General features: G+C 36.2%; 1 protein-coding gene across 1 annotated transcript; it reads right to left on the bottom strand.

Annotated features, from left to right (window-relative positions):
• Positions 1-11,406: 11,406 nt before the first annotated feature.
• LOC149779736 (CKLF-like MARVEL transmembrane domain-containing protein 4) lies at positions 11,407-54,440 on the bottom strand. The gene is made up of 5 exons (XM_089940596.1): positions 54,354-54,440; positions 46,155-46,344; positions 43,119-43,289; positions 31,462-31,560; positions 11,407-19,185 (listed from the first exon to the last, which is right to left on the bottom strand). Exons 2-5 carry the CDS (start codon positions 46,317-46,319, stop codon positions 19,051-19,053), a joined length of 570 nt encoding a protein of 189 aa, XP_089796722.1. The 5' UTR covers positions 46,320-46,344; positions 54,354-54,440; the 3' UTR covers positions 11,407-19,050.
• Positions 54,441-61,742: the final 7,302 nt, after the last annotated feature.

Genomic DNA, 61,742 nt, shown 5'->3' with positions numbered 1-61,742 from the left:
CTACCGGCCGCTCGTGGTGCTATCACTGGGGAAACCACAGAAAATCACAGCTGGGTCTGGTGTTTGGAAGAAATCTAGGCAGGAATAATTGTATTTATTATAATATAGTTACATGGGATGACATGCAACATGGAAAGGTAAATTACGAGAGTCTGCAAACAAAACAACAAAAAATCAGCAAGTTCCACATAGGACTGACTTGTCTCAATAACATGGCGTGATACACTGAGGTTGAATATTTTTAATATTATTACGTCCTAGGGGCTTAAACTACGTGACAAGAAAAGGTAACACCCAACAAGCATTGTATAATCCAAAATATAAATTTATTTCCCTAAATTATAAAGTCAAACAAAGCGAAAGAATTACAAAATAACATGCATTATGCCATGCATTCATATAATGTCTTAAATGTCTTACATTTCACAGTAATCCGGAAACGCTCCAAAAGTATTGTGAATGAAGGTTCTGATGTGCTTATGTGTTATAACCACGCAAAAAACACTGTTCTACTATCCAGAAGTTGTTACTTTAAGGTAAATCTAATTAAAGTTGAATGTCACGGATGTCCTTGAATGTTTCACGATAATCCAACGAAATTAATAAATATCAAAGTCCTTGAATAATTTCACAATAATCCGGTAAGTTTAGAATAACTATTTCAAGCTCAGCAATTTTATCGAATTAGAAATAAATCTGAATCCTCTCGTATAAAAACTGAAATATAACTAGAACGAAACGCTGTGAATCTAATTTCTTTATATAGCCACTCTATACGCATCGAATCAACAATTTCAAGTTACTAGTAAATAATTATAGATATTTAAATTAGTTCATATTGCAAAATATTTTAAATAGTCAACATCTGACTTTTTATAATTTAGACAATCAACAGCTAGGGCGGTCATGACATATAGAGTACAGATGTTCCATAATATCACGTGATGTTGACATGACCTGCATTCAACACGCATGGCCTATTTAGACCGAAAATAAGATGTTCACGTAAACTTGGTAAGTCGACTTTGGTTTATGACTGGAAAACAATACATGTACTCTACACACGCGACGTGATCTCACTTTTAAAGAGCATTCTATAATGTCAGAATCATAAGAATATTGCTATTAACCCAAAATGACTTAAATAATTACAATATTTTCAACTTTTTACGTGATATAGATATCTGTAACGATATGAAAGCAAACAAAATCACGGTCTTGATAAAATTTTGTTTTACTTGAACAATACAAAGAAAAGAAATATTTTTGGTTTGCTGGTTTAGCAGGGTTATTGATTTCAGGCATTATTAGTATAGGATTAACTTTACCAGGGCTTTCTTAAAACAAGGAATAATACCCTCATTTATATAAAGATACAGCCTCGTAAGATTTACACATTGAAGGAATTATGAAAAGAAAAAGGTGATTAGTTTTAGAATTTGTTTTAGCAAAGATATGTTGCCAACAAACAGAAAACAAAATAAAAGCATGAATAATGAGAAAACCCCATGGACAGTAAGTTTCATTTCGTATCAACTAATTTTCGTCTCGTTATAGTTTATGTTTGATTTTAAATGTTAGCGGGCTTTGTAGACTTGCGTCTTAGTTCGGGTCACGTGATTCCGCCCGGGTATATACATGTATATACGTGCCGAATGTTGCTACAATGTAGGTGTGTTAAAAAGCGGTATTGTGTGAAGGCGTCCCCGTGCAAGTGAAGCACCATCCGCCGGAGCAAGCACATTTGATCGTAATTCGCCTGACAGGAAAGGGCTAGACCGGAGAATTGAGAAGAAAAAAAAATTCTTTCTACAGCCAGGATGCAGGCGCTGAAAGGCTTGTCCAAGAAAAGCGAAAATTTTGCGAAATACACATTTTAACTGAATATATCTCTTCTCTCATCATTTCGCACTGTTCGTTCTTCTCTGTCTGTCTGTCTGTCGACCTTGATCGAGTAACGACTAGTAACCACAACCTTGTCGACGATAAAGTCAGCGACCCAGTTGGCGACTCAACGACCTAGTCAGAGACTCTGCGACCAAGTCAGCGACCCAGTCGGCGACTCTGCGACCAAGTCAGCGACAGTGTCGACGACTCAGAGACCCAGTCGGCGATCCAGTCGACGACCCAGCGACTCAGTCGACGACACAGTCTGCGACCACAGGACACCCAGTCGACGACTCAGCGCCTCAGCGACTCAGTCGGCGACATGAAACCAGGAATAAGACGGTATCCCGCTGGGTAGAAATCTGTCGCACTCTGGGGAACCAGTCCTCAGACAGATTCAGCAGGGTATCACTCCAAATACAAAGACCTATCCTAAAGAACCCGAGATAGCGAGACTCAGAGTAGTATAGCCGAGGGAGTTTCCGATACACGCTTTTTTACAGCTGGATGTACTATTTTAAATGAGGTGGTATATATAATGTTGCTATTTGTAATTAATGACACTAAAAATCATGATTTTGTTGTTTTTTTTTTCTCCCTGCATCCCATCGACATTATTAAACAGTTTATGATATAAAGATAACAGTCCATAATCTCTAATAATAACACTCATATACAACATACTGTTTCAGTTATGTGTGTGAATATTATTCTGTGTATTACATAATCCACCGTTATATAGGTGAGCAACTAATCAAAATATTAAGTGTAGGAACCCAAGTTGTAATGAAACATAAACCGATCTGTAAAATATTATGAAATATAATTATAAAATCAAATAATATTTCTTTGAAAAGCATAAAGCAGACACAAACATTGTATGTATTGCATCACCACTCCCCGAATCCTGGTGGAAAATATAATGAAAGTAGAAGGCACAATAAGTAGAAGAAAGAAAACAAAATTTCTGCTAAGTAATATAATATATTTCCCTCATATAAATATGAAATCATTTCTTGAGATGTAAAAAAAAGAAGCCGGTAGAAATAATAATGGTATCCCGTAAACAAAAACTGCCACAAATATCACACAAGGCAATTGTTTTAATCTGTAATACTGGGAAACAAGATTTATGTCATAAAAGGGCGGTAAACTGAGCATATAAAAGGCAATCATGCTATTGTTGCCAAGGGTGGACTGACACTGCCTTCTTGTCGTAAACAGAGCATATATAAGGCAATCATGCTATTGTTGCCGAGGGTGGACTGACACTGCCTTCTTGTCGTAAACAGAGCATATATAAGGCAATCATGATATTGTTGCCAAGGGTGGACTGACACTGCCTTCTTGTGGTAAACAGGGCATATATAAGGCAATCATGATATTGTTGCCAAGGGTGGACTGACACTGCCTTCTTGCGGTAAACAGGGCATATAAAAGGCAATCATGCTATTGTTGCCGAGGGTGGACTGACACTGCCTTCTTGTGGTAAACAGGGCATATATAAGGCAATCATGATATTGTTGCCAAGGGTGGACTGACACTGCCTTCTTGCGGTAAACAGGGCATATAAAAGGCAATCATGCTATTGTTGCCGAGGGTGGACTGACACTGCCTTCTTGTCGTAAACAGAGCATATATAAGGCAATCATGCTATTGTTGCCGAGGGTGGACTGACACTGCCTTCTTGTCGTAAACAGAGCATATATAAGGCAATCATGCTATTGTTGCCAAAGGGTGGAGTGACGCTGCCTTTCAGCAGTTACTTTGGCCCTGGCAACCTATTGGAAAAAGGAATTTCAATCACATTAAAAACATTTGTATGCGTCATTACTACCTTTATGAAGAAAACCTTACTGATAAAGATCAATGTCATAAAATATGTTATCTGAGTTAAATATATATCTTTGTAAGGTATACTATTAAAGCTAAATATATGTATGGGCGAGCCAGAAGAAAAAGGTGATTTAGTTGATGGCAAATGTTTAAGTAATTTATATTTCTCCTAATGTACTTACCCAATCGCATTACATTAAGAATATTAGCCTACTACCTCGCGTATCCAGCCCTACTAAACGACACTAAATTCGTTTTTTCCAAGCTATATCAATATACAAAGGACAGTAACTCTTTCCCATTACATTGGCGGGGTGGTTGGGAGGGTATTTAAGTGATATAACTGGGTAAGCTCGGAGCACAAAAAAAACAAAACAAAACAAAACAAAACAACAACAAAAAAAAACACAAAACAATTTACTTAAACATTTGCTTCCTCCTTAGAATACGTCCTCCAACAACACAACATTACATTAGGAGAATAAGTAATAGTAGGAGGAGATGCTACTTCTGGTACCCTTCTAGGGAAGAATGGCTAAATTCCCCCATGCGAACGATAATCGGTTCTCCTAATTACATAAGCAACACAGCCTAAGGCCATTTGACCTGTGGCCTTAACATACGGTTAAGAAGATGATTATTGGAAATTTTCTTATCTACACAATTTTCAGTAGCGAATCCAGCAAAGCTAACAGGCTGTGTTGATTGCTCCAGTTGGGTCTGGTGGCCGGCTGTGCTGCTGCCACTGGGCCTAACATATTCTGGGTTGCCTATGCAACGGCAAATCTCAGAAATGGAGGCTTGAGAACGTTGGCTCTGTCTGCCAGCCAACAGCTTCTATTATATTTCGGGTAGGAACGTTGCGTTCGAACGCGAGGCTCTCAGAGATAGCTTGAAACTTCTGACCAGTAATATAAGAAAGGTTACTCGGATCTGGTGAGACTTTAGAGTACACCAAGCGTACGACCCACTTTAGCTACGAAGAAAGGGCTTGTAGCGTGATATTCAGTGTTCTGACTCACAGTGATTGTTCGAAACTTCTGAGCAATAAGCTACGTGGATAAACTCTGATCTGGTGAGACGTCAGAATATACCAAGCGTACGATCCACGTCAAGGATGATATCGAGTGTAACAGCTCACACCGGAAGAAAGAAGCATTTGCGCATGTCATGACTTGTTTCTGTGCGCTTCAAGTTAGTGCTTCAAAGTGCGGACAGGATCTTGCAAAGCTGCTGTTCTCGACCTGGCTATGGAAGAAAGCAAGCAAGTGACGACTTTCTGACTACCGCCAGACGGCAAACTATGTTGGGCTATGGAGCCCGATCGTGTCATGAGAACCACCGAACCCTCCGATCTGAACTAAAAGGAACTGGGGTCGACATAAAAGGGCGCGCAGCTCTCTTACCCTGCGTGCAGAAGCTAAAGCTATCGGGAAACATGATCTGTATGATAGTGACTTTAGCGATGTGTAGGTTAGAAGTTGTAAGGGATTCAAATCGATCCATTTAAAACCCAGGGATGGATCCCTTTGGAGACAAACTGAGGGATATTGTTTAATGAGACCAATATTGTCTGAAAGATAGGTCTTTATCCCTCCCCCAAAACATGCTTACTACGATGCCGGAATGTGTCCAGTATCAAGGGGCGTGGGTTTTGGTAGCAATTGGGGCCAAACTGTTTCTCCTCAAAGAGTCAAGAAAAGTCAGCCATTTGAGAGATAGAGGCACGCAGAGGGACGATGTAGTTGGTTACTCTCGAGATTCTCTCCACAATCGAAGGTTTAAATTGTTTGATTTGCAAGGCTGTGATGGAAGAGCCGATAGTGTAGAAGAAAATGGGCGATCTGTTTGGGGAACGACTATACGTGAAAGTGGGTCCTAGAGAAGATTTGTGCAGGCCAGAATCGTCCTTGGTTTGCTATTGCTAGAAAGAGTAGATCTGTGACCCAGGGCTTGTCCCATCAGAGAGGGGCTATCAGAATAATGTTGCCATTCTGACCTCGTAACTTTTGGGATATATTTTTATTATCAACACCGTGGGAGGGGTGGCTAGGGCCACTGCCCATCCCAAATGATTGACAGTGCATACACGGCACAAGCTTTTGGGCTTGGGAATTGGAGAGACGAAGGTAGGTAGCTTTTGATTCCGCCTCGTCGCTAAGAGAACGATTATCAGATGCACTCGAAATGCACAAATCCGAGTAAAGACCGGTTGATGCAGGTATAGCGCGAAGGACGTGAACACCTCTGGATTGATTCTCGGCAAACACACTGATATTGCCCGGAATGTGTTCGATTTGATTGTTGATATGGAAATTGTTGCACCCACGTAGAAAATGTCAAATCAGAACACACAGATCGAGTGATTTGCTGTCTCTCTTTTTGAGGAGATAGGTCACCACCACAAAGTTGTCAGACAGAATGAGGATCGTTATCACCTCAGAGTCGATCTTTTCGGAAATGAAAGGTCTTGATGACAGCCTTCATTTCTAGGATGTTGATGTGTATAGGCCCTTCTCCTGGTTCCCATGTGTCACTGACGGTAGTGAAGGTTATCAAAAAGTGGGCAGCCCCAACGTGTACACTGTCGGCTGTACCTACCATTATTTATGCCTGAAGATTCTTAGCGGGATTCTAATGGTAAGCCGACCTGCATTGCCCCACTGACGCGGAAATGATCGTATCTCGGAAGTGATTACGACTGTTTGATTCAGAAAACATATAACGGGCTCACTTGTTCTGACAAGGCCAGCAGAAAGAGACAGCCAAGCAGAATCAAGTCAACTGCTGTATAATAAACAGAGGAGTTGCAAAAACACACCCTCTGTAATATAAATCCTGTTGCAAACGGACTCGATTAGTTCAGTGATTCTAGTAAGGGGCGCGCTAAATTCCGGTTGGTTAAGAACTACATACCAAGATGGACAAAGTTCTTGGATGGACGGAGGTCTTACTTGTTCAGAAAATTAAAATACCTAGATGATTAAAAAGAGAGGTAAGATAGTTCTCGCCTTGGAGTAGGATAGAACTTACAATGTGTTTCTGTTGAATTCCATCCAGGTACGCATCCATATATGTAGATGACGTCGGCCGGAACAGGGTGACGACAAAATTCATAGTGTGAGTGAAAGCCCAGGAAATGATGTTGAGGCCAAAGGAAAGAACGGTTAGTTGATAAACGGTGTGGCGGTAAGCAAAACGGAGAAACTTGTTTTATTCACCATTGATCAGGGCATCAATGCAGAAATAGTGCTAAGGAAGTTTTAGCATTATGATGATTAACGGCAGCAAGAAAATCGTCAATGTGGTTGAACACATAGATGTGGTTGCAGGTCTGGTCATTGTGGCCAAACACATAGCTGTGGTTGCAGGTCTGGTCATTGTGGTCAAACACATAGCTGTGGTTGCAGGTCTGGTCATGTCATTGGCTAAGCAACTTAAAGCCTAAAGCCAGATGAACAAACAAAAATCTTCAAGGGGCAACCCCAATGCTAGACTCCCTTTAATATGGGAATTTCGTTCTCGACATTGGCCAAGCCATTGCCACAAGGGACATGCCAATAAAACAGGTGAAAAAGTTAAAGTAGGAGTTACTCTTGCATATACATGTACATGGATGATACCTGTGGCATTGATGATCAGGTGCATGGATTGTAAATAAATATAAGCTTGAATAGCATGTGCACAAGGCATATATACAGCGTGTCATATAGCTGGCTTATCACCTAACTACCCACCCAGTGCATGGAAAAGTTTTACCTCCTTTTCTAACCCTTAGTTGGTTGCTTTCATAATATTCTTCAATACGTCTTTCCCAGAGGTTTCAACAAATGCTATCCAAGTGGCTACAGTATCTGCAAACGAAGATATATAAATGTAGATTCGGCAGTCCTGTATGAATGCTAGTGATATTACACCACTAAAGCTGGGGTCAACAGGAGGAGTTGGCCGTCAAGTGTTACTCTAAAAGTTTTCTGGTGTGACTGACGTAATTGGACTGATATTTAGGGGGATGATAGGCGGATTATCCCTGAAAAACTGGGGAAATACAATTGAAATAGTCATGAATTGTAATTTTTTACATCTGAGGTCCCTTTTTAAAAAAATGATAAAAGTTGTCGACCAGATAAAATACAATTTGACATGGACCTACATAATTAGACAAAGGCTTTTATGCCAAAATGTTTGCACATAAAGTAAAAATCTATGTGACTTTGTCTTTCATTTAGAGTTTTGTTTATAAATACTTCACATCAAAGATGATTCATGTGGGTACTACCCATCCTCCCCCAAACTAACACGTCAAATGAACCTACAGCAAACCTTCACACTATGTGGACTGGATGTGAATCAGCAGCCTGCCAGTAGTTTTACAGAGTTTTGTTTTCTTTATACTTTCATGAGTAAAATGTGATGAAACATTACGTATGGATGTGTCTTGGTGAGTTAAATTCCATCCCTTTAAAATTTAGTCACTACATCAGCACATGTAATCAATGAATGGGTGCATTCATTGAATATATTTCTAGTTTATAACTCATTACAGAATAATGCTGGAATTAAATCCTTCGTTTTCCTTCGTTTGATTATTTACAGTTAAATAAATAAACAATCTCAATAACTTGAATGAAAAAAAATAGGTTTTTGCATGTCAACTGTCTTGTATCTGAATTTATTTGGAAATTATAATAAATAAGTAGATATATACACGTAATTAAAATAAAATTGTAAACTAAACAGGTATTATTAGCATGTCAAATAATCAGAATCCAAACTGGGAGTTGCATTTTTTGAAGGTAAGTGTTCCATGATCAACTGTTACAAATATAAATATCATATTTACTTTTCCATGCATAAAAGATATTAGGAAATATAGAAAATCTCATTGTGGCATGCCAATGGTGCCGTGTCAACACACTCACTTTACACTTCTACAGTTTTTGGGTTTGAGCACATGCATGGGCAAGTGGCCACCCATCCAAGGACCTACAGAGTTTTCTGATTTTTTCCACCTCAAGGACGAATTGGCGCAGTAATTTGGCTGTTGACAGTACCGTGTATAAATTGTGAAAATTTGTCTGACTGACAGAAAATAAAGATTCACAATTTTAAAAGACAAATGTGTTCATATAACATGGATGTGCCTGCCAGTATATTGCAATTTAATAATCAATTTCAATGTCAAACAGGGGCCATAACATTTGTTTCGAAAAATGGTAAAAATTGAACTTCATCAAGGCCTTCTTACTGTAAGATCTGATTCCAAAATCGGTTTCAGTTCGAGTTCTGATGAAACTAAAGGGCACGGTTCTATGTCAAATAGGTAAAATAACTTGGTCAGGTTTTATTTGCAAAAGTGGTGAAACTTCTGAGGCCTCCTGTTAAATTTGATTTCATCATTTAAATCCTACAAAAGTTATTGATCAGAATGAAATTCATGATTCACGTGACATAATGAGATGTGGTGGATGGGCATGCGCAACACCATGTCCTCCCTCCATGGATATGGCACGAAATGTAATTCCCAAACAATTCACTTAAACAAGATGTCCTGGTGGGCGTGATATCACTCACTTGCATCTAAAAGGCAGATGTAATAATAAGGCTTTAAGGATACTTATGACACAATAATTTCTGGCTACACTGTAGAAATTGGTGATATTTTACATATTATTTAACTTTTTTTTTTTTGCTGTGAATAACTTAAGCTGGACTAGATGATGTATTGGCATCTTTTGTGTGAATGTTATTCAGGCTAGGCAGCATTAGGGCTGTTTCTTTCTTACAAGTATTGGTAACAATAGCCATACCTGATGGGAGATAAGTATCATACTAATCTTTTCCCGCCAGTTGCTATGACAGCCTCACCATTGCTGAGGAAGCCACTCTAAAGATGCAACTTTGAAAGTAAACATTCTAAAAATCATTTATTTCAAATTTGATCAAAACTGCTTTGTGCCATTCTTCTGAGTGGTGTGTGTGTGATTCGGATTTTTAACGTAGCTTTAACAATATTTCAGTCATATCGCTACGATGTCTGCAGAGTGACAGTTTATAGTGATGTCTAGCACTGGCCCATCATGCCGCAGACATGTAGCATGATGTTCCACGCGGTCACATTATCCTGACACCAGACCGACCAGTCCTAACCGGTGAGTAACCTATTATAGCTGAGCGCCAAGCGAGGCAGCGGTTAGTACCATTTTTGTAAGTCTTTGGTATGACTCAGCCGGGGATCGAATCCACGACCTCCCGCATCCGAGGCGGATGCTCTAACCACTAGGCAACTGGAGCAGTTCCATTCTACTGAAGGTGAAAATTGATTTTCCATAACCTTGCTATGGCAGCCATACCACTGTTAAGGGAGCCACATCAAACATCGTATATACAGAACACGTTTGAAGAAACACTTCAACAAAGTATGATGAAAATCAGCTCATCCTTTCTTAAGTAGCTGAAAATTGATTTCTAGATGGTTGCTAAGGAAGCCACTCCACAAAAGGAGAAACCGCGGCCATTTGATAGAAAAATTTCATAAGAAACATTCCTACCAAATTTGATCAGAATCGGCTCAACCATCATGGAGATATGAAAAATATGTATTCCATATCGATTCTATGGAAGACGTGCCATTGTGAGTCGAGTCAACCTGGAATGAATCTTAATTGAACATGTCTTAAAGAATATTCCAAACAAGTCTACTGAAACTCGCTGAGAAATAAAAAACATGTTTTTCATGCAGTTTCTAAGGAAGCCACATCATCACAAGGGGAGACACCAAATGTTTTATGGAGCATATCCTACCAAGCTTGATCGAAATTGGTTCAGCCATTCAAGTAAAGTTGAAAATAGATTTTCCATACGGTTGTTATGGAAGCCACATCACTGCTAGGGTAGCAACCTCATATACATTTGATAAAACATTTCTCCCAAATTTGATCTTTACTCGCTCAGACATTCTAGAGAAGTAGTCAAAAACAGCTCGTTAAACTAGATGCCAAGTAAGTCACACCTTTGCATCCTAAGAAACATTCATACCATGTTTGATCAAAATTGGCTCAGCCATTTTGTAGAAGTTGAAGGTTTCCCATATGGTTGCTATGGAAACCTTTTGGCTAGGTGAGCTAATTATCAAGATCAACTTTCATTCACCCGCAGAGTAAAATAATGTTAATTATAAACATTAAAGAAACCCCAAAAAATCTATGGAAGACCCATACTTAACATTTTAAATGGTGTTCTGATCACATCGTTTACATCTCAAGTAGGCAAGACAGGAAACTTTTGTACAACTGGGTTAAAAATTTAGTCATATACCAACATAATATCAACAATTTCAACTTCATAAAGAAACTGATGTAGAAGATATGGGACTTTCAACTGCATAAAGAAACTGATGCAGAAGATATGGGACTTTCAACTGCATAAAGAAACTGATGCAGAAGATATGGGACTTTCAACTGCATAAAGAAACTGATGCAGAAGATATGGGACTTTCAACTGCATAAAGAAACTGATGTAGAAGATATGGGACTTTCAACTGCATAAAGAAACTGATGCAGAAGATATGGGAACTTGCAACTGCATATGTAACTTTTGAAAAGTTTAACATATAATTTTAACGCTGACATCACCAATGAAACTCATGCACATGACATGATTGGGTGAGAAAAGAAAAGCCAGTTTTTATTATAAAAGACATGTTTATTCTTCAAGCATTCCCATTATACAAACAAAGTGAAATGAAATACAATAATACCTCAAAAGCAAACTACAAATGGGAAATAAATTATATAAAACTCTTCAAACATAAAAACAATAAATGTTATGATGTTAAATATGAATAATTTTGAGGGACCATGGTATTTGTCATTAAAAAAGAAAACATAATATCAGATTACATTATTTAACCATGTAGTATGTGTACCCATCTGTAAACATTTTAGATCTCTACCGGCCATAACACCATGCACCAGCACACATCAACAGAATAATGGCAACTGGTCTTCAGAACATGTTATCAGCAGAACGAATGATGTATACAGCCATCGCCATGGAAGTCACAGAAGCTCAGCTTGTTAGTATATCAGACTGGTAATGAAACAGTCATGGGTTTGCTACCTGCCCAGGCCAGCCTGGTTGACTGCATCAGTGCATCCTTGGGAAGGGTAACTGACTCTCATTTCCCGAGCATGATATGGCCAATAATTTGTAACAAGTGTCATGAAAACCAAGAAAAACAAATCTGCCATTGCATGATGTGATGGCAGTATAGATTTCAACTATCACACCATGCATCAGCACACATAAGTATAATGAATGGCATAGACAGCAATCTCCTAGTGCATGATGGGAAGGCAGTGTAGATCTCTAATGGCCATCACACCATGCACTGAACACGTTATAAATATAATGAATGATGTACACTGCAACCTGTTGGTGCAAGGAAGTTACAGAAGCTTGTTGGTAGTGTGTTAGACTGGTAATAATCCAAGGGTCATGGGTTTGCTACCTATCCAAGCCAGCCAGGTTGGCCTCATCAGAGCATCCTTGGGAAAGGTACTTGACTTCCGTTTCCCGAGCAAGACATAGCCAGTAATTCGTAACAAGTGTCATGAAAACCAAGAAAAACAAATCTGCCAATGCATGATGTGATGGAAGTATAGATTTCATATCATACCATGCACAGCAGAATGAAAGGCCTAGACAGCAATCTGCCAAGTGCATGATGGGATGGCAGTGTAGATCTCACTTTATACAGCAACTCATATCAACAGCAGAATGAATGGCATTGAGAGTAACCTGCCATGGCAGGATGTGATGGCAGATCTGTGTTTATACTAACTGTGGTTGTAGTTGCAGTATAAATATGGTAAGAATATACAAGGAATAAGGCACAGTAATTAATGGATATGTTAGAAAATAACCCTACAGTCATGTAACATTGCTATGATCATTTGTATATCTACTGTCATTATAAAGAAAGATAATTTAAATTTTGTTCAAGCTTTGGTCATTACACATGTTCTTGCGGTATGACTTCAAATGAGCACAGCAGAAACTATACACTGTAATACATTCTTGATTATAGGAACCAATATTGAATAAAATGACAGTTTGTAAAACTTCACTCAAAAAGATTAATTTCACAAATTTCAAATTAACCTCTTTACCATGTACAGGTGGGTACATGCAGATAACTTCACACCATTTTGGTCATTTTGTTAGAATCAATGATTAATTATGTTATAGATGAGTAACCTGAACTTTAGTTTAAGGAATCAATTAAATAATCAATGTGAATATTTTGGTTATTACTGTTAGTATTTTCTCTCCTTGAAAAAAATAATGGAATATGCATGAAAATGTGTTTACAAATGTATGAAAGAAATGGTGTCCTTAAGAAACTGCAACAATCTGACACAAACAAGGAAAAATGGGACTCAAACTAAGAATAATTATAAACATAATTTAGAATAAAATAATTAGACACTTCATTTGTTTACAACAAAAGCAAATTCATTATTAAATCAAGCATATTTAATGCACGATGGTAATCTAGGTTATGGTAAATACAATGAAAAATACCATGAATGGCACACTGTATGCCCACCTCATCTTAGACTAATTATAAACATAATTTAGAATAAAATAATTAGACACTTCATTTGTTTGCAACAAAAGCAAATTCATTATTAAATCAACCATATTTAATGCACGATGGTAATCTAGGTTATGGTAAATACAATGAAGAATACCATGAATGGCACACTGTATGCCCACCTCATCTTTAGTAGTCCTCCATCTTGGCACCAATAGGGCATGGATGACTTTGGAGATTAATCACAACCATGTCTCAATGACCTGGCTCTTTGGTTAAGGCATGCAGTCCTGACTTACCTTGCAGAAACCATTATTTTTGTATCAACCTTACCATGACCTCTGACCTCTACACCCTCAACCTATTGTTTTCTTTACTCCCTAAGTATACTAATTTCTGGTCCAAATTTGTGGAGAAGAAATAATGCTACTTTTCTTCTTCCGTTTAGTGACATCAAACTTTGACCTTTTTCCCTCTAAAATGAATTTTCGATTTTAAAAAATTGATTACCTGCAAAGTTTGCTGACGGTTGGTGCTGCAGAGTCATCATGCACGAATGGACAAGTTTATGGAGAGACAGACAGACAGACACACAGGGTCATAACATAAATAGCATTATACTCTGCCTAAAGGTGTAAAGCTACATTCATGCTTTGTTCCGAATTGGAGAAAATGAATCTGATATGACGAGGTATATTCATATGCCAATCAAGTTAGTCCATCCTTCTGACTCAGAACAAAACACAAATGAGCTTTTGTATTTATTGTGACATCTTTTACGATTCAGAAATATTATTAATGACAGAGGTGAATATAACTGAAAGCAAATTATAATTTATACAAACTCAATTCAGTGCATCAAAGAATATAAATGTGTAAACATCAAAACACCTTTTTCATGTAGATTGATGTATTATTTGCTTGTGCATAACTTGCAACTAAATGTGAACAGTGCAGACCAAGATTGGTCATCTCATAATGCTCTGGCATATCAAAGCCTACCCTGTTAGTAACCTGTAAGACAATGATTATCTACTAAAGAAATTATGGATTTAAAGTGTACTTGGTTGGACATGTTTTATCAACATATAAAAACAATACAGTACTCCTTTATTATAATGCTGTCCAAGGAAGTCATAAAGTATACCACCTTACATTATAATTTTACTGCCCTTAATGATATAGGGTCCATGACCACACCTTATGTCAGGGATAGTATTGTAATCAAGGACCTTATAATGAGGGAATACTGGGATTACATTAGCCCTCACTATAATGCCAATCACTAGAACTCTTTCTATTATAATGTGGGTATCCCATTTCATTATGCAGTGGTGAAATTATATGCATTATGGACTTCATTCTATGGCAGTCTCAGTATAAGGCAGTATATTTATGGCTAACACAGGCAGTGTAATAATGAAGGAGTACATATCATATACTTCATTACAAGATCATCCCATTAAAAGACAGCATACTCTGTTACAATGATAGAGTACTGCAATTGATAAACAAAGCACAAGACTGGAACCTTAGAATGTGTATTTTGTGACTATGATAAGTCACAATCCAATAATCAACAACAGAGTTACCATATGGGTGTTTAGGTCAGTAAATGTCTCCAAAAATGGGGACAAGACTGATCTAGAGGCATCAGATCTAGATTTATAGTTATTATATGCCCATTTTTGTCTTTGTTAACTTGACATTGCCCAATTGATGCAGTATTTTACGATACTGAACACCTTCATATTGCCCACATGTGCACAAGACATGTGCCTAAAGATAGAATAGTGTATTAGGAACTACTCTCTAAACAAACCATGTGCACTCATGCAGTAGATGCTTTAGGTTTTGGCTGATTAAATTTGTGAATGAACTAAAGCAGCTGTTTCATCCGTTTAAAAGTAAAGAATGATAAAGTTAGCGATGTGGATGAGTTCACTGAGTCATAAACAAAACATTCAAAGAAGCAAATGAATTAACATTATATTTGCAATGTCAACAAAAAATGTGACAGACACAAACTGAAAATGCCATTCTGATCACTGAAACAGCTATTTAGGAAAATATTCATATCTTTTCGCAAATAGAATGGTTAAACACCATTGTATTTAAAACTAACTATACATCTTAAGGAGTCTTTGGTTAAAACTCCATGCTGATATAAACATCCATTCAGGAGTAGTAAAGATAACATGATTTTCAAGAGGGCTGCCATGGTGACCATACTAGATATCAGATAAGCACCGTCAAAGATGTCTTCTGGTAAAACCCCATGCTGATATAACTTTCAATTTCAGAAGAGAAGCAGTACCAAGATTTTGAAGATCACAAATGTCAGATCATCACCATTTCATTGCAAAGCTCCAGTAAGAACCACCCAACGATGGAAAGCTACTGTTAACCTTTCTCAAATACCAACATTGGTCAAACTTGAGACTCAAACCCACGTGGACAGCGGTGAGATGTGATTGGTAATGGCAAGCACTTTAGACCACTCTGTACTCCTCCCCCCCAGCACTTTAGACCACTCTGTACTCCTCCCCCAACACTTTAGACCACTCTGTACTCCTCCCCCAGCGCTTTAGACCAGTCTGTACTCCTCCCCCCCAGCACTTTAGACCACTCTGTACTCCTCCCCCAACACTTTAGACCACTCTGTACTCCTACCCCCAGCGCTTTAGACCACTCTGTACTCCTCCCCCCAGCACTTTAGACCACTCTGTACTCCTCCCCCCAGGACAGCAGTGAGATGTGATTGGTAATGGCAAGCACTTTAGACCATTCTGTACTCCTCCCCCCAGTGCTTTAGACCACTCTGTACTCCTCCCCCAGTGCTTTAGACCACTCTGTACTCCTTCCCCAGTGCTTTAGACCACTCTGTACTACTTCCCCCATTGCTTTAGATTTAAATGGAATAAGAAAAATATTACTTAAATAAATTCAAATGAATAACACTAGTGCTCATTCATAAAGGACCATTTGGTAAAGTACATTTAAAGGTATATAAATGTAAAGGTATATAAAGGTATAATAAAAATGTTGTCAGTTCATTCGATATCAGCAATGTAGTAACAACTGGCATGGGGCAAAAACTGGTCCTCAGGCAGTATTTTAAAAAGTAAATCTTAAATAGTTTATTTGTGTGGAATTTAATAATTTCGTTAACAAATCTACAATTAAAAAAGTTATAAATTTCTAAGATCTAAGGGTAAAACTTCAACATTACTTCCATTTAAAAAACGTTTGTTCCTAGATATGTGCATTTATCTACTAAAACCTTATTTTCCTACAGTGGAGTCTCTCCCTCTCTCACTTGATATCTTAAATTTTTGGTTTGTTTGAAACAGTTAAATGGAAAATTTATAGTCTCCATGTATTCCTACTGCTAAAGGCTTTAACTGAAACATTACATACCATACTTCATGAAGATGATAATAATGATGATGATAATAGACTATCATACATATACCTAGACGACATAAATCAAGAAGAAATGTATACATAAATTCCTTTCTATTCTATGGAAGAAATGAATATTCTGTCAAAAGTTAAAAAGTAAACACAATTTTCCCATTAGCATTTTTTATGAAAAAATGACAAACTGAATTTAATAACAGGTGTCTCAAAAGATGAAAGAATATCATTACAACTTCCAAATTTTTCCCTCAAGTTTTAGTTAACTTTTCCCTATAAAATGAAAGTTGCTATAAAACAGACTGGTAAAATTATAAAAATCTGTGACTTGAAGAGACCGTCATGCTTGCTGGTGGACATAATTATCCATGTCTTTTAATACCATTATAAAAATCTGTGACTTGAAGAGACCGTCATGCTTGCTGGTGGACATAATTATCCATGTCTTTTAATACCATTATAAAAATCTGTGACTTAAAGAGACGGTCATGCTTGCTAGTGGACATAATTATCCATGTCTTTTAATACCATTATAAAAATCTGTGACTTGAAGAGAACGTCATGCTTGCTGGTGGACATAATTATCCATGTCTTTTAATACCATTATAAAAATCTGTGACTTAAAGAGACAGTCATGCTTGCTAGTGGACATGATTATCCATGTCTTTTAATACCATTATAAAAATCTGTGACTTGAAGAGACCGTCATGCTTGCTGGTGGACATAATTATCCATGTCTTTTAATACCATTATAAAAATCTGTGACTTGAAGAGACCGTCATGCTTGCTGGTGGACATAATTATCCATGTCTTTAATACCATTATAAAAATCTGTGACTTGAAGAGACCGTCATGCTTGCTGGTGGACATAATTATCCATGTCTTTTAATACCATTATAAAAATCTGTGACTTGAAGAGACGGTCATACTTGCTAGTGGACATGATTATCCATGTCTTTTAATACCATTATAAAAATCTGTGACTTGAAGAGACCATCATGCTTGCTAGTGGACATAATTATCCATGTCTTTTAATACCATTATAAAAATCTGTGACTTGAAGAGACGGTCATACTTGCTAGTGGACATAATTATCCATGTCATTTAATACCATTATAAAAATCTGTGACTTGAAGAGACGGTCATACTTGCTAGTGGACATGATTATCCATGTCTTTTAATACCATTATAAAAAAATGGTATATACAGCTGGAAAAGTGAGGCGTGGAAGTTTTATTTTTTATAAATGTTTTACACTAATAGTTACACATTATAATTAATGGAAGGTTATGTATTTATGTATTGCACATTATTATCATTCATATTACCCATTTCATTGCATGTTATCCAGATAAGTTATCATTCCTACTGTATTTCAGAAACCCATTGCATATTTTTGATGTTACACAAATGTAGCATCATATCATGATTTACAACACTGTGCAGTAGCCAAAGTACCATCTATACTCACTTATAAGTCAAGTCCAACTGCAAACTGCACAGACCCAGATCATCTGGCACATAATGTAAAACAAACAACACAGACCCTGATCTGCAGATGCATTATGGTATGGCATGTCAGGATCTATGTTGTTTGCAGTTGGACTCGACTTAAAAGTGGGTAATGATGGTATCGGATATACAGTGGGTAATTAAATAATAAACATTAAATTCTTTAAGCATTTGTTGAATAGCATACAAAGTAAAAGAATATTTCATCATGTGTTAAAGAATGTTATATTTGAACTTGTTGGATAATTAAATAAAACACATGAAATATCTAACTTTTTTATAAATAAATCTTCAACTATGCAAAGTATCTGAATGTTTCAGTACTCATTCAGCAATTAATTTATGGAAGTGCAGTAACAGAGTAACAATTTCTATTTTTGTTCCTATTTTGGGAATAGGTTAGATATTAAGCTATGTCTGGCATAGTAAAATGAAGACAAATTTGCCACATTTTTTTGTAATTTGGATTGCAGGCAGTTTTAACTATGTAAAAATAAAATTACTTACTGATCTGTTTCAATCCCTAAACTTCCATAACAATTTTGAAATATGATGAAACCTAATTCTTTTATCTTTACATTTTCATGTGATTTTCTTCATATATTTTTAGAAACTATGAATTTGAAAAGTTTTTAAAAAAATCATCTGGATCCCGTAAACAAGTGCCATCATTCAAACTTGAGTCTTTTACTAAAAGCCGTAGATAACAGTAGTTCCAAATCTGCTTGACAAGATTTCCTCCTGTTAAAATAAAGATGCTTGATTTGTTAACGAGTGCCTCTAATCCGTTGTCTCTAGAATATTATGCAGAGACTAGATCTTTGGCCTCCTCGTGCCTCCTTTTGTCGTTTTTCTCTTGCCTCTTTCCAGGTTTTGTAGGCCAAGACGGTGTCTATAATATACATCATGGAAGCAATGGCTGTGAATACCTGAAAATACAAGAAAATAATTATAGCTCTAATTCAATGCAATACCTGCATTTGTCTTAATAGCATGCCTACTCTATAATAATTTTCTGAAAGCTTACTATAAGTACTCCCTGTTTGATAGCTCATTGAAAATTTAACTGAAAATATAAAAAATAGATCTTACAAGTATTTTTTCTTAGCATGACCCTTTTATGAACAAGAATGCACCCTCCAAACTGAACAATTCAAAGAGCAGACAAAGGGAGATAAATTTTGGGGTACCTAAATAACTATTTTAGTGAACATGGCAGATATTATTATGTCAAAAACTGTAAAAACATTTCATTATACACAATAATAATTTCCATTAGGATACAAATTTTGATCCCTGATGAATGATCATGAAACTGTGCAGTCTCTTGAAAAATAGTCAATTTTCATCAAAGTCAATGCTGTATAGTAGTAGCTTATGTTGGAGACAACTGTACCCCCCAAAGACCCCGATCCACCATCTCATAATGCACCAGCAGATCAAAATCTATGCTGCCTATTCTACTAAATTACAAATTGCATAGTCTGTGATCTACATGCATATTATGTGATGGTAGATATGGGTCAGTGCTGCTTGCAGTTAGATCTGACATTGGGAAAACAAATTCACTTGTTTACAAAGAGAATTTGCAAACTGCAAACTCTGTGAAGCACATAATAGGGCTATAACAAATTAAACCATACTTATCTAATTCTTGCATTGAACAATACCATTATGGCTCAACCGCTGTATTATATATATCTTATATATTTATTGCAGCAAGATTTACCTCCCTTAAAAATTGTTTTTGACAAAAAGCAAGTGTTTCTTTTAGAAAGGATTACTGTTAATATTTTCATTTTATTGCTATCAAAGGGAAAAAATGTATTCACTATATCGAACTCTGCAAATTGTGATGCAATCTATTTTATCAAAAGCAAATTTCACATCTATTGTTGCTATGATGTTGTTCCTGTACCTTCTTAAAGCTGGACTGATAATGTAGGCATAAAACTGTGGCGTGACATTTGAGAATGTTTCTTGCATGATGCCCAATAAAAGGGAAGGATACACATGTATATAACAAACATGCAGGGTCTGCTCATTTGCACTGACACAGACTAACAACTTACAGATATGATGAATTTTGGAGATGGTCTGGTGTAAATGTACATTATTGCAGGCTTTGGGATGTCAAATAGGACAGATGCATCCTCTAGCATGATGAGACAAAAGGATGCATCCTGTTTGACATGGAATGAATTCTATGGTGATGTTCCAAGTAAGGTCTTGGGGATTTTAAAAGAGTAGAGTTTACAAAGAGAAATTTGATCTTGTATTTTAAGGATTGTATCTTCTTCTGACCTTAGTTTTACATACCTTGTTTAGAACTTGATTTTATATGCCTTTTTTTAGACCAAGGTTTTAAATGTCTTTTTTAACCTTTTTAAAAACAAATACTGTTCTTGAGCTTGGTTTTATGCTTTACTTGAGCTTGGTTTTTTAGTCATTTTTTAAAATCTTTTTATACATGCCTGTTTGGATCTTGGTTATACATGACGTTTTGCCCTTAGTTTTATATGCCTTTTTGGGTCTTGGTTTAATATGCCTTTTTGGGCCTTGGTTTTATATGCCTTTTGGGGCCTTGGTTTTTAATATGCCTTTTGGGGCCTTGGGTTTAAATGCCTTTTTGGCCTTGGTATTATATACCCTTTCTTTTGGAGACTTATAAAAAGGGTACTAACAGCTGCCTCGCTTGGCACTTAGCATTAAGAGGTTAGTGTTAGGACTGGTTGGCCTGGTGTCAGGATAATGTGACTGGGTGGGACATCATGCTACATGTCTGCAGCATGATGCCCCAGTGCTAGACATCACTATAAGCTGTCACACTGTAGACATCGTAGCGATATGACTGAAAAATTGTTAAAGCTATGTTAAAAATCTAAATCACACACACACCCACCCAATGCTAGACATCACTATAAACTGTCACACTGCAGACATCGTAGTGATATGACTGGAAAATTGGTAAAGCTACGTTAAAATTCCAAATCACACACACACACCATTTCTTTTGGCGTTATTTTTAAGCCTTTAGGGGTAGATTTTGCAACATCGGTACCTTTTATCAGTCAGTTCTCTCATGGTACATATGGCCAGAAAGGTACTCTACCATATTTGATTCCTTTTATTCGATAATGCCAAGATTGTGCAGATCTGCCATCAGATTCAAAATACATGCAAATTTATTCAGACACATAAATATGTGCATACATATATTTATTAAAGTGATAGATGATAGTTTGCCTCAGTGCAGACCTGGACAGTACTTTACAAATTTAATAAATATGAAATAATATGAAATAACAAGCATCCTTCAAAGGCACTAACACTATAATGGCCAAAAGATTTCCAATGAATCCAAGACCAGTTCATCCTTTTAACTGCTGATTCTTGAAACCAACTCTGATATTCTTCAGAAATAACCAGATTTTTAAGCTGTAAGATTTGCACCATTTTTAAATGAGATGCTGATATCACTATCCATTCTGCTATTCTGGAGCAGCAATGAAATTTTTTAAACATGGGAAACATAGTGGCCATATTGGATGTCAGATCTGTATCATTTTCATTTAGGACCAACATGACACAATAACAGGTCTTCTGGTGAAAATCTCTTTGAAATAAAATTTCCATTAGGTGCAGGAACAATAATAAGATTTTCTATATGACTGCAATGGTGTCATATTGGATGTTACATCAGCACCATTTTTGCTTGGAACTTTTGTATGAAGTCCTTTGATGAAAACACCATATTGTTATAAGATTTTTATGATGGCCACCATCGTTGCCATAATCAGTTTCAGATCAGGATAATTTTCATAGAGTCAACAAGGCAGCATAAGAATTCTTTGATGAAAACTCAAGGTTGATATGACTTTCCATTCAGGAGAAGTAAAATTAACAAGATGTCAGATCAGCATCATTTTCAGTTAGGACCAACCAGACATAAGAAGTCTTTAAATGAAATCCACATGTTACTGTGAGCCTCTGTTCAGAAGGAGTAGCAGTAAAAAGATTTATTGAAGATGGGGCCCCAAGTGGCCCAGTGGTCTAAAGCACTCTCCGTTACGGATCACGGCCATCTCACCTCTGTCTGCGTGGGTTCGAGTCTCGGATTCGGCCAATGTGGGTATGTGAGAAAGCTTGCCAGTAGCTTCTCGAGGGTTGGTGGTTCTTTCTGGGGATTTCCCAGATTCTTCCTCCACCATTAATACTGGCTGTCATCTATAGCCTATCGTGTGCTGAAAAATGGCGTTAAACAACAACAACAACAACATTTATCGAAGATAGCCACTTTGGCAGCCTTACTGGCTCTCTCAGCAGTACTATTTTCATTTACTGAAGATGGCCACTTTGGCAGCCTTACTGGCTCTCTGAGCAGTACCATTTTCATTTAAGACCAACTAGACCCGGAGATTGATATGTGTGTAAAGTTCACGGCAATTCTCCATGTAGTTTATGAGCAGTAACAATAACAAACTTGTACCAACAGACTGGCTCAATTAAAAACAGGCCATCCCATGGAAAACTGGCCATCTCAAATGCCCTTCTAGTCTTTAACTTGCAGAGCTAAATATAATCAACCTTTGAGATCAATGTAGCCCTTCATAACTCAGCACTTTAAGTACTTGTCAAAGTGACTGGATTGACAATTTTAGTGTCCTTTTCAAATTTTTGGTAACTAAAAACTGTTATGTATATTTAATTTGTACTGTTGTTAGTTTTTTCCCTCCATGAATATGTTATGTATAAATATATTTTTGGACTTGACCTTTTCCAAAATCAAGTTCATGTTGTACCTGACTAGGGACATGAATGCTGTTTTTGATTTTGGTAAACAAAAAATACTTCCTATGATTGTGGATTAAGTATTCAGATTATTATTAATGTAAACATATTTATCTTAGTCTAAGTCTGGGACATTGGAATTCCCCCATAGAATAACATGTTGTACCTGATGTTTACCCCATTCTTTATTGTAATTTTAGTAACAGACTTTATCTCGTAAACAACCAAGAATGTTTGTGAATGGAAAATTCCACTAAATAGACATAGTATTTTCAGAAAATGCTAATTGTGACCTAGGTCAGGTGGAGGGGTTTATAATCTTGTTTATTTAAGAAATTACTCATTCCTGCCATAGCATCTAAAGCAAAAATCATGTAATGTTGTAATCAGGTTTTTGTTTGGGTGGAATTACTTATTCAAATTATTATTCATTGGAAATACAATGTGCTCATTAATAATATTCTTGGAAAGAAACATTAACTTGGAATTATAGTGAATTCAGACTAGGACATCTAGGATTATATTATTGTGATTCATCAAAAGACTGTTGGCACATCTCAACATCACAGGGCACTAAAGGCACATCAATAAATTCAGCATTGGATCTTATTTGGAATATAACTGGAATTTAATTAGAACTTTATTCATTACAATTGGTGATTGAAATTTTGGGACTATTTGTGACTTGCAATACTGTAAGTTCATTTTTAAATTTTCACCTTGTATTCTCGTGAAATAAATTATTGTTGATTTGTACAAAACTTGTTGGATATTGCTCATTTTTATTATTTAGTTTAAGACCACAGAGTCATAATATAATGTAGTTGCCTTTCAACACTGAGAGCAGAAATCAATCAAGCTGGAGAATCAATGACAGAGAATGACAAATAGTGAAAGTTTTAGTTAAATTAAAGAAGAATTATAAAAATGTCTGAGCTTATTTTTAACTGTATGTCTGATGTCTGACAATATTGTAAATAGTCATCCCCTACTTCAACCTCAGGCCAGGCATGCAAATTCACTGTTGGGAGTTCTCTAAATATCTCTACAGATTGCCTGGTCTCAAATTCACTGTTGGGAGTTCTCTAAATATCTCTACAGATTGCCTGGTCTCAAATTCACTGTTGGGAGTTCTCTAAATATCTCTACAGATTGCCTGGTCTCAAATTCACTGTTGGGAGTTCTCTAAATATCTCTACAGATTGCCTGGTCTGATACATGGCATTAACCATCATTCTTCTGATGATAATTTACATTAATAAAGCCTTAGTTGTATCAGAATTCATGGTAGTTCCACTGACAGAAATATTATTGCCCACTCAATTTTCCATGTTGGAGTCAGTATGATTAGCTCAACTGGGTCAAAGTGCCTTGCCCAGGGACACACCATTTTTACCTGAGGTGATCCACATATAGGATTTGTACCCATGCCAATCTGTTGCAAACTATGCACTAAGCCACGAAGGCTCCAATATTGGGGAAAAAGTTCATTACGGTTAGTCTCAGTTTGCTCTAATTATCTTGCATTATTTCATTTAAACGTTAAATTCTGCTGCAGGTTTGCTGTCCAAAAAACAATATCTCTAGAAAAGCTGAAAGACTTTACAGATATCGAAATAAGCTGACTGTCCATAGAGAACTGAAGAAAGCTGCTAGCCCTAACAGAGCTTTAGATAAGCTGCTAGCCTTTTAGAAAATCGTGTAGACCTTACAGAACTCTACATAAGCTGGTAGCCCTTACAGAGTTCTAGATAAGCTGGTAGCCCTTACAGTGTTCTAGATAAACTGGTAGCCCTTACAGAACTCTACATAAGCTGGTAGCCCTTAACAGAGTTCTAGATAAGCTGGTAGCCCTTACAGTGTTCTAGATAAACTGGTAGCCCTTACAGAGTTCTAGATAAGCTGGTAGCCCTTACAGAGTTCTAGATAAACTGCCAGCCCATACTGAACTCTAGATGATCTTATAGTCCAAATAAACTGATGGCCCTTACAGAACTCTAGATAATCTGGTAGCCTTTACAGAGCTCCAGATAAACTGATAGCCCTTACAGAACTCTAGATAATCTTATAGTCCTTATAAAACTCCAAATAAACTGATGGCCCTTACAGAACTCTAGATAAGACGATATCTCTTACAGAACTCTAGATAAGATGATATCTCTTACAGAACACTATATAAGAAGATATCTCTTACAGAACTCTAGATAAGATGATATCTCTTACAGAACTCTAGATAAGATGATATCCCTTACAGAACTCTAGATAAGATGATATCTCTTACAGAACTCTAGATAAGACGATATCTCGTACATAATTCTAGATAAGATGATATCTCTTACAGAACTCTAGATAAGATGATGTATCTTACAGAACTCTAGATATCTCTTACAGAACTCTAGGTAAGATGATAGCTCTTACAGACCTCTAGCTAAGATGATATCTCTTACAGAACTCTAGCTAAGATGATATCTCTTACAGAACTCTAGATAAGATGATATCTCTTACAGAACTCTAGATAAGATGATATCTCTTAAGAACTGTAGATAAGCTGCTGACCCTCAGAGAGCTGTAAATAAACTGGTAGCCTATACAGAATTGGTTACTAGCCCTTACAGAACTCTTTATAAGCTGACTGCCCTTACAAAACTCTAGATAAGCTGATAGCCCTTACAGAACTCTAGATAAGTTGGGAGCCCTTACAGAACTCTCGACAAGCTGGTAGACCTTAGAGAACTCTAGATAACCTATAGCTTTTACAGAACTCTCAATAAGCTGGTAGACATTACAGAACTCTCTATAAGCTGGTAGACCTTACAGAACTCTAGATAACCTATAGCCCTAACAGAACTCTAGATAAGATATCTCTTACAGAACTACAGATAAGCTGATATCTCTTAAGAGATAAGCTGATAGCCCTTACAGAACTCTCGATTAAGCTGGTAGACCTTACAGAACTCTCTATAAGCTGGTAGACCTTACAGAACTCTAGATAACCTATAGCCCTAACAGAACTCTAGATAAGATATCTCTTACAGAACTACAGATAACCTGATATCTCTTAAGAGATAAGCTGATAGCTCTTACAGAACTCTCGACAAGCTGGTAGACCTTAGAGAACTCTAGATAACCTATAGCCCTTAGAGAACTCTAGATAACCTACAGCCCTTACAGAACTCTCGATAAGCTGGTAGACCTTACAGAACTCTCGACAAGCTGGTAGACTTTAGAGAACTCTAGATAACCTATAGCACTTACAGAACTCTAGATAAGATATCTCTTACAGAACTACAGATAAGCTGATATCTCTTAAGAGATAAGCTGATAGCCCTTACAGAACTCTCGACAAGCTGGTAGATCTTAGAGAACTCTAGATAACCTATAGCCCTTACAGAACTCTCAATAAGCTGGTAGACCTTAGAGAACTCTAGATAACCTATAGCCTTTACAGAACTCTCAATAAGATATCTCTTACAGAACTACAGATAAGCTGATATCTCTTAAGAGATAAGATGATAGCCCTTACAGAACTCTCGACAAGCTGATAGCCCTTACAGAACTCTCGACAAGCTGATAGACCTTAGAGAACTCTAGATAACCTATAGCCCTTACAGAACTCTCGATAAGCTGGTAGACCTTACAGAACTCTCGATAAGCTTGTAGACCTTAGAGAACTCTAGATAACCTATAGCACTTACAGAACTCTAGATAAGATATCTCTTACAGAACTAGAGATAAGCTGATATCTCTTAAGAGATAAGCTGATAGCCCTTATAGAACTCTCGACAAGCTGGTAGACCTTAGAGAACTCTAGATAACCTATAGCCCTTACAGAACTCTAGATAACCTATAGCCCTTACAGAACTCTAGATAAGATATCTCTTACAGAACTAGAGATAAGCTGATATCTCTTAAGAGATAAGCTGATAGCCCTTACAGAACTCTCGACAAGCTGGTAGACCTTAGAGAACTCTAGATAACTTATAGGCCTTACTGAGCTTCAGATAAGCTGGTAGGCCATAGAGAACTCTAGATAACCTATAACCCTTACAGAGCTCCAGATAAGCTGGTAGACCTTAGAGAACTCTAGATAACCTATAGCCCTTACAGAGCTCTAGATAAGCTGGTAGATCTTAGAGAACTCTAGATAACCTATAGCCCTTACAGAGTTCCAGACAAGCTGGTAGACCTTAGAGAACTCTAGATAACCTATAGCCCTTACAGAGCTCCAAATTTAGAGAACTCTAGATAACCTATAGCCCTTACAGAACTCTCGAAAAGCTGGTAGACCTTAGAGAACTCTAGATAACATATAGCCCTTACAGAACTCTCGACAAGCTGGTACACATTAGAGAACTCTAGATAACATATAGCCCTTACAGAACTCTCGACAAGCTGGTAGACCTTAGAGAACTCTAGATAATCTATAGCCCTTACAGAACTCTCGACAAGCTGGCAGACCTTAGAGAACGCTAGATAAGCTGATGGCCATTACAGAACTCTAGATAAAATGATGGCCATTACAGAACTCTATATAAACTGATGGCCATTAAAGAACTCTAGATAAACTGTGTATTTACTTATTTAATGCAAACAAAGGTTAAAAGGATATAATGATATTTCTGAAATGCATACAAAGTATTCAAAACAGTTCAACTTTATGCAGTTTGTCCAACATTGTTAGTGTACTCCTCCTGCCATAGTTATTCACATTCGATATTCAATTACAATATTCTAGATCGATACTCCAAATCAACATAAACTATGGTGGCACTCTACAGTTTTGTATTTTGCATAGGGTTAGAATTTTAAAGAAAAATAATCTCCCCAGGTTTCCTCACTGGTTATACTGGCTATTTAAAAAAGACCTTGTATATCTTAGATATTGTTCAAAGAACTTTTAATTCTCTTCATTTTGGTGTATGATTGATGGGTGTAATATGGGTTATAAAGTATACAGCTTGACCTTACTCCAGATGTGCATCTTTCAAAAAACAGCTAGTAATTTTCACTTCCTGGACTTCAGAGATAAATTGTATATAATAAAAAAAAGCCTACATTTTATGTGTGTGTGTGTGTGATTTGAATTTTTAACGTAGCTTTAACAATTTTTCAGTCATTTTGATAGGATGTCTCTAGTGTGACAGTTTATAGTGATGTCTAGCACTGGGGTATGATGCTGCAGACATGTAGCATGATGTTCCACCCAGTCACATTATCCTGCCACCAGGCTGACCAGTCCTAACACTAACCTCTTAATGCTGAGTGCCAAGCGAGGCAGCTGTTAGTACCATTTTGTAAGTCTTTGGTATGACTTGACCAGGGATCGAACCCATGACCTCCTGCATCCGAGGCAGATGCTCTGGCCACTAGGCCACCGGAGCGTATTACATTTTACGTATTTGGTAATTCATTCATTGAACTTTCAGAAGCTGGTATTGTCTAGTCAGTCAAAATTGATTGTCCCTATTATAATAGGTGCTAAAGATAGTGTACTTTAGACTAATTCAGGTTGATTTTATGATCATAAGGGAGCAGTCATTTTAGTTGGCAGTGTGCTTAAATCATGTACAATTTCCACAAGTACAATATCCAAAGAAATTTCAGCCACATTACATCAAAGTAGCATAGAGGTATGCCAACATTCTATCCATTGTGCATGTCTTAAATGCAAACAACTTCACCTTACATATGTCACTCTTTCAAAAGTACATAATAACTGTAGAGCACCCCCTCCAGATTGCCATAAACTATGTGACATGTTCCATTATGATACTCCAGATTGCCATAAACTATATGACATGTTCCATTATGATACTCCAGATTGCCATAAACTATATGACATGTTCCATTATGATACTCCAGATTGCCATAAACTATGTGACATGTTCCATTATGATACTCCAGATTGCCATAAACTATGTGACATGTTCCATTATGATACTCCAGATTGCCATAAACTATGTGACATGTTCCATTATGATACTCCAGATTGCCATAAACTATGTGACATGTTCCATTATGATACTCCAGATCAACATAAACTATATGACATGGTCAACTTCCAAATGCTGCAGGTATGACTGATATAACAGTGCTCATTTCCATTGTACTGTACAAGATGAATATCAGCAGAACACAGAAGATGTACTGACATTAGTATTCAACATATTTGTTGTGCCAGTAGCTTCTCGTGGGTCGGTGGTACTTCCCTGGGTTTTCCAGGGTTCTTCCTCCACCAGTTATACTGGTTGCCATGTATAGCCTATCTTGTGCTGAAAAATGGCGTTAAACCCTAGAACAACAACAACAACATATTTGTTGTTTTTATTGAAATGAATTGCCACCTGAAAACTTGGACTGCTTTTGGCTATTGTGGTAATCACTAATGCCAATAAAGAAACAGATTAAGGATCCATGGGAAATTCAAAATGGCATAGATACAGTATATACTTATAGATATATTACATAGATACAGTATATACTTATAGATATATATTACATAGATACAGTATATACTTATAGATATATATTACATATATATAGTATATACTTATAGATATATTACATAGGTACAGTATATACTTATAAATATATTACATATATATAGTATATACTTATAGATACATAAATACAGTATATAATTACAGATATATTACATAGCTACAGTATATAACTATAGATATATTACACAGATATAATATATACTTATAGATGTACTACATAGATACAGTATATACTTATAGGTATATTACATAGATACAGTATATACTTATAAATATATTACATATATATAGTATATACTTATAGATACATAAATACAGTATATAATTACAGATATATTACATAGCTACAGTATATAACTATAGATATATTACATAGATATAATATATACTTATAGATGTACTACATAGATACAGTATATACTTATAGATATATTACACTTTTTATTATTGTTAAACTAGTAAAAAAAACGTGGCATGCAACATATCTCACTGACACAGCTGAAAGTTATGTTGTTTAGTGATATTTCCAATAAATTTTCAGAAGTGGCCTATGATGATGTGACAAGAAACTGTATACTACTAATATATGATTTAATAAGCACATTTTCATTATAAATGGTGTCCATTTCTGAGTTTTATGTTTGTTATAAATCCTATACAGATTATAATAAATGAAGTTTAGAAATATGATTTCTGAATATTAGACTATGGCAAAAAATCTATTTGTTTTAAAGCACATTTAATCTGTAAAGTCGTTTCACTCATTTCACATACTGTTCTAAATCTGCTGTCCCTTATTTCAGAATGATAAAAATATAACCCAATCTTTTGTACCAGAAGAATCCAAAGAAGTTGAAACAGTGTTATTTCCAAGATGTTATTCTTTCATGTGTGCAAATGCTTGATGAAAAGTGATGTTGTGATCGAAGCTCAGACCGATATTCCTTGGATGGCTCTAGTCATGTCGGAGTTTTTTTTTAAATCGTGTAATGTGTTGTAATTGCTAAATTACAATGAATTCATTGGACACAAGTGTCAACATGAGGCAGATCTGAACAATTCAACAGTTAAAGACTCAGTGATGGAAATGATGATAGCAATAATGATAACTTCTTCCATCAGATTTTGATCAGTGACAACATGGATGAATTTGGGTGAATTTAAACCTGGTGATCTTTGTCATTGAAACTGTTGAATTCTGCATGGATTAATTTCCATTTTGTAAATATATATGCATGATTAGAACTGAACAGTAAGTAGTTTGATGTTTTAATATTTAAATACTTACCATGACATTGGTTAATCATTCAGGGTCAAAATGATAGGGGTGCAATTTATGTAAAGGAGTGTTTTATTTACAAGTGTACAGACTATGTCCCTTTGCAGAGAACATTATCAGCTACCCCTCAAGTGTCAGTGTTTAAAACTGGTCATAAGACAGAACTTTTCTATTAGGGTCATTTATTTGTGAGGTTTATTATTGAAATTCTTGACAGGGAAATATGTACTGACAATTTCATAATTATGACTATCTGAATTTATTTTTCAAAACTGAAGAGTATCAGCAGGATCAATGTATCCCACTGCTGATACTACATTTTATAATTTTGTAAAAATAAATGAAAAAAAAGTCTCAGTGTATACTGAAAACTGAAAATATTCGGCTAAAAAATTAGAAATTATAAATATGCGAATTTGACTATGTTATGCAACGATAATTGCTCAAGTCCTTATGCTGCTTCAACAAACCATAAGGCAAGCTGTCAGAATTGCTGTAAAAATGTAATCATGTGTACACCTAACATTGGTCACTGGACCATTGTAATTTGCAGCATGTTAACATTTGATAAACATGATGAGGGAGTTTGCAACCTATCAATTGCCAAACGGGTGAAATGACCCAATACTTACACATGCTGCTATAACTGAAGGACCAATGGCTGACCTGGCGGCGCACACAATGGCTGCTACAGCTAACTCAACACTAATGATGATAAGGTAGATAAATTCCTGTTAGAAAAAGAGAACAAATTTAATTAGAAATGTATACCTCAATTATGTGTAGTAAAACCTGTCTTGCATAGGAGTGAAATGGTTCACTCATGTATTGATGCCAAATATATAAATTGATACTAAAGTAACACGATTGATTAAAAATTATATTTGTCTTATAATCTTCAACAGCCATGAATATTTATTAGTCAATGACCTCTTTATTTTTGACGTGTGTAAATATATATTTTACTGTAGGCTGTGTATTGTGATACATCCTGATACATAACACATGCACATTACATACTGATACATCACACAGGCACATTATATACTGATACATTTCACATAGGACCATATTGTCACACCGTTTCACCCATAGTCTTCAGCAATTACCTGATGGATGTAAAAAAAATGGATTCTTAAGACAGACTGCTGCCTAATTGTGATAGTATATATAGTTCATATTTATAAAAAAGCCCAGGAATTTGTCCTGATAACATAATTCATAATGATCAAACATGCCCTGGAACTTATTCTGTGAGAATAATTTATGTTGAAAAAATGTGCATTGGAATTTGTCCTAAAAGAAAAGTTTATAATGATGAAATGTGCCAATATATAAACATAGATGGCATCCAAGATCAATATGCTGACAACTTCGGACTAAATGCTTAAAATTCAAATGTCTTGTGTAATTTGAACACATTAAAAAATTTATTTATATGTTTTAAGTCAATTCATCTGCATAAACTATGCAGATACAATGCTTCTCCACCCTTCTAAATTAAAGATGATCTCTTGGGCAGATTAGTGTATGCTAGATGAGGCTCTAAAAGTGCTAAATCTTAAGTCTGAATTTACAAGAAGTTTCTTTAATATGAGCACTCCGAAATGTTAACTATAAAAAAGCATGTAATAAAAAAGCAGTAAAAATAACTTCCCTTGATATACTACAGGAATGTTTCATTTTGCTATCTATCTTTATTGAATTAGTTTTATATGTGAAAGAGCTTATTTAATGATCATTTGTCATAATGATCATTTCATGCAGTAGGAGCTATGCTGTAGACTAGGGACACCATGTGGGTGCTTGTGATAAATTTTATGCTGTAGACTAGGGACACCATGTGGGTGCTTGTGATCAATTTTATGCTGTAGGCAAGGGACACCATGTGGGTGCTTGTGATCAATTTTATGCTGTAGACTAGGGACACCATGTGGGTGCTTGTGATCAATTTTATGCTGTAGGCAAGGTACACCATGTGGGTGCTTGTGATCAATTTTATGCTGTAGACAAGGGACACCATGTGGGTGCTTGTGATCAATTTTATGCTGTAGAGAAGGGACACTGTGGGTGCTTGTGATCAATTTTATACTGTAGACTAGGGACACCATGTGGGTGCTTGTGATCAATTTTATGCTGTAGAGAAGGGACACCATGTGGGTGCTTGTGATCAATTTTATGCTGTACACTAGGGACACCATGTGGGTGCTTGTGATCAATTTTATGCTGTAGAGAAGGGACACCAAGTGGGTGCTTGTGATCAATTTTGTGCTGTAGACTAGGGACACCATGTGGGTGCTCATGATCAATTTTATGCTGTAGAGAAGGGACACCATGTGGGTGCTTGTGATCAATTTTGTGCTGTAGACTAGGGACACCATGTGGGTGCTTGTGATCAATTTTGTGCTGTAGACTAAGGACACCATGTGGGTGCTTGTGATCAATTTTATGCTGTAGACTTGGGACACCATGTGGGTGCTTGTGATCAATTTTGTGCTGTAGACTAAGGACACCATGTGGGTGCTTGTGATCAATTTTGTGCTGTAGACTAGGGACACCATGTGGGTGCTTGTGATCAATTTTATACTGTAGACTAGGGACACCATGTGGGTGCTTGTGATCAATTTTGTGCTGTAGACTAAGGACACCATGTGGGTGCTTGTGATCAATTTTATGCTGTAGACTAAGGACACCATGTGGGTGCTTGTGATCAATTTTATGCTGTAGACTAAGGACACCATGTTGGTGCTTGTGATCAATTTTATGCTGCAGACTAGGGACATCATGTGTGTGCTTGTGATCGATTTTATGAAGTAGACTAGGAACATCATGTGGGTGCTCATGATCAATTTTATGCTGTAGACTAGGGACACCATGTGGATGCTTGTGATCATTTTTTTCCCTGTAGATCAAGGATAACATGAGGGAGCTTATGTTGTGGATTGTGGGGCATCATAAGGACACTATTGATCATTTCTATGCTGTGGATTGTGGGGCATCACAAGGACACGATTGATCATTTATATGCTGTGCATTGTGGGGCATCACAAGGACACTATTGATCATTTTTATGCTGTGCATTGTGGGGAATCACAAGGACCCTATTGATCATTTTTATGCTATTAATTGTGGGGCTTCACAAGGACATGATTGATCATTTCTGTGCTGTGCATTGTGGGGCATTACAAGGACACGATTGATCATTTTTATGCTTAAGAAGAATGGCAATCAAGCTGACCCACTACACTCACACCACTTAAGAAGAATGTCAATGATGCTGGCCCACTACACTCGCACCACTTAAGAAGAATGGCAATGATGCTGGCCCACTACACTCACACCATTTAAGAAGAACGGCAATGATGCTGGCCCACTACACTGGCACCACTTAAGAAGAATGGCAATCAAGCTGGCCCACTACACTAGCACCACTTAAGAAGAATGTCAATGATGCTGGCCCACTACATTCGCACCACTTAAGAAGAATGGCAATGATGCTGGCTCACTACACTCACACCACTTAAGAGTCAGATCCCATTACTTCTAATGTGTCACTAAGTACAGTCTTATGGGTGGCAGAGGATTGAGAGCGAGTAAAGAAACATCCTTTGAAAAAGGAGGCCCCAAGACATACACTGTTTACCGGAAGTATTCTGAGGTACTACTGCAGGTAAGATTGATCCATGAAGATGTCTATATAAACTTTACATATTCCAGAGAAAGAGCCAAGCAGCACTATGTGGTTAGACTGATTCTTTAGAGTGCCTGTATACACTAGGCATCATCCACAGGAAGTTGTGGAAGCGAACAAGTGTTTTTTGGTGGCTGATACCCTATGATTGATTTTGGTTGGGGCTCACTGCAGTGACTTACATGCCCAAATCAGATCACGAGGGCTGTTCCATTTAAACATACGTGGTAACCAGGGAAGGCAGTTTAATAAAAATATATGCCAGGGTACTTTGATTTCACATAGTTCATATTAAAATGATAAGAAAATTCTAAACTGCATATATGGGTGATTACCTAACATTAAGTACCTGTGCAATCATATAAATACTATCAAATGAAGGCAAAGTGATTTAAATGTAAAGGCAGAACTTTGTCATCATAGGAAGAAAGAAAAGTTGGAAATATAAAATGAGTAAACTTTCCTTTCAAGTGAAGACTACACCAACTTGTCAGTTTCAAACTTCCAGAAACATGGTAGATAATTCTCTGACGCCCCTTTTGGTGAGAAGATGCTACTTGGCATGAGCGGAAGTAGTAACTGAGAAATTCATGGGGGTTTGGCACCAATCCCTGTACCAAGGGGAGATCACTCTGTCTAACAGCCACATAGGTGGGATGATAACAAACTTTTAGCTAAAAGTTTGTAACATGGGATGGCTGAATTTGTAAGGGAGTTGTATTTCTCCTAAGGCATTATTATTGGGTAACATATTCAAAGAAGAAATCCATTTCATCACAAGTCTGGTGATTAATCCATGAATTGTGGGTGGGGGTTGGTCTCTGTTCTTTTGTGTACAACTTAGCCATAATACAAGAGTATTGTTTTACCTTCATACATTCACATTAATTACCTGGTATTCACAGGTTTATGTAATGGTCTCATCCATTCAACATGAACTGTGTGAAGTGGGTAAACCGATGATGTTAGGTAATACCCACTTTCCCCTAGTTATTTTGCACAGCCATATTTGATTACTTTAGTCTTGTGTAGCCAATGTTCTGATTGGTTGCTAGACATTGTTGCTAGGATGGCAAGTATAAAAGCCATGTGCAACAGGGCCTAGCATGGCAGATTCAATCAGTTTTCTTAGTGTTCAGTGAGACATTTCCATTTCTATCTTTATTTACACTTTCTGAATAAACACCATGACTCAGAAAGCCCTTGTCCTATGGATGCGAAATCCTGAGATGGTATAATAAAATGGAGATAATATATTATCCACAGAAGTGTATTTATCTCTTGAGAACATTGTGACGGATACACAGAACCTTCAATGTGGTTGTTTATGCACCTTCAAAACTTTCTCTATTTATACGATAGGCTAGAGGCAACTTTCATGGTGTATGTACCTTTGGGAGTATATATATCTCTCATAAGGCCAGAGCCAATACACATTGTATGTACATTTGGGAGTATATATATCTCTCATAAGACCACAGCCAATTCACGGTCTATGTGCATTTGGGAGTATATATATCTCTCATAAGGCCAGAGCCAATTCAGTCTATGTACATTTGGGAGAATATATAGCTCTCATAAGGCCAGAGCCAATTCACAGTGTATGCACCATTGGGAGTATATATATCTCTCATAAGGCCAGAGCCAATTCAGTGTATGTACCTTTGGGAGTATATATGTCTCTCATAAGGCCAGAGCCAATTCATTGGGTATGTACCTTTGGGAGTATATATATATATATATATATATATATATATATATATATATATATATATATATATACATATATCATAATGCCAGAGCCAATTCACAGTGTATGTACCTTTGGGAGCATATATATCTTTCATAAGGCCAAAGCCAATACACATTATGGTGTATTAGGCACTGAGTGTCATTACACTTATGTCAGGGTTGTGCACCTTCTGGGTAGTACCCTCCCCCACTGTGTCCACTACTAGCACCTTCAGAGACTTGTAATGAGTGCACCTTATGCTATTGTAAGAAAACTGGTATAGTTATCTGATGTACCTTCGTGGTGTAGTATTGTCAGGGGTGCAGAAATTTTGTCAAAATCAAGTTGTCCACAGACAAGCCAATCAAAAAGTATACTTGTCCATACAAAAGACCCACTTGTCCAAGTTAATAAGCACGGTGAAGATACGACTGTTAAAATGTTAACTTTTTAGAAGCTTCATCATTTAACTGCATGCAGTATGCATCTGTGATATGTAAAATATACTCGATATTACAACTTGTCTTATTTTTGGGCTTATATGGTCAGGGTCTACAGATCTAACAAGAATGCAATCTTGGTCTATAACTGCTGAAACTGATGAAAATTAACTTTGCTCTGGATATGATATCCTTGACATTTTTCAGTACAATGTCAGATTTACTGTCGATGAAGTCTGTGCATGCAGTTCTGCTATGTGATCAGTTCCAAGAAAAACTCCATTTTTTATTTGAACTTCACAATGAAATTCATGCTCTGAAAACAATTTTCTCAGCTTTGCTTTGGCATATGCTGTGTTAAATAGCTTGTAATGTGTTAAATAGCTATGCTGTGTTAAATAGCTTGTAATGTGTTAAACAGCATTGCTGTGTTAAATAGCTATGCTGTGTTAAATAGCTTGTAATGTGTTAAATAGCAATGCTGTGTTAAAAAGCTATGCTGTGTTAAATAGCTTGTAATGTGTTAAATAGCTATGCTGTGTTAAATAGCTTGTAATGTGTTAAATAGCAATGCTGTATTAAAAAGCTATGCTGTGTTAAATAGCTTGTAATGTGTTAAATAGCTATGCTGTGTTAAATAGCTTGTAATGTGTTAAATAGCAATGCTGTGTTAAATAGCTTGAAATGAGTTAAATAGCTATGTTGTGTTAAATAGCTATGCTGTGTTAAATAGCTAAGCTGTGTTAAATAGCTATGCTGTGTTAAATAGCTTGTAATGTGTTAAATAGCTATGCTGTGTTAAAGAGCTTAAATGTGTTAAATAGCTATGCTGTGTTAAATAGCTTGTAATGTGTTAAATAGCTATACTGTGTTAAATAGCTTGTAATGTGTTAAATAGCTGTGCTGTGTTAAATAGCTTATATGTGTTAAATAACTATGCTGTGTTAAATAGCTATGCTGTGTTAAATAGCTTGTAATGTGTTAAATAACTATGCTGATTTAAATAGCTTGTTGTTGTTGTTTTTGTTGTAGAGTTTAACACCATTTTTCGGCACACGATAGGCTATACATGGCGGCCAGTATTAATGATGGAGGAAGAACCCGGAAAACCCCCGGAAAGAACCACCGACACACAAGAAGCTACTGGCAAGTTTTCTCACATGCCTACAAAGCCGAATCTGAGACTCGAACCCATGCAGACAGAGGTGAGATGGCAGTGATCCGTAATGGAGAGTGCTTTAGACCACTCGGCCACTCGGGGCCCCAAATAGCTTATTGTAATGTTCAACTTGGCTCAACTGTATTTATTGATCACTCTAAATCACCCACTTTCTAAGATTTGGCCTTTTCAGTAACAAATTTTGATAATGATTACTGACATGTATTGCACTTTGAACTTGTTTGGTGTGTTAACAGTGTCTTTCCTTTGATAACCTGCCTTGCAAATAATCAAATGGTTTTGTCAGCAGTAGAGGGGTATCTCTATATATATATTGTTGTTTGCTCCACACAGTATTACAAATTTAATTAGATCAGCAATTCAGTAAATTTTAAGTTAAGCATCATTAAAGGTAGCTAAAAGTACCTAATTCATTTTAAATACTTTGAGTGAAACAAATTAGCTAATTTTTAGCTAAATTTAATGATGACCTGCTAATTTACTGAATTACTGATTGGATAAAATTCACAATGATGTATGGAATGAACTATACATAATGTGATTGTTTGATATTTGCTGGTCTCAAGCCAAAGAAACTAATGCAACAAAGAATCTTAGAAATCATGTTTTCCTATTTTATCGTATCTACCGTTATAGTCAAGTTTAGTTTTTAACTTTTCATCCATCAGCTCAACCTTTATAATGAAACAATCCATCCATACGCATTTATGAATAAATTCATCACAGTTGCACATCATGGTTTCATGTAGTCCAGCTATTGGTTCAAAACAATTGATTCCTCTGGGAAACCCTATCTTCCAGCCAATGAAATTTGTTCTGATCTAGCCAACAAAAGGTAACACTGAAACCAGTGCTGTCTGCTTTTATTGGTTGTATCTATAGAAGAAATGGCCAGTGTCAGTCATAACTGATGCATTTCAGCACACACTATGCAAACATACAATGCACCCATATGCTACTTGATGGCAACTATGAATGGCGCTTTTGTAAACATCACTCAGACAAAATGGGAAGTACTGCACTTTCAAGTTACAGGCCACAATTTACTTGTCCACAGGCTGTTCATCCATAAGAACAAATTTCCGACTCGGACAATATGGACATTGAATTTCTGCACCGCTGACTGGGCATCTTTAGCACCTATGTTTCACCACATTATATGCTACTTTTGTGTGGCAAGTTTTCAGTGCACCTTCGCCTGTCTATTTCCTATTTGCATCTTTTGCCATGGTCTTTGCCAGTGTTTCAGTGGTGCACCTTCTATAATAATCATGGTGCAGATAATAAAACATCTCATTCTCTGGTGAAAACACCTATAATATTTATGGTGCGAACCGCTCCGGTGGCCTAGTGGATCAAGCATCTGCCTTGGATGCAGGAGGTCGTGGGTTTGATCCCCAGTTGAGTCATACCATCATACCAATATCTTACAAAAATGGTACTAACAGCTGCCTCACTTGGTGCTCAGCATTTACGAGGTTAGTGTTAAGACTGGTTGAACTGGTGTCAGGATAATGTGACTGGTCTTTGGCATTATGCCCCATTGCTTGACATCACTATAAACGGCAATGCTGCAGATATTGTAACGATATGACTGAAAAATTGTTAAAGCTACGTTAAAAATCTAAATCACACACACGCATATTTATGGTACATGTCATAAAACATATCTCATTCTTTGGTGAAAACACCTATAATAATATTTATGGTGCATATCATAAAACATATCTCATTCTCTGGTGAAAACACCTATAATAATATTTATGGTGCATGTCATAAAACATTTATTTCATTCTCTGGTGAAAACACCTATAATAATATTTATGGTGCAGATAATAAAACATATCTCATTCTCTGGTGAAAACACCTATAATAATATTTATGGTGCAGATAATAAAACATATCTCATTCTCTGGTGAAAACACCTATAATAACATTTATGGTGTATGCCATAAAACATATCTCATTCTCTGGTGAAAACACCTATAAAAATATTTATGGTGCAGATAATAAAACATATCTCATTCTCTGGTGAAAACACCTATAATAATATTTATGGTGCATGTCATAAAACATATCTCATTCTCTGGTGAAAACACCTATAATAATATTTATGGTGCAGATAATAAAACATATCTCATTCTCTGGTGAAAACACCTATAATAATATTTATGGTGCATGTCATAAAACATTTATTTCATTCTCTGGTGAAAACACCTATAATAATATTTATGGTGCAGATAATAAAACATATCTCATTCTCTGGTGAAAACACCTATAATAATATTTATGGTGCAGATAATAAAACATATCTCATTCTCTGGTGAAAACACCTATAATAATATTTATGGTGTATGCCATAAAACATATCTCATTCTCTGGTGAAAACACCTATAAAAATATTTATGGTGCAGATAATAAAACATATCTCATTCTCTGGTGAAAACACCTATAATAATATTTATGGTGCATGCCATAAAACATATCTCATTCTCTGGTGAAAACACCTATAAAAATATTTATGGTGCAGATAATAAAACATATCTCATTCTCTGGTGAAAACACCTATAATAATATTTATGGTGCATGCCATAAAACATATCTCATTCTCTGGTGAAAACACCTATAAAAATATTTATGGTGCAGATAATAAAACATATCTCATTCTCTGGTGAAAACACCTATAATAATATTTATGGTGCATGCCATAAAACATATCTCATTCTCTGGTGAAAACACCTATAAAATATTTATGGTGCAGATAATAAAACATATCTCATTCTCTGGTGAAAACACCTATAATAATATTTATGGTGCATGTCATAAAACATATCTCATTCTCTGGTGAAAACACCTATAATAATATTTATGGTGCAGATAATAAAATATATCTCATTCTCTGGTGAAAACACCTATAATAATATTTATGGTGCATGTCATAAAACATTTATTTCATTCTCTGGTGAAAACACCTATAATAATATTTATGGTGCAGATAATAAAACATATCTCATTCTCTGGTGAAAACACCTATAATAATATTTATGGTGTATGCCATAAAACATATCTCATTCTCTGGTGAAAACACCTATAAAAATATTTATGGTGCAGATAATAAAACATATCTCATTCTCTGGTGAAAACACCTATAATAATATTTATGGTGCATGCCATAAAACATATCTCATTCTCTGGTGAAAACACCTATAAAAATATTTATGGTGCAGATAATAAAACATATCTCATTCTCTGGTGAAAACACCTATAATAATATTTATGGTGCATGCCATAAAACATATCTCATTCTCTGGTGAAAACACCTATAAAAATATTTATGGTGCAGATAATAAAACATATCTCATTCTCTGGTGAAAACACCTATAATAATATTTATGGTGCATGCCATAAAACATATCTCATTCTCTGGTGAAAACACCTATAAAAATATTTATGGTGCAGATAATAAAACATATCTCATTCTCTGGTGAAAACACCTATAATAATATTTATGGTGCATGCCATAAAACATATCTCATTCTCTGGTGAAAACACCTATAAAATATTTATGGTGCAGATAATAAAACATATCTCATTCTCTGGTGAAAACACCTATAATAATATTTATGGTGCATGTCATAAAACATATCTCATTCTCTGGTGAAAACACCTATAATAATATTTATGGTGCAGATAATAAAATATATCTCATTCTCTGGTGAAAACACCTATAATAATATTTATGGTGCATGTCATAAAACATTTATTTCATTCTCTGGTGAAAACACCTATAATAATATTTATGGTGCAGATAATAAAACATATCTCATTCTCTGGTGAAAACACCTATAATAATATTTATGGTGTATGCCATAAAACATATCTCATTCTCTGGTGAAAACACCTATAAAAATATTTATGGTGCAGATAATAAAACATATCTCATTCTCTGGTGAAAACACCTATAATAATATTTATGGTGCATGCCATAAAACATATCTCATTCTCTGGTGAAAACACCTATAAAAATATTTATGGTGCAGATAATAAAACATATCTCATTCTCTGGTGAAAACACCTATAATAATATTTATGGTGCATGCCATAAAACATATCTCATTCTCTGGTGAAAACACCTATAAAAATATTTATGGTGCAGATAATAAAACATATCTCATTCTCTGGTGAAAACACCTATAATAATATTTATGGTGCATGCCATAAAACATATCTCATTCTCTGGTGAAAACACCTATAAAAATATTTATGGTGCAGATAATAAAACATATCTCGTTCTATTTGATTCTATGTAATAAGTATAACATCGTCTAAATTGGCATTAGACTGCTAGAATTATATCTCTAATAAACAAATTTAGCCAATTATTCCACTGTAATTTTTGTACAAGCATATTATGTTATTTTGAATTGGTCTCAAATATATATTTATTTTATAGAATCAAATAATATCTACATATATTAGCAACTGATGGCAGCCTTAACAAACTTATTTTGTGTTGACAGTTTTTGCTTACATTGTCTCTTTTCTTAAGACAAGAAGTAGTGGACCCAACATGTAACTGCCATTTGAGTCTGTAATTAATAATTAATAATTCTCCTCCATCTCTCAAATTTTTCTTTTCTATCTGCAGAAATTTGATTTTTTGATAAATCATGCATTTCAGCATCATACTTTGACATGACATTTATACAACCTTCAAAATATGTTACTCTTGTAAGCATCAGCAAATTCAGTGCAAAAAATAGCACAAGCCCCATAATTTAAAATGCAGAAAACCTTCACTGAAATTGATTTCCATCTGAAAATTTTGAATGTTCCTGCAATTTTCACTATCACTAGCATCACCTTAGATTTTAATCACGTGACATTTTGAAAAACCAAAGAAAATTTACACATCACTGTGGCTAAGACAAATCTACAGATGACTTTGTAAATGATAAACATGAATAAAATCATGGTGATTAAAATGGCAAGATTCCTTTATTCATGTTGTAAAATCTACCATAATCTGGCAATATATTTATAAGCATGCGTGTAACTTGAATGATTTTTGAGATTCACCAGTTTTCAGACTTTCCAGACTTGAAACATTTTTGTTAACAGGGGTGGGTGAGTCAAACATTTTTAACATTAGTAGTATTGTTTATCTTTTACTGCAGCATCTAATAACTTGAAGCTTGTTTGTCTATTTTTAAAACAGTTCTGTAACAGTCTGCACATATACTCACATAGAGTTCCCAGAAACCAGGAAGTCTGCCAAAGATGTTGAATGCATGAACAATGAAGAAGATAAGTGTGACAATGAAAGCTGACATCGTTGCCCACTGAACAAATCCTGCTCCCAGAAAAGCCCAGTTGATGTCAACAAGTGCACAGATAAAAGCGAGCATGTCAAGAACCTGAAATAAGACATTTGTATTTGTTTTCATTGTTGCCACTTTCTTGAAGCTACTATCAAACACAGTACTCTATTCAACTGCAACGCAACAGTGAGGTCAGAGGTAATACAGAGAATCTATGTTGTTGTGATATAATATTCACTTCTATTATCTCTAATGTTTAAAAAAATTGGGTGTACCAAAAAAAAGTACAAAATTACTGATCATTCCTTTAAGTCAACTCTTGAGTAAAAAATCTACAATTTTTGCAACAAGGATATGGAATTCTCTGAATTACAAATCAAAAGACAAATCAGGATTCTTATTAATTAATAGTGTATTGAAAAAAAATGGCAGAATACGAAGAGTGGGAGTAGACTATGAAATTGAAAGACCTTTAGACCTTCATGCCAGGATGTTTTTTTGCCAGATCTGGTTGTATTTTGTAAAGCAGTTTTTAAACAAGAAAAACAATGTTTTTTCTGCTTTCAGTAATAATTAGTATGTTGTATATAAATATACAAATCTAGCCACCCAACTGAAGCTGAGGTTACCATCCAAGCTGTAGAGAGGTGTATTTCTGATGTGAAGTCATGGATGACATGTAACAAGCTGCAGATGAATGATGATAAAACCAAAGCCATTCTGATCACCATGTAAAGACTTTCCCATTCACATCCTGTACCTCCAACAATAAGTATCAGCAATACCAACATGAAAAGTGTACACAGTCAGTATGAAACCTAGGTGCCACTCTTGACAGCAATACCAACATGAAAAGTGTACACAGTCAGTATGAAACCTAGGTGCCACTCTTGACAGCAATACCAACATGATAAGTGTACACAGTCAGTATGAAACCTAGGTGCCACTCTTGACAGCAATACCAACATGAAAAGTGTACAGTCAGTATGAAACCTAGGTGCCACTCTTGAAAGCAATACCAACATGAAAAATGTACACAGTATGAAACTAGGTACCACTCTTGACACTAATACCAACATGAAAAATGTACACAGTCAGTATGAAACCTAGTTGCCACTCTTGACAGTAATACCAACATGAAAAGTGTACAGTCAGTATAAAACCTAGGTGCCACTCTTGACAGCAAAACCAACATGAAAAGTATACACAGCCAGTATGAAACCTAGGTGCCACTCTTGACAGTACATGTAATACCAACATGAAAAGCATACACAGTCAGAATAAAACCTAGGTGCCACTCTTGACAGCAATACCAACATGAAATGTGTACACAGTCAATATGAAACCTAGGTGCCACTCTTGACAGTATGCTCTTGTTACAACAACATGTAATGAACATGTGCAAGGCTGCAAATCTGGAGCTGAGACTACATTCACAATTTTCTTTGGATGATGCCTCTAAAACACTGTGTCCATTAGTACTTTCAAAACTGGAGTACTGTAATTCACTTCTGTTTGGTTCATCTCAGTAAGAACTGATCACACTTCCCCCCCATGGTCTGTAACCATCACTGCATACCCTTTCGATTCAGATTCAAACACAAAATCTGTTCAATATGCTGCATTTCGTTGACTGGTTCCAATCCAATAAATATCTGACCTCAACCACGTTTATACTCAATCTAGAAACTTACAGTCCTTTTCACAAGCTCACATTCTCATTGTTCCCACTGTGAAAACAAAGTCATATGGACAACATTCTTTTGCATACCAGGACCCAGCTATGTGGAATGAATTACCCATAGATCTTAGAACAATGTGATCTCATTCAAGAGTGCTCAAGAAAGTCAGCTATTTCAAGGATAAGGACATATAATGACTTAATAATGTATACTTCCATATTTATTGTCAGCATGTTTTTTCTTTAGTAATTTCATGGTGTTTGTTTTTGTAATCTTGTTGTATGTGCTTTTATATGTGATCTAATACTGTCAAGCAGTTAGAACTTCTAAAGATGAGGTGCTGTAATAATCCACGTTATTATAATTATTATTATTATTATTATTGTTATTGAATGGCAAAGTTGAATGATTTGTACCAATCTGAAAAGGCTTTATACCAAAATGCTTCAAGTCAAATTAGGTACATGGCTTTATACCAGAATACTTTGAGTCAAATTAGGTCCATGGCTTTATGCCAGAATGCTTTTGAGTCAAATCAGGTCCATGACTTTATGCCAGAATGCTTTGAGTCAAATTAGGTCCATGGCTTTATGCCAGAATGCTTCAAGTCAAATTAGGTTCATAGCTTTATGCCAGAATGCTTTGAGTCAAATTAGGTCCATGACTTTATGCCAGAATGTTCTGTGTCAGTTTGGGTTCTTTACACCCCATTATATCTTACTTGATACAAAGTATATGATTCACGTGATAATACAAAGTAGGTCTGCTTTTAGACAAATGTAACAATACAACAAACTTTTCCTCAAGATAGAAATAAAAATAATGATGGGCTGGCAGACATGGCTGTGATGGCATTTATGATGATTACATGCAAATCAGATTAAAAGATGGAACTAAAACATTAATTTCATTTTACAAAACTTATTTAATTGGTAATTATTTACTAAAGTGTACACCAGTACAAATTAGTGACATTTTCAATGATTTCATCAAATATTGTTTTTTATGGTGTACAAAGAACGTTGTTTTGAAAGCTAATTTGAAAAAAACATGTACAACTGAAGTAAATATGGTAGTTTTTGAGAAGCCAAAAATAGCAAATATTTATGATGTTGGATGACACACAGTAGATAGATAGAGGACCATACCACAGGCTTACTTATGGCCAGGTGAGTAACGAACAAACATTTAGGTCTGAAACCCCACAGGCACACCACTGTTTAGAAATATGACAGGTGTGACCTATATTTATTTCTAAAGTCACATGGACCATACTAACCATTTCTACAATTTTCAGAGCTCCTGGTACAGTCTTTAGATAATTTATGTCAAAGCCGGTCTTAGGTTCTGGAGGGCTGTTGGGTTCACTGGTTGGAGTGTATGGGGGAGGCTCATTAAGGGGCTCATCAATAGCGTCTGTGGGAACACTCTTAAAATCTGACATTTTTTTTCTTCCTGTGGAAAAAGTCCTGAAATTGAAAGAATAGAAAGTTAACAGAGACATCTATCAGTAATAAAACTTCTTTGAACCAGTCCCTCTGTAATGCAGCTTCTTTTGCACACTGTCCACATTTTTTGAAATTGCAATAAGGTTATTTTAATGCTGTCTAACCCTGTGTATACATTTTTTGAAATTGCAATAAGGTTATTTTAATGCTGTCTAACCCTGTGTATACATTTTTTGAAATTGCAATAAGGTTATTTTAATGCTGTCTAACCCTGTGTATACATTTTTTGAAATTGCAATAAGGTTATTTTAATGCTGTCTAACCCTGTGTATACATTTTTTGAAATTGCAATAAGGTTATTTTAATGCTGTCTAACCCTCTGTATTCATTTTTTGTTTGAACAGTATCTGGTATAGTAAAGTTTCACTGTAACTGTTCAGCTGTATCTTTTTTATACAATTAAACTTGTCATTAGAGACTCTTTTGGGAGACTATCCATCATTCATAACCATTCATTTTAATGCACAAATCTATCTAGTTACTGTATGTACTCAAGTTGACTTCAACTGCAAATTGCACATAACCCACATTTTTAACATTTGTAAAACTTCCTTGATGCAAGTTCAAATTATAACATAATGCTTGTTCCAGGGCACAATGTGCCAATCAAATTTAGTTTATCAACCATTTACATCACTTGATTAGCAATGCTAATGGTGAGTTCCAGTTGAAATTTCATCAAGGCTATAGTTTTGTTGCATCTGTAAACAGATTAAAGACATACATAATATTATACTCCCAATTTCTGAGAAAATAAATTATTTCTCCTATCAATTTCATGCAGGTATGGCCTGATGTAAGGATGTTCAAGTTTGCTAGTCCAGCTAGTAAGAGGCAACCCAATGCCAACACAGCACAATGTCAGTGAATCCCGATATTACAATAGGTAAATGGCTCTGACCTTACACCCTAACATAAATGTCCAAATATCAAAAATGGAGTGGCAAGGGTCAGATAAAACTCACGACTACTTTATGCTGAACAAGCTGTTTCAGTAAAAAAATTACCATAGAGTTGGGGGGGGGGGCAATATTATGAACCATGTCATTTGATGTTAATTTCTAGATGGCAAGTGAGTCTTGTCACGTCCTTTTTAACAACAATGGGTTCATGAGCCTGCAAGAGCTGTCTCAGAAGAATTTCACAGTTTAAAGAATAAGAAGGCAATTGACTAATACAATGAAAATTAAAATAACTTGTATCAGTATGTGTATCATCGATGAATCGTTTCACCCCTATCATCACATACCCACAGTGGCTAAGCCTGCAACGTGAACCTACATGGACAGAGATGAAATGACAGTAACCGGTAAAGTTGAGAGCTTTGGATCACTCTGCAACCCATGGCCCTGCACAGAATTTGATGTCATAAAAAAAGCATTTTGTGTTTTAAAAATATGTCACTATTTCCAGAAATAGTCAGTAAAACTTAAAACTGGCAGATATATGATTTGCATCAACAATCGAGAAATAACACTGATATAGCATTGATTATTAGTAAAATAATAGGAAAAATTAAAAAATTAAACCAAATTGTTCAGGATGTACATGTCATGGTTAAATGCCAGCATAATGACCAGCTGTTCAATATGAGGTCACTGCCATGTAATTTACAGATAAAGCTTAACTATATAATGTACATCTAAAATTATGCAGAGATCCTCAGAACAAAATAAATAATAAATTATCAAAGTATTCTCTATCAGGTTTGTATAAAACATTCAAGTCCTAAGTGTTATATTAAAAAATCAGATATATTCTATGCCAATCTCATAAGATTCTGACCATGTCTGACCTTACAAGTAAGGTTTAGGTATATATTGACTTCATTCAAGACAAAAGTCATAAAAATATAGTACCCATAGAATTTTCTACACAGTTTTAAGAGCTTTATTCAGTTTGGTGTTCGAATATTGCATCTCAGATTCTTAAGAAACACTGTCAGCACCTGGATAATTACAGACACTTTCTACGTCAAGTACGACATCTATATGCTACCCGATTATGACTGCCATATGTTATATGGGGGCCATAGTTGGCCAAGTGGATTAAGACACTTGCCTTTACAAATGACTCACATCTCACCTCTGTCCACGTGCATTCAGGTCTTGGCTCGACCAATGCTTGGTGTATAAGAAAGCTTGCCAGAAGCTTCTGAATGGTGGAATTGGGTAAACAAGTAAACTGTTCTTGGCTCATATTTTCAAACATGTATAAGCAGTATATGGTATGGTCCAGTCTGTCACAACTCAAGATAATGAGATCAAAAAATATTTTTCGAACCCATGACCAGGGCAAAATACTTTTAAAAAATACATGAGCCCAGACTCAAGTTCCAATAGCTCTGACTCCATTACTAAATGCCCACAAAGGGTTGTATGTTTTAAACAATATTTTGACAAAAACTGAAATTTAAATGTGAAAATATTTTTTAAAAAAAACAAAAATCATATTAAACTGACTCCTGTGTTAATTCCCTTCTCAAAATATTTAATATCCAGCAATGATTTCCAATTGTCCCTGATAGCAACCATTGTCCAACTGCTCCAGGAACATTTCAGACACAGGTCCAGGGCAAGTCTTCTTAAATAAATCACTTGTCCTGTCTTTAAGTCCACTTGTCCCACAAGGCTATAGTTTTTCCTATGATTCTGACATATCCACCATATCCAGAAATATTCAACAGTTGGTCCCTTATACTTGTGATATTGGTCACTGAATCCTCATTCACATTCTGCTGAAGAGGGGCTCACAACCAACAAGGTTTCCAACAGTTTCACAATTTTTGCATCCTCAGGTGGTAACTTCTGAATAAGTGTAGCATACAATTCTGCTCTTCCAATTTCTAAGTGTATGTCTTCAGCTCTGCTTTCAGGCTGATATACTGTATGTATCAGCGAAATCAGCCCACTACACTACTAAGATCATGGAAAGTTCCAGCTGCAAAGAACTCTTTGAGATTACTAACAAGCTAATGTCAAGGAACAAATCAACACCACTTCCAACTACCTTCTCTCCAGTTGACCTTCCGGACATGTTTGCAAATTTCTTCCATGACAAAGTACAAAACATTAGAGAAAAGCTTGACACCACAATTTCAATTGACTCGTCGTCACCATACAGTTGGGATACAGAATTTGAGCGTCAACCTGTCTATGGATTTCGTATGTACAATCATGATGAAGAGTGCATCAAAGTCATGTGAACTTGATCCAATTCCAACAACACTGCTGCTTGAGTGCTTAGATCCAGTATTGCCTTCACTAACTGATGTTATTAATACCTCTCTCTCATCTGGGGAATTCCCATCATTTTTCAAAACTGCCATTGTAAAGCCTCTGCTGAAGAAACCAACACTTGACCATAACGATTTAAAGAACTACTGCCCAGTTTCTAATCTCCCATTCATATAAAAAATCTTAGAAAAGGTTGTTCTATCCCAGCTTGTATCTCATCTAAATTCAAACAGTCTTTTTAGCAATGTACAATCTGCATATCGCCCTTGACACAGTACTGAAACTACTCTTCTAAAAGTAGTTAATGACATTCTCTCTGCACTGGATAGAGGAAAGATTACAGTATTCACCCTCCTTGATTTGTCTGCAGCATTTGACACAATAGACCATGATATATTACTTCACCGTCTCCAGCATGTATTTGGCATTCATGATACAGCCTTACTGTGGTTCAAGTCCTACTTGGTCAACAGGACACATATTGTATCTGCAAATGGAATACACTCCAGCCCAGTTGATCTATGTTGTGGTGTTCCACAGGGGTCTGTTCTTGGACCTGTTCTCTTCATTGTGTATACTCAGCCGCTCTATAGTGTCATAGATCATCATCCAGTGTCTCACCAATTGTACGCTGATGACACCCAAATATACAAATCTAGCCACCCAAATGAAGTTGATGCTACCATCCGAGGTGTAGAGAAGTGCATTTCTGATGTGAAATCATGGATGACATGTAACAAGCTGCAGATGAATGATGATAAAACTGAGGCCATTCTGATCACAACAAAAAGACTTTCTCATTCACATCCTTTACCTCAAACAATAAATATCAGCAACGCCAACATTAAATTCACACAATCAGTACGAAACCTAGGTGTTATTCTGGACAGTACTCTCACATTGCACCAACATGTAATGAACATATGCAAGGCTGCATATCTTGAGCTGAGACGCATCAGCTCAATTTGCAAATATCTTTCAACTGATGCCACTAAAACACTTGTGTGTTCATTAGTACTTTCAAGACTGGACTATTGTAACTCAATTCTGTCTGGTTCATCTCAATATCTACTCCAGAAACTTCAAAAAGTTCAAAACACAGCTGCTCAGATCATACGTAGAGTACCACGATCAGAGCACACCTCCCCGCTGCTCTGTACCCTACACTGGCTATCCATTTGATCCAGAATCAAACACAAAATTTGTTCTCTGTGCTACGTTTCCCTGTTGGACTCTAGTCCAACATACCTATCTGACCTCACCCATGTGTACACACCAGCAAGATACTTACGCTCATCTTCTGACAATCGTATACTCATTATTCCCACTATGAAAACAAAGTCATATGGACAGCATTCTTTTGCATACCAGGGCCCAGCAACGTGGAATGAATTGCCCAATGAACTTAGACACAAAGACACAGTGATCACATTCAAGAGGGCTCTCAAAACTCACTTATTTCGACTGCAAGAACAAACTTAAAGACCTAATAATGTTTCCTACCTGAAATACTCTCAGCATGTTTTTTATTTTTTAATGTTTTTCTAATTTCATGGTGTTTGTTTTTGTAATAATATTATTATATGTTTTTTATCTTATAGGTGTTGTCTAATGTTGTAAAGTGCTTAGAGCTTCTAAAGATTAGGCGCTATACAAAGTCCTCATTATTATTATTATTATTATTATGTATATCATCATGATCATTAGTTAGGAATAGGCATTTGGGGGCCTTGGAGTTATTTCATCTTCTGATTGCTGAATTACTTCCATGTATCTGCTGGGACAAGTTTTTGGGGCCTTGCAATGATTTTATTTTTTGAATACTGAGAAATCTCTTTCTTTCTCAATCAAAGTTGAAGTCAGAGTGGTATTGGTCTTTTTAAATATCAATCATTAAAAACAGTTGCTCCAAGCTTGTAATTAGTTTCTGTGATAGTACAGTGGATGTGTCACAATTACAGAAGACACTCCACATCAACAGAATCAGCAGTGACAGAATCTTTGAACTAAATGGATTTAAAATAATGCAATGAACTCAGTTCCTTAAGGGTGAAAAAAATCCATTGAATTAGGGACTTTTATAAGTCACCAATCCCCTAGCTTAGCTTAAATGTCAAATGGTGGCATATGTACTGCTCAATAATTTCAATCAGTGATACATTTTCAAGTCAGTGTGAGCAAGGGGTAGCTTATTATTATTCATGATGTGTCAGTGAGTGCTAATTATAGGTAGCCAATAAAGTACAGAGAACAGAAAAGTACTGTTGCCCATTCATAGGTCACATGCTTCAATTTGTACACACAAAGGTTTTGTATAGTTTTTCACACAGTTAAGTAGACGATCTTCATAATGAGGATGGATCTACCGATGGGCCCCAACAGGGAGTTAAGTAAAGATAATTTAGCAGCGTTTTTCAAAACCTTCCAAATAAAAATAAAGCATTTTGTCAGTGGACTCAAGTTTTCTTTCAGACAAACTACGTAACACTTTTTTTGAGCTGGCATGATGGGCAACTTGCTTATGATACGAAAGGGGCCCAGTCAAGATTTTGAGGGCCTAGAGCGTCTGGCTATCAGATTGTTTGAGCTTAAAAATGAGAACAGCGTCATCTTTTTTCACTTCATCCTTAAGCAACACAGCATGTTATAACCATTCTTTTCTCAAAACAAACTTAAGAAAATTTCTTGCACATCGGGGTTCAGATCAAAATCCTTCATTTATAGACCTGGTGTTCCCTGGGTTGCCTTTTCCATTTGCCCTTCCACAGTCACGACACCATGTACATAAAGCTAATAATGTTCCAGTGTTTTTTCATTTTTCAGCTCCATGGGACCATACTATTCCATGATTCATTCCATGAATCTCTTGGTCTTTTTGGTGTTCTGTTTTAGTTATCAAAACTGGATGTATATCTATTAATTTCTGTTGGAAAGTCATTAGAGAACCATGATTATGTGCAGCCTTGCACTTGGCACCAAATGAACTATGTAAAGTTGAAATCAGAAAGGTACACGTGATAATCACTCAAAAATGAATGTCTACCAAATAACAGCTAACTTTTAGAACTATTATGACAGTTAAGATGGGATTTCATATTCATCCTCCAACAATATAATTCTCAAAATCTTGGCATTATTATTCCAAACATGGAATACAGTAAGATGCAAGTGTTCCAAACAAAATAAAAGGATTTATTATATCATGGATTAAAAACATGTTTAGTTGAGTAACATTTCTCAAAGACAGTTGTTGAATCATGCATGTGTAATTAGCATTTTGATCAAAATGATCATTAGAAACTGGCAATTGATTAACAGTTCTTTGCCAAGATCTATTTGGCCTCACCTAATCCCATTATAATCACTTGAACTTTGTTTGATAGCTTGCATGATTGATACTTTATCTTTTTAGAAATGGATCAAATAAAAGAAAATTTTACCAACCCAAAAAAACCCAAACCCTTGTGTGCAAAGGACACAGCTGTTGGAATTTTCAAAACTAAAATGTATGCATACCTTTACATGGATTTCAACATCCCTGAGAACCCTGATGCATGTGTGTGTGTGTGTGTGTGTGTGTGTGTGATATAACACCAGAAAATCCTGGCTATTCAGTACCAAGCAATTTAGGCAGGAACTTATTATTATATTATTAGCTTCTAGTTTAAGTATCCCAAAGAAGACAAAGAAAGAAAGATAAAGTCTACAAATGGTAACATCCTAAAAATACGAAGTCCAATTATTTTGTATAAACCACACTGTTGTTAAAAGTCCAACTCACCTCAAATATCTAATGGGACTCATTCCTGGATAAAAATTTGCCTCCATTATTTGTTGCTTCTGATATACAGGAGCACAGCATGGGATGATTCTATTGACTGAGGACCCATCGTCTCAGCTGAGTAATATCTCATTAGCAGAGCACATTTTTACTGTTATGCATACCTTTAAAAGGACATATTGTATAGCATTTCTAAAGGTATGCATAATAAAAAAACATTTGTGTCCTTTTGCAAGATATTATGACTATGGAGACAAGTGGTACATGATGAGGACTGGTATCTGCCAGAACATTCCTGAACCCGCAGATATTAGTGTTCTTAATGCTGTTGTTTTGCTGGACAGAAATATCCTAATGACCCTTTGTTTTTTTTAAATCTGGGCACCAACTGAGAGCACATAGACAATGAATATGGATATAAAATGCAAAGAAGAGATGATGAAATTTTCTGCAAATATAAAGAGATTTTCTTCAGTACTAACATTATTTTGAATAGTTTTAGTATTTTCAACCAGAAATAATCTGGCTATTTTCAATGTACTGTAGCATATTTCATTATTTGCCACAAAAACAAACAAAACATCACTAGCAAGAGACTTCTAGTTTACCATTTTTAGTCTGCAATTTCAGAATTGAAATTAGCAAAATACACACACACACACACACACACACACACACACACACACATATATATATATATATATATATATATATATATATATATATATATATATATATATAAACACACACACACACACACAACGAGTGTATCTGTTATAATGATGTGTTTCAATTTCATGGATAATCGACTCAGGAGTTTTGTTTCTTTTTTCCCTTAAACAACCCTGCCTTTTTACGAGTCATTGCGCCCAATCTTTTCAATTTATATAATGAACACTGTATATCAATACACATTACACAAACAACAACACTTAAGTATAAGCTTCATTCACCTTGCTGACGATTATTGTTTCACTTTTCAAAACGAAAGACAACAGCCTCGGACAGTAAACATCAGCTTCTATGAAATGTACTCAACATTACTCCTGGTCACATAGACGTTTAAATAAGGATTAAAATCAATATAAACGTGTGACTGACCTAGACCAAATATTAAGCCAATGACAAAAAATCAAAATCAATACCAAGCAGTTCAAACAGAAAACAAAAACCTAGAAAATTAAAAGGCGCTGATGTTTTTCCGCAAAAGAGGATTTTCTGTCGTTAAAAAGTACCATATTGTTCGATAAGCCAACCGCCAAAATGAAATCGAGCCAACCGCATTGTTTAATATATGTAAATTAATATGTCTCTAAGCTAATAATTAAATTTTATAGGGGTGTCTGTGCGTGTGTGTGTTTGGACTTTTAACGTAGCTTTAACAACATGAGTCATATCGCTAGATGTCTGCAGTGTGGAAGTTTATTGTCATGCATGTCACTGGGGCATAATTTTGCGGTATAACGGCACACCCAGTCACATTATCGTAACACCAGACCAACCAGTCACAACACTAACCTCTTAATGCTGAGGGCCAAACGAGGCAGCTGCTAGTACCTTTTATAAGCCGTTGGTACGACACGGCCTGGGTTTGAATCCGCGATTTACCGCATCCGAGGCGGACGATCTAACCACCAGGACCACCAGGGGAGTCAAATTTTATTGGGGATTTTATTAAATAAAATCAGATTAGATATAGTAAATAGGGCGCAAGCAGTGGTGTGGTATAATTATTTTACATCAAGCCAATTTCACAGGCATACAACGCTAAAACTAAGGGGCAAAAAAATCAAAATCTCTGACGTAGCACATCACCACCAAAATAAAATCCCAAATTTATAGCGCGCTAGTGCACTAACACAGTCGTACAGAGGATATGACAATAACAACAGCAAAATGACGACGACAATACTAGTACTATTACTACTACTACTATTACTAATAATAATAATGATAAAACAATCGATCATCACAACTAAGTCACTAAAAACAACAGAGGTGTAAACCTACCTACTGGAAGCAGCCAACAATGACACGAGCAGGGCCAGTCAATCAGATTAATGAGCAGAATTTATATTTTTATATTTTACCATCTATCTTGGGGTACACGACTGACAAGAAATTATACAATGCTAAGTCGCTAATTTACATATTGTATGTAAAGATGACATCATCAAGATAAGCTACATAAAATAACAAGATGGCTTCAACAGTTCGACACGTTGGAAGAACACGTATTTGATACGGGCAAGTAAACAAATTTGTATAAAACAATCAGCAGCAGGGAGGGCGAATCCTACAACTTTTAGAAGGTTCCAAATGCCGAAATAAGCCCTTTATAAAACCGTGAATCCTAAGGTTCCAAATGCCGAAATAAAACCGCGAGTAAACGCAATTGTCGCCGTCGTTGCTGCCCTTTGTTGTCGTTGCCGTCCTGCGTCCCTTTTTGAAAACTAAGGTCTTTATCGAGGTACGAAAAATTATCCAAAAATCGTATCTAACCCGACTCGATACTGTGTTCGACGATCATGTAGATTTATTGTTATAAATCCGTGCGGGGTTGATTGGGCATGACTAAATAAATTTCTAAACTTATTTATATCCATATCACCACTGCACCAAGTCTGATGAATATTTCGTAACGTGTGTGTATCAACTCCGTTAAACACTGCAAGAATATTACAGTTATCCCTGATCACTTTAGGGATTTGTGTACATCGCTGGGTTACATAAATCACATCAGTGTTTCTGTGTCTGCCTCTGGAAAATATCTTGGCAGGATTTTGCCTCTGGAAAATATCTTGGCAGGATTTGATTGTTTATCCAACATGACATCATCGTAAACAACTAAATTATTAATAAATCCATCAATATCATTAATACTTGGTGCTTCATTAATGCCAGTTATAAATTCAACAACATCATTACCGTTTTCATTTAATGATTTTGCACTTTCATTAAAATCTTTTAACACTTCGTAGCATCGTTGATCGTCTACACTTGGTGCTACCAGATACAACTTGTCCCACTTCATCCACTTCATTATTAAATTAAGTAACAACTGTGTCTTACCACTCCCAGATGGGCCAATTATAATCATACGAACAGAATTTGGTAGCGCTGCGTTAGGCTTAACTGGTTCTCGTTTCCTTGTAGCAGAAAAGTCAGTGATCTCCATTAGAATAATATAATATAAATATGGATTTATATTGTGTGAAATGTAGAGCACGTACCCCAACAAGTGATCTAACAACTGTTACAAAAAAAAAAAATAAAAAAAAATAACAGATCTGCGGTTACGGGCAAGCGTAAGCGATGCGGTATAAAAAAGTTCAAATCTATCTCCCTGACTCCGTCAGGTGGTAAGTCAGCGCCAGAACCAAAGTCAGCGCCAAAACCAAAGCCAAAAGCCAAAGTCAGCGCCAAAACCAAAGTCAGCGCCAAGTAAAAAAAAAACAAGGAGGTGATATTGCCGCCAAGTTAGGAAAATTACCAGGGGCTCCGTGGGCTAAATACCCAGGAGAAAAACATCTTCCCGGATATAATTATTGTGGTCCTGGAACCCGACTTGATATCAGACTTGACCAAGATCAACCAAAACCAGGTGAGTATCCGATAAATGCTATCGATAAAGCGTGTCACATTCACGACGTAGCTTACCGAAGTAAGGATCTGTAGCAGCGACATCTCGCGGATGTGAAATTAATTCACGCGCTAAATTCCATTACTGATAAATCTCTCAAAGAAAGGTTAGCCAGTTGGTTAATAAAGTCCGCGATGAAATCTAAGCTTGTATTAGGCGCTGGTAATTAATTATAATGGAGTCGATTTATTATTCCCCAAGAGGATACTGGAGGGGTAGCGCAGCAATTAGTAAACTTGCCAGTGCAGCAGAAGTCACACGTGATACTGCTAAGAATTGGTTATCCAAACAGGCAATATGGCAAATTTATCTACCGAGTCCTAAGAAAATTAATTTTGCACATTTTAATGTTAGTGTTCCTAATGAAGTTCATCAGACTGATATATTATTTCTACCACATGATACCGTTCGTCGTCGAACATATAAATACGCGTTAACTGTCGTTAATGTTGCAAGTAAATACAAAGATGCAGAGACGTTAACGACTAAAACAGCATCTGAGGTTGCTTCTGCTTTTGAACGAATTTATCAACGAGGTGGTCTGCGATGGCCAAATCTATTACAAGTTGATCCTGGCGAAGAATTTCAGGGTGCAGTATCATCAACGATGAAGCAACATAATGTCACCATTAGACGAGGGCATACTGAGATTCATCGTGATCAGGCAATTGTTGAACGATTTAATCGAACACTTGCTGATCGGTTATTTGGATATCAGTACGCGAAGGAATTCATTCAGGACAAGAGATCTCGCGAATGGGTTGCAAGATTACCAAGTGTGATAACTGCATTAAATAATGAAATTACTCGAACAACCAACATGAAACCTATTAATGCAATTACCAAAAAACATATACCAGTACAACGACGTGATTTTTCAGCACAACCAATACTGGGTAATGTCACTGTAAGATATTTATATGAACCAGGTGAACTTGAAGGTGGTAAAAAAGAGCGACTGATCCTATCTGGAATATTACCACACACAAGATATCTAACATAACTAGATCCACTGGTAGACCAGCAATCTACAGGCTGGATTCAACTTCTCCTCAACGTGGATTCACACGTGAACAATTACAAGTAATTCCCGAGGCCACACAATTACCGCCCAGATCACTTAACTATCACCAAGGGTGTCAACACCACGACTTCGATTACATTCAAGACAGGTCAACATCACATTTTGTCGTGTATGACCGCGACTATTATTTTTCCTATCTACGGTGAGTTGTCTTGGATTATTACTCGAATACTGCCACAACATTATACAATTACAGCTCGCACAGTGATTATTCTGTTGTTGTTTCAGTGTCATGATAAATTCAACATCAAAGTCAAAATCGCGATTATTTTTTTTTTGTCACTCTGTTTGTAACCAGCTAATGTCTTTCTTATTATATCACTGTCGTTTTCATTATTAATTTCATCAGTCATTGACTCATCCAAAACAATCCTTCGCAGCTGAGATATTCTTCTGACTCTGGACACAGCCAAGTAAGCTAAGTTTGACCACTCGATACGATCATCAATGATCCAAACAACTGTATCAGAGATAGTCAGTCCTTGAGATGAATGTATCGTCATTGCGTATCCTAGCGTCCACGGGGGTTTGTTCATTTTTAGTGCATCTTCAACAACATTGACATCAACTGTGACAATATCATTTAATACTAAATTCTGTTTTCTTGACTGTCCTGGTGTATCAACGTCAATATTTTGTAACCGCGTATCAGCTGGTCTATAACACAATGGCACTGGCAACATTGGAAACTTCTCCCGTTGTAGTGAAAACAATTTCATCTGAGGTGTGTCTCTGACTATCTTTCTACTTGCCACTATCAAATCGTTTGGTTTCCACTTTTTCCAAAAGTCGCTCATTGAAGTCTCTGAAATTATTTTACGCATAATTTCACATTGAATTTTATTCGGTTCTAGTCTGATTAATGTTTTAAATTCCTTCAACGTTGCATCAAGAGATCTATAATCATCAGACACTTCTTCATAATAATCAACAAAATCTTTTAACCACAAATGCGGAGATGGACCAACAAAAGGTGGTGGCTGACCGTGATCGCCGCACATTATCACTGCAGTATTTTTTGTTAGCAGCCAATCAAGAAATATTTTTAATATATCTAACGACACTGTGCCTATTTCATCCCAAATAATAATCCGCGGAATATATTTCTCCCCCATTCGATCTGGAGTCCACACACCACCACTGTATTTGAAAAAACTGTGATAAGTACAAGAATTAACTCCTCGTTGTTTCATCTCCCTGGCAAGTCTGTGTGTATGTGTTAGCACAATTAAATCTGAATTTCGAAATAGTTCGATCGCTCGCGTTGTCTTACCAGAACCTCCCGGTCCGTTCAAATAAACGGTTTTCTGTCTGGTGATTGGATCATTCACAGACGGCGCCAACGACACTTCTGATAATTCTGATTTGCAATAATTATCCTTAACCGCAACATCAGCGGATTCACAATAACAATGTAACATTTCCTTTTTTATTCTCCATGAACTCCATGATTCATCAGTGCTTGTAAAACGAGCCAGTGATTCTGAATATCTTTTATCGATATAAAATGAATCCGTTGCAATTCTAACTGCAGTGTCTGGAAATCTATTTACTTGCGATAGCAAATTTATAGAAACATAAGCCAGCATCGAAGATCTTAAATGTGTGTACTGAGGTGATTCTCCATTAATATAACTGACAATTGTGCCCAACCGTGTTCCGTCGGACAAGAAAGCGTCCTCCCGATTACAAAATATATTTCTCGCAGCGGCATCAGCAATTATAAAATTTAATTCAGCATCATCCATAATCAATCGTGAATGATGTCGTTTATGATCATATGCACCACCTTGAGTAAACTTACCGATTATTCTTCTACCGAGATCTTTTGCTGTTTTTTTCACTATTGCTCAGTTTAATCTTAAGAATATTAGGAGCATTATTGTTAATGACACCAGCAGGAGTATTTGGACACTCTCGTGCATATTCCTCAATGACTTCATCGAGACTGATACGCTCCGGTGTTGGTAACCAAACCGAAGTCTGCGGTCGATATGATATGATTGCTTCACTGACCGTCAACGATACCAGTATTCGGCTGTCAAGCATATATCGCAACAACACTATTGGTGTCCAACGTTTCTCTGAGAAATATCTGCCAAACCAAACATAACAAATTGGATGAAGCTCTTCAGCGAATTCAAACGATGTCACACGAGCAAATCCTGTCAAGTCAAAATCGGGTAAAGGACCATTTATAGCAACTCGCGTCATCGAGTTCGTGGGATGTCCAAATCTTTTAAAATATCCACTACACTCGCCCATCCCAAGAAAGCTTCCCGAATAACACGCAACCATGTTTACGGAAATGATATCCTTGTGGTCATACTTGGTATTCCACAAACCGCCTTGTCCATACTCGACACAACTCAATTGTATATCTTCAAGAAACTCACTTCGGGTTGGCTTCCATGAATTTCTTTCTCTGGCGGCGTGAGCGGCAACACTCGGAACTGTAAAACAATTAGTTAATAACTGCTCAGTGTTTTCTGAATATCTCTCTGCGAGTTTTTTCATTTCCTGTTGCAGAGATTCCGTCCGGTATAATTCACCGTTAGGTCTTACAAATTGATCATACTCGCCATCTTCGGAACTTTTAAACAACCACACCGACACAGGGTCGCTTTTGCTTATCTGTTTAATAAAATCAAACATATTTTTACCAGAGTTCTCCCCGGAAAACTCCGGGGGTAATATTTCACAACACGATCCCGCGGAAATATCGTAACTGCGTTAGTCCAAGCGTGAGCGTTATGATCAATGATATTTATTGGAGCTCCCTTCCGATTATATTTCGATTTGTATAATACTTCATCTGTTCTCGTTGTTACAATTATGGGAAATCTTAGTGCTTTCTCTATCTCGGCAACATCGTTTATTGATGCTCCTGTATCTTTGACTTTTTCAGCCCACGCTGCTATCTTGGAACGTCTTAGATCAGTTAGACCGTTTCCACGCATCGCATGTTTGTAATGTTCCATTACTCGCTCGGCTACACAATTTAGCCTTGAATTTGTCAAGGATGAAAATCTCATTGGGGCAAGTTTATTGATTTTTGACGTTTTTATCGGATAGATTCCATAAATGACCGCTGTTACAGGATACGCTCGAGCGTAATATGGTTTATCAATCCCACTCAACATTCCTGGTTTGGAATCTTTACTTAACAGAACGGTTTTTCCATTAGCAAGGACAGGGTCATTTTTATCACGGATAATCCACGTATCGGAATCTGCTTGCACAATAAATTTTATTCTGAAAAAATATTTCTGATTATCAAAGTAATCGATAATTGTTTTCGCTCGTGCGTCATTCATTGTAGCGTCCTTGACAGAGTCAACATTGACAGAGTCGACCTTGACTTCGTCAAGGCGTATAATTTCAAATGTAGACCATACGTGAGATGCTCCATCATTACGAAATTCTTTTTTGGCATTCCTGATAATATCAAACAGATCAGTCAGGGCTCGTCTCCGCGAGTCAGGAGTTAGTCTGTCAAGATCGAATCTAGAAGCTTTCCAGGGCTTGATTGCAGATAATCTTTCAAACTCCTCCATATTATATTTAAGACAAACATTTAAAAAAGAAATATTATATATATAATGAATCAGTGCA

The sequence above is a fragment of the Sinohyriopsis cumingii genome, chromosome 17, assembly GCF_028554795.1.
Source record: "Sinohyriopsis cumingii isolate HCF-2022 chromosome 17, ASM2855479v2, whole genome shotgun sequence".
Taxonomy (NCBI): domain Eukaryota; kingdom Metazoa; phylum Mollusca; class Bivalvia; order Unionida; family Unionidae; genus Sinohyriopsis; species Sinohyriopsis cumingii.
The sequence above is the reverse complement of the archived record's forward strand: the minus strand, read 5'-3'. Positions and strand labels throughout refer to the sequence as shown.

Excerpts from the sequence above, each read along its gene's own strand:
- LOC149779736 (XM_089940596.1), bottom strand. The coding sequence starts at position 46,319 with ATGTCAGATTTTAAGAGTGTTCCCACAGACGCTATTGATGAGCCCCTT. Across the intron at positions 43,290-46,154 it reads CTCTGAAAATTGTAGAAATG|GTTCTTGACATGCTCGCTTT; the intron begins GTTAGTATGGTC and ends GTCTTATTTCAG. Across the intron at positions 31,561-43,118 it reads CTGGTTTCTGGGAACTCTAT|GAATTTATCTACCTTATCAT; the intron begins GTGAGTATATGT and ends TTTTTCTAACAG.